The following is a 72,089-nucleotide window of genomic DNA, read 5'->3' as shown; positions in this document are numbered from 1 at the left end:
CTAATGATGTCAGACTATGCCACTACTATAATTGGACATTATACCTACATGTTATACATGCCCCTAATGATGTCAGACTATGCCAATACTATAATTGGACATTATACCTACATGTTATACATGCCCATAATTATGTCAGACTATGCCACTACTCTAATTGGACATTATACCTACATGTTATACATGCCCCTAATGATGTCAGACTATGCCACTACTCTAATTGGACATTATACCTACATGTTATACATGCCCCTAATGATGTCAGATTATGCCACTACTATAATTGGACATTATACCTACATGTTACCCAGACTATGCCACTACTATAATTGGACATGATACCTACATGCTATACATGCCCCTAATGATGTCAGACTATGCCACTACTCTAATTGGACATGATACCTACATGTTACACATGCCCCTAATGATGTCAGACTATGCCACTACTCTAATTGGACATGATACCTACATGTTACACATGCCCCTAATGATGTCAGACTATGCCACTACTCTAATTTGACATAATACCTACATGTTATACTGACAGGCAGTATTGAGGAAGGTGTAGAATAATAGTTGGAATACAATGGCTAGGATAAAGTAAGGTAGAATAGCATTTTATAGATGCTAGAGAAGCATTATAGAAAAGCAGATATATCTGTATGAATGAATCTGTAATCATGTAAATTCTTATATGCTAAGGGTAGCGAGGGCAGTCTCACTTATCTTTGTAAAAATAATAGGTTCTATATTATGCCTGGTAAAGAGATGTGATTTTTCTTTTTTCAATTTTGAATGCATGCAAATGGACGTGCGCATTACAAGGGAAAATGCTAAAGATTTAAGCTATAGGAATGCATCACTCCATAACATGCCCTTTGCCTAGAAACTATAAACTTTATGAACCCTTATGAATTCTAACACTTAAAGAACAAAGAGCAACCTATGATCCCTCCCCTACCCTCTTTGGAATTTTAAGGTCAGTTTAATAAATAAATATAAATTGGTATAATTAGAGATTATTGGGGCTTTTTAATAAAATTTGCAACTTGGATGCTATAGTTTACTGCTCCTCTGCAAACCTCAAGTCTTTTATTACTTATGGGGGTATGTTTTGGAAGGGTAGCTACCTTTAAAGGGGTGGTTCACCTTCACATAAATGAAGCTATTTTAGCAGATTACCGTATATATTCGAGTATAAGCCGAGTTTTTCATCACCAAAAATGTGCTGAAAAACTCCACCTCGACTTATACTCGAGTCAATATATGCTACGCTGTGCTGACAGTCGTCGCGCATCCCCCCCGTGCGTGTCTACGGCCACGTCCGCACATGTGCGCGTGTGTGTGCATGTTTGCTCGCGCGTTCGCATGCAGGTTTAGCAATAATCTGCTTGCTGGCTGCAGATTCAAAGCGCAGTTTCAGCATGTGTGTGATAATTTGTGGCTGGGTTATTACACAAGCATCCTGTATCATTCTATACCTCAACTGCTGCAAAACCACTACTCTCTGCTGGAGAGCTAGGCATGCTGGGGGTTGTAGTTTTGTCCTGTGTGGGTTGAAATGAATTTACCACCATAGAACAAATTAAAATCCTTGTTGGACATCTAATTCCTGATTTTTCTTGACAGCACTGCCTTGGGAATCCTTGAAATGGATCAGGCCACTTACTCACAGCCCAGGCCTCCTGCTAACTCGACCCTTTTCTTACTATATTGTCTGCCACTGAATTGGGGTCTGTGCTGATAGTGTGAGAGGAAGGGTATGGGCTGAGATATGACGCTGTTGCTCTAATCCATCCTATTCTTGCTGGCTGCAGTTTTAAAGTGCAGGGGCTCGGTAAGCACAATAATAACAAACAGTTTGCTCTCTGTTCTGGTTCAAAGCTATGGCTATAACCTATGGTTCTGCAGAGCATGTGGGAAGAAAGGGAATATCAGTTATCAGAGCAAGATAAAGAGAGTAGGGTAAATGGGAGCAGCCATACGTTCTATCATTGCTCAACTGGCTTTTTGCTGAAGTGCTCACACTGACGGTTGAAGGCCTCTTTGGGGTGCTGATATTCGTACTTCAAAACCATTTGAAGGTCCATAGAGAACCCTACTAGCCCCATAAAGTTTGGTTTGTCCCACCCTAGGCTTATACTCGAGTCAATAAGTTTTTCCAGTTTTCTTGGGTAAAATTAGGTATCTCAGCTTATATTCGGATCGGCTTATACTCGAGTATATACGGTAGGTCATTTTAATAAAATATGTACTGTATCTCTTTAAGAAAATGTTTACAGTTTTAGAGAAAATTACCTCTGAATATAGCATTTCTGTATATGAGTCAGTGGAGGCACCAGGGGAGGGGGTCGCCGACCCCTTTCTGCACAAGCCTGTGTCAGTGTGTTGAAGATCTGTGTAACGCTGAGTACTGGCAGTAGGAGCTTCTAAAGCTACTGCACATGTCTGCTTCCTGTCTCTTTCTTCCTGCCTCAGAATATGCGCTCAATACACTTAAACAAGGCTTTGGGTTATATGTAAATATTGTTGTTAGAATAAAAATGAGCAAACATTTTAAAATTGTATTTTGTAATATAATAATACTCTTTAGACAGTTTATTACATAGCAAAATGTAACTGTGCAATATAACTGTTAATTGTGTATTGTAAATTTGTAAGACCTGCTTGAAGGTGGCGTTATTTTAGTTTTCCCACAATAACTGATTTCAGTAATATGTATTATTATATACATCTGGGGCTCTTTTATATTAACCCCTGACTAAATTTGCCCCTGGGCAGTAAATCATGTCAACCAATCAACTTTTTGCTTTCATTTTCAGCCTGCAGCTGTCTGAAAAAGAGCCAATTAGTGACTGGTTGCTATGGATTACTGCCCATATGCCAATCTGCCAGGTGTTTATAAAGTTGCTCCAGTGCACTGCTGCATGCAACTACCCATCAAACTTCTTTCCACTGGATGTTTTCGCAAAACTACTTAAAATCTACTTATGGACCAATGAAGAATTTTTATTCAACAATCTCAAATATTTTCCTCTAATGATTCAATAATGGGTACAATACTTGTTTTGTATGCAATAAAACAGTGTTGTTTCAAAAATATTCATACATACCGGTAAATGACATTATTGGTCCTACCTGCACGTGGCATGTGTGGAAGCCAAAGATAACTGTTAGCTCAGGAGTTTGATATTATTTATTTTAGAAATCACTTTTGATTTTATGGAATATATCCATCACTGTGTAGCCAACTCTTTCTTTGAATTTTTACTGGATTTCTGAACTAAACACATTTCTGAATTGACCATGCTGCATGATTATAAATAGCTGTGGGTTTCTAGGAACCCCAAAATGAAAGCTAAGCAAGCAATTGTTTATCAAGTCCGCAGCAGTGTGAGAGGGACAGTGAATGGAGTCAAACTTTACAATGATTTAATATAGAAATGTTACTAGGTATTGTACAAACCTGATCATAATATGCATATGCCTGTGCAGTTTTTACATCATCAGCAATGTTTCATTTAATACTTAAAAAGAACCTAACATTTGTTAACAGAGCATCTTTTACCATTGGTGCTGGAAAAGCCATTTGCCAAGGTTGAATGGTTTGATTTAATAGAAATGCCTGAGAAATGGGGTGCAGTAAGACGCATGTTGTTCAGCTCCAATTTGCCAAGCAAGAGCATTCTAAAGTTAAGACAAGGATCATTTTTCAAAATATAAAGTGGCTTACCATGCCTGACTTCTTCATTCTTGTGGGTGCTTTATTTTAGGCTTAAGATACCTGGCAGCTTCTAGAGCCAGTGACAGCCTGATTGGGCGGATGCACTTCCTTCACCTAAACAAACCATTTGTTATTGTGTGGTGTTGTATTCCTGATCCAATTTATATTGCTTGTCTCCGGGGTGACCTTACAAGCTTCCCATCACAAGTTGTCATGGGGTTAACACACATAAAAATGACCTCTTTGTTCGTTATAGGAATTAATAGCAGTAAGGCTGTTTTTTACCTTTGTGCAAAAATTTCCCCAAAGACTGCAAATTCTCATCATGGTGTGATTGCCTGTTGTACATTTCACAATTCTGTCATTTTGTTAAATAGAATTTCTATACCAGAAGGTTTTGCCGAACATAAAAAATAAACAAATATAAGAAGAGCCTCTACATGAGTAATATGTTATGACAAGGGCAGCTATATTTCTGTACTGGCCTGAGCAAATTGTCTTAGGCAAAAATACAACTTATAGGGCAACTGAAATAAAGCTGAAAATGTCCCACATGCATCATACAAACGTACACAACAAGGGAACTTAGACGATGTGGAAATTAAAAAAGGAAGAAAAGGGAATTGGGCTAGATATAAAGGAGAAAGTCACCTTTTTGCATCTATTACTCATTCCACACACACACACACACACACACACTTGTATTTAGTTCAGCCTCCTCTCTCTCACACCAACACTGTTAAAGGCTTATTCTTTTTCAATTCGAATAAACTCAAACTTTGACTAAACTCCAATATTGGCTTGTTTATTTAAAAATTTGTATACATATTCTATTCATCATTTTCAATGGGTCTACAATCTTTCAAAAATGTTTTCAAAAATGCATACATTTTGGCTACAACAACTCTCATTTGACTTCTGCAAAAACTGAAACGCTTTTAAATGCCAAAGTGTTACATTTGAGGTTTTGTATAAATATTGGACATTCTACTTTGATGAAACCATAATTTGAACTCATGAAGTTAAGTGCACAAAAATTCAAATTGCACCAAAACTCCAAATTTGAGTGCTGATAAATCACCCATTCCCTTATCTGCAATTAGAAAGCATAATATTTAGTTAAGCCCTTTTTATTACTGCATGATGGTCTGTTATTGGAAAACAATATGCCCAACCCTAACAATATCTTGCATTATTAAAATGGTGAATGTGTACAGTAGGAGCATGGCCACCACATGGTCTTAGATCAGTTACACATGCAGTTGCTCTGACCTTCACATTGAACACTGGCTGGCCTCTATAGAATCTGACTAATCATCCCTTTAAGCTAATGGATGAAACTGCATGGAGGGCCTTCTATAGGCAAATCGAGCCACTATTATTTTAATTGTTGGGCCAGTATTCCAATAGATCAGATCTGATAGGTAGTAAAGAGGAGATACAGCTCCCCTCACTTGCCTGCTAATGTACTTGCCAACACTGTGCAATGGCAAATAACATTTTTTGGCAACCTAGCTGAAATCCAAAAGGTTGCTGAAACTGACCTACAAGGTGATATAAACAGACAGTTATGTGCCCTGAGTCAATACATTATAAGATCTGAGAAACTGAGTTGGCTATACCAGATTTGGTCACGTACTTTGGCGCAATATTCACTGCACTGCCCTATGAAGTCTGGTCATGTTCGGAAAGCTTTATTCCCTCTGGCAAATTTCATAACATAGTGATGGAGGGCTCATATATACAAAACAATAGACATATTTGCAATTAGAAGATAAGGAAACACAAAACATTCAGGACCTCATGACCAAAGATAACTTTATTCAAATGCTTATTAGGAATAACTGGTGAGTCAACTAAATTTTACATTTTTATATTCCTGGTATTACATAAATAATCTGTAATGTGCAAATTCGGAATACATTTACCCAAAACTTTATTAAACAAAAAAATAGTAGAATGTCAGTGGTTAAATAAGACTATTGAGGCCATACTTTAACCCCAGTAGCTTCCAACAGGAAAGTATGTTGCAGTAGACCTATATAAGAAAGTTAGCATTCTATATATTCCTTACATTGAATACAGCATTCCAGACTATCTCAACTTCGATATATTAGTGCTTCTTCTTCAACTCAAGATGCATTTTGAAAATTAGTTAGGTTCTGGGCTCATCTTTGTGCCAATCTATAGATTATACAGTATATGCAACAAATACTTCATTTCTGGGCATGCACCAGCCTAAAAGAAATGTCTGTAATAGAATACAAAGTTTTGCTATAAAAAGGTAATTAATTGGAGCAGGGTGACATTTACTCTGCGAAAGTCTAGATGTTCGGCTCTGGCAAGGGGAAATGACAGAATGCCTTGTTAAATATAGAAATGGTTCGTGTTAAGCAATTATGTTTTTGAAAAGGCTATCTACCAGCTGGTCAATGCCATTGCACTCTGACAAATACAAAATTAATTCTTCATTCTGAATACCTAATCATCCACTAGAACATTCCTTGGCCATTCAGTTTACTGATCCAAGGTAATGGTGAAAAAAATCCCTCAAATTGCTTACATGAATATAAAATGACCTGTGCCAGAATCGTTTTTTCTTATATTTCTTATTAAGCTTAGCATTTTTCTAAGCACTTGTTCCTGTACTAGTGCTTGTGGCTTTTAAATTCTTGGTAAAAACCTGGCATTAGCGAGCCCAAGAATAGGGATGTAGCGAACATCGCCAAAAATCTTCGCGAACCCGTTCGCGGACTTTCGCCAAAACTCGCGAATATTCGCGAACTTTGCGAACCCCATAGACTTCAATGGGAAGGCGAACTTTAAAACCTAGAAAAGCCATTTCTGGCCAGAAAACTGATTTTAAAGTTGTTTAAAGGGTGCCACGACCTGGACAGTGGCATGCAGGAGGGGGATCAAGCAAAAATTTCTCTGAAAAATACTTTGGGAAAAAAAACGCCAAAAATTAACGCAAAAAAAAAACCCGCCAAAAAAACCGCCAAAAAATAACGCCAAAAAAAAAACGCAAGCTATTCCTATGTATATGCATAGGCGATAAAACGCGGTGGAAAAACCAAGGCGAAAAAACGCGGCGCCAAAAAAAACGCGGCAAACCCAAAGTGGCGAACATCGGCAAAAGTCCGCGAATTTGCGCGAACGCGAACACCCGATGTTCGCGCGAATTAGTTCGCCGGCGAACAGTTCGCTACATCTCTACCCAAGAACATACTAAACAAAATAACCATAACCTTCCTCTTGCTAACACACTACTGAGTAGCGACCAAAGCCAGTAGCATCTGAGTGCAGCCTTGGCTGTGTATAAAATAGTTGTTCTTATTCATTTATGTGTACGTACTCATGGGAATGGTGTGCAGACAGAAAATGAACTGCAGCTGATCCAGTCCCCTCTTAAATGGTTTATCCTTTATACACCACTATAATTTGCAAGACAAGCTTGGTAGGCCGAAGGAGCATACAATGCCTACTAGGCACTTGGCTATGCTTGCTGGAAAGATTATAAAAGTTCATCCTTCAGTGATGTAATGTGACATTAGTACTGGCATTTTCAGTACAGGTAAGGGATCTGTTTTCCAGAAATCTATTTTCTAGAAAGTTCCCAATTACAGAAGTGCCATCTCCCATAGATTCTATTAGAAGCAAATAATTCTAATTTTTTAAAATGATTTCCTTTTTCTCTGTAATAATAAATCAGTACCTTGTACTTTATCCTTATTGGAGACAAAACAATCCTATTGGGTTTAACATTTGTTTAGTAGACTTAAGGTATGGAGATAAAAAAATAAATAAAAAGACCCCTTATCCAGAAAAGCCAAAGGCATTCTGGATAACATGTCCCATAACTATACTATTGTTTACACTGTACTGTTGTTTCAAAATTCAGATTTTTTATTTTTGCCCTCCAGTTTTCTGTTCTGCAATCTGCTTATATCTCCCATTCTCTGTAATGTATGTATGTATGTATGTATGTATATCTTTATTTATAAAGCGCTACTTATGTACGCAGCGCTGTACAGTAGAATTCATTAATACAGACAGGGGGTTAAAGATAATGGATAAATACAAAGTACAACAATAAATACAAATAAATACAAGGTACAGTTGCAATAAGAGTCAGAAACACAAGATGAAGGAGGTCCCTGCCCCGTAGAGCTTACAATCTATATGGGAGGGTAACTAACAGACACAAATAGGCAAATATAAGTGCTATAGGTCACAGTGGGTGACATTACAGTATAAGTGCCAGTTTCCAGATCAGGTGCTGGGCGAGTGCTCCATAAGGTAGTCTTTAAGTTTAGTTTTAAAAAGACTGAGGGAGGATTCTCTCCGGAGGACATCAGGGAGGGAATGCTCTTCCCGTCCCATTAGACACTCCAGGCTTTTAAATGGTCTCTTAAAACTCACTTTTTCATTCAAGCCTATAACCTAAACGCCCAGAAATGTGATTGCCCACTGAGCACCCCTAATCTTTTCCTATACACTCACTAACCACTGGTTTTCACCTCTTACTCTGCCCCTACTGTCACTTCATACATCAACACAAACTCTACCACCATGCTAGTCACCCTGACCTTATGTCTCAGCCGCCCTCCCTTTTAGAATGTAAGCTCTTGTGAGCAGGGCCCTCTACCTATTGTCTCCAATCCTTATCCAAATGTAACTGTAAACCAATTTTTGTGAATTGTCTATATGTACATGTTAACGGTTTTGTCTTTTGTACCCCTTTATTCTGTAAAGATCTGCACGAACTGATGGCGCTATCCAAATAATAATAATCTCCCCTTTTGCTATTTTCTTCTCTCTTTCTCGTTCAATACTTCATCTTCTGTCATCTCCTTACCTGCCTATATATCTTTTCAAACATTCTTGACTTTCCTCCACCTGTCACCTTTGTACTACTCTGCCCCTCCCATTTTAGCTCTCCACTTGTTATCTTTATTCTGGCCCCTTTGCTTCCCTTTATATGTTTTCCAGTACTACCTCCAAAATAACTATTTCACAACATACTGCTGCACCCAAGCATTCTTAACTTATGGATCTGAGGAACAGAACAAATAATGAGGCTGCTCTGTCTCCTGTTTTAGCTATGGCTGTCAGAACTGGTGTTCTCTCTTACCTCTTTGCAGTGACAGTGCTTTTTCTGGAATTAGTGAACGTTGGTAAAACATGTGGACAGGAGAACATTATACCCCTGCCAGCCTATTCTACCTTGCTGAATATAGACAGTTAATTCTTACTGTGAAAGGCAGTACAGGTAGGGGACTTGTTATCAGAATGTTTGGGATAAATAAATTCAGAATCAGATTTAAAATAAGTACTATTGGCACTGCTTCCTGCAATATTTTAGATTTTTACAGTGAAACAGGTTTGAGCATAGACAGTATATCTACTCAATCCTATAATACCACAGTTACATATATCAAATGTATTTTTTTATTTCATTTCATTCTTTGATCAATACTGAGGAGAAGTTATCATTTGCGCCGGGAGCAGAACATTCACTTAGATGTGGCTTGAACAAGTGAGTTTATTGGAGAACATTTGTTATATTTCGTAATGGCCTGACAGCTGAATACCACTTTTCACTATAATACAGATCTTTACAAGTTGTCAATATGATTGTTGTTGTTTTTTTTCCACCCGTGTTTCTAGGAGTAATCCTACCTCTATTTTGAATATACACTGCAGGCAGAGTAGCAATGAGCTGTGACCAGGGCTTCAGTAGCTAGAAGAACAAATAATCTGAAATAATTTCTGAATCCCTATACACAATCAAGCTGTAGAAGTAGCTCCTGCTGAACAAACAACTAATGGTCCAGGTCTGGATTTGAACTGCAACTCAGGGCTAAGAGTTTCTTTATTCAAGAAATATGATACAATGTTGTAGAAACATCAGGGGCACTTTATTTCATACATTGCACTTCATAATCTTGTATCCAGACGGATGAAAGCTAAGTCATTAAAGTCTGTTATATGAGAAGAACACTTTTAGTTTCTCTCCTGCCAATTTGTTTAACCACAGGAGTTGCTCAGTGCAATATTCCTGTGAGCAAGCTGCCCATGCAGTCTGTTTTATAAATGCTGAAAAGGCTTCTTTTCATTGATAAGGAGAAAATGCCATTCCTTAGAAAATGAACTGTTGATTCATGTGTATTTCATAATCTCCAAAGGCATAGCAGTGTTAGATTCATAGATTATTGACAGACAAACTGAGGTTTGGGTTGATAAGGTCGTCATGTATGAATTCACCTCATCTTCAGCTTCCACTGGAAGAAAACAGTGCCTATTAATTGCTTTTGCAACCCTTGGTGTTTCACCTTGCACTCAATTACTGGAAACAAGATGGGAATAAGAACAGTCTTGCTTGATTGAGTAGGATGCTGCAAAAAGCACGTGATGGATAAGCAGCGTGAAATGCATTTAACAACCTTGAAAAACAGACACGTAGTTCAAGCTAAACAAATACTGGCATAAATTGTGCAGCCCCATCCTGTTCCCCATTTACACTAGAAACCCTTGAAGAGTTTTGTAAATTATAGGAATTAAGGTGGCTAGACACAGGTCAATTTGGCTGTTATCCGATCAGTTGGTCTGCAAGTCACAGATGGCCAAAAACCATTATCTGTTCCTTCAGCCAAATGCCCAAATAAGCAGATCTGGAGCTGAGACAGAGCAAATCAACGTGCAGAATGAGGATTTTTAGTGTGGGCAGACTTATTATAGTGAAAAATGTTTTCTTACTGCAGGTGCGGAGCTTCCCATGCCAATTCAAAAAGCAGACTTATTATAGTGCCAGGCAGTCTTTGAAAACTGTCCACTGAGACGTTTATACACTGTACATGCACAGAGTGGACTGTATCACCACCCTCATTGTTCATATAGATGAGAATAAAGATAATTCAGACATTCCCAGAATTTAAAAGGGGAAAGCTTCATCTTTTAGCATATTGCATATAGAATATATCTTAGAGACATCTAAGAACTTTGCATCTGTTCTATATCACTGTTCTATACCATATTCTGCATCTATATCACCTAGCACATTTACACTTATTTGCTTGTTATGCCATAGAATGCTTGTTATTATACAACAGCATAGCGCAACTGTGGTTCAGTAAGTAAATGACCCCTAGTATTAAAAAAGTGGTTTCGACTGTAAGCTCTTTTGAGCAGGGTCCTCTTTACCTCTTGGATCGGTTATAGTGTTGCCACCTGCATAGTATTTTACTGGCCTGGCTGAAAATTATGCTTGATGCCAATGTTATTAATAGGGCAAAAATATAGGAAGACCAGTAGTTCTTCCCAGAAAAGGTGGTAACCTTAACTGGTTATGTTTTTTTCTTTTTAACATTAACTGTATATTCATTGTATACACCCATTTATTGTACAGTGCTGCAGAATATGTTGGCACTTTATTCACACATGTTAATAACAGCAATAGATATAATGCACCAACAGGGTATTAATCTAGTTGTTTTGAATATTGTCTACAGCAAACAGGATTCATTGCACAGTTGTATGTCTATGTAATAAACAGGTACAGTATCCACAGTATCCATATATAAGCTGCCCTCCTTGTTTCTGTTTCACATCTGTTATGTTTCCACAAGTGTATTCACTGGTGCCTGGAGCTATAATTTATAAATATAAGTAGAAACACAGGTCCACAGGACTTTATTGTGCTAGAAAGATGTATGAAAAGGTTTCAAAAGCTTGTAAGAACTAAATAGATCATCAGTCGGTTTCTCTATACACAACAGTAGCACAGGAACCAATTGCAACCAATTGCTTTGATTGGCCCTTTGCAATTAGACAACGAAAGTAAATATTTGCTTGGCTGTAACTGTTTGCAGTTTTCTGCTGATGTTAGAAAAGGAGCCTCCATGTCCCTAATAGTGTAATACAGTAAAGTCATCACCATTTTCCTTAGTCTCTAAACCCATAAATACTAATTTGATACTAATCTAATCTTGCATCCATTATCCTTATAGTTCTAGACCTGTGAGAATATTTCATAGACACCACCAAGTTTTGGATCACTGTGTGTTTTATTTAGTAGGAAGGGATTTAGCAGAGAGATTTATCTTTTAATTTCAATAAAAGAAAGTAAGGTTTGAGGCAACTGGAAATAACTCTGTTACCTAGACCCTCTATGCAGTGGAAGCGAGATGTTGGCAGCTGTCCTCAACAATACAGTTAACCCTAAATGACACCTCTTCTCTTCAAAAAAAGCGACATCATTAATTTCCTGAGCTGAAAGCTGCATGACTGCTTGGAACCAGTACCAGAACCAGTACTCATTAATATTTAACCATCCCATATATGGACGTGGAGCTGCACACCTACACCAGTGGAAACCATTGAAAGGCCTTTGTTATTGAAATTAGATTTCCCTGACTTGACACATATACTATTTACCAGTGATAGTTTGGTTAACAGCGGCTCTGTTACCTGCAGCACACTGTATTTAATGATGGGATTAAAGGCTGAACCTGCTATATTGGGAACTGAAGGGGGGGGTTATCAAGCTGTAGAGCAGAGAAATTGAATTAGGGTCTTGTTGCTCTCTAATATAATTGTCAAGTCTGACCCTTACCTATACTAGGGTTTATTACTGAAGTCAATGGATGTGCCCACACTGGGCAAATGGTGCAGGAAAAACTTATAATTAAAAACTGTGCTTTATTGTAGATTGCGGGAACATAGACCCTGTGGTGGTTTTGGGGCTAATAACTATAGGAGAAGCAATCTGTTGATTAGGTTACTAAATAATCTCAAACACTGCTTGATCTTAGCTATTCTATTGAATTCTTTGTTTTTTAAATGGTATTAATTAGTGATGGGCAAAATGTTTTGGCAGGCATGGATTCGTGGAAAAATTCGCCCGCAGCAAAAGTCGTGCGTCAAAAAAGAATAGCCGTGGGTGACAAAAGAATAGCCGTGGGTGACAAAAGAATAGCCGCGGGCGACAAAAGAATAGCCGCGGGCGACAAAAGAATAGCCGCAGACGACAAAAGAATAGCCACACGAAAAAAGAATAGCTGCGGGCGACAAAAGAATAGTCGTGGGCGACAATTTTTTTTGACGCGCGACATTTTTGGAAAGATTCGCAAATTTTTTAGCGAAGCGAAACGGGACAGATTGGGACTCATCACTAGTATTAATAGGTATTTTTGCTTTTAATGAGACATGTTACATTTTATATGAGTGCTCTATATTACAAAGAAAGTTTTTAGAATTTTATTAAGACCTGCAAATATATGAGGTCAAGAGAAACTTAACATTATATTGTACAATAAAGGAAATAGTTATTTTTACATTATATCTACTTTGGTATGTGGTACAGCTCTTCCTAAGTTGGCTCTTTTGTAAATGCAGTTTTGGATATCTGCAGCAGTAAAGTTAACAATATCATCTTGATAATACCCACATAATATACTCACATAATATAAGTATCTGCCATTGTGGTAAAAAGAGTATTTGACCACTTAAAGGGCAACTAAAACAATGATTAAGCATCCAATGCCACATGATTATCTGGTTATCATATGTTGTCCATAAAGATTCTGTGATTAAACTGCTGCATTTCAGCCAGTGGTATAAAAGTCTGTTAGTTTGCTTGTTTTCTATTTCCTAATCGCCAACTGGCACCAGGCCTGGACTGGCAATCTGTGCATTCTGGCAAATGCCAGAGGGGCTGCTGTAAGATGCCATAGACACTCACTATTTATTTGGCTGATGGGGGGGCTATTTGCGCCTCTGTATAGTTGAAATGTCAGGGTCTGTTTTAAATCCCAGTCCAGACCTGATTGGCACTCAACTACAATGTCTTTGTTTGGGCCACAGATTAATTAGCTGCTCTGCTGTCCTTTCTTAACCATGTATTCTAGCATTGACACCACTAAAAATATGATCTTAAGGATCAGATATAAAAAGTATCCTCTACATTTGCAAGAAAACCATGATCGGCTGAAATCTGACATCTGCTGTGCTAGCTAACTTAAATGGAAATATGATTTAGCCTTGCAGAAGAGGTGAGTGGATGACAGAATCTGTAATCGAATCAGTAACCTGCTTAGACAATGAACTTTTCTGTAGATTCTGTAGGTGGAAAGCATAGATCTAATTAATGTGGTGCAACAATATCCCATGTCGTTTACAATAGAAGATGACCAGGAGAAACACTTGTTCATAGTTCATATGATTCATTCATAATTAATTAGGCAGAAGCTGCTTGCCTACCAAAATGTCCAATTAAAACATGGGCATATATTGTTTTTAAATAATTTTATATTTAAAACTCATGAAACTCATGAAATAAAACTTATAAAATCTTATAAACTAAATTGTTTAGTTAAAAGAGCAGTTTTTGCTATAGGATAATGGCTGTACTCAAAAGCTGGCCATGAATTATAATTGAATAATTGAATTATCCTTTGAAATTTTGTATGGTTCTTTACACAGATTACACATGATTCACATTAATAAATATAATATTTCTTTCACTGTTGGCTCATTCTGTGGGAAACATGAGCCTCAAAGTAATGTACAGAACCTTGAGATGGTAATAGCAATACTAACGGTAATGGGCAGCAGAGACATGTCAGACTATGGCGCACATTTAACATTCGCTGTGCATATTTTTTGCGGCTTTTTCATACCTTGCGACAATTTGCACGACAATTTGTGCAACAAAATCGTATTTGTCGCAATGAGTACGAAAGTTTCGGATTCATTCAAGCTCTGTTATCGTGACTTTCCTTGGGCCAGGTTGGAGCTGCAGAGTGCCATTGAGCCCTATGGGAGACTTTCCTTGGGCCAGGTTGGAGCTGCAGAGTGCCATTCAGTCCTATGGGAGACTTTCCTTGGGCCGGATTGGAGCTGCAGAGTGCCATTGAGCCCTATGGGAGACTTTCCTTGGGCCGGGTTGGAGCTGCAGAGTGCCATTGAGCCCTATGGGAGACTTTCCTTGGGCCGGGTTGGAGCTGCAGAGTGCCATTGAGTCCTATGGGAGACTTTCCTTGGGCCAGGTTGGAGCTGCAGAGTGCCATTGAGCCCTATGGGAGACTTTCCTTGGGCCAGGTTGGAGCTGCAGAGTGCCATTGAGCCCTATGGGAGACTTTCCTTGGGCCAGGTTGGAGCTGCAGAGTGCCTTTGAGCCCTATGGGAGGCTTTCCTTGGGCCAGGTTGGAACTGCAGAGTGCCATTGAGTCCTATGGGTGACTTTCCTTGGGCCGGGTTGGAGCTGCAGAGTGCCATTGAGTCCTATGGGAGACTTTCCTTGGGCCAGGTTGGAGCTGCAGAGTGCCATTGAGCCCTATGGGAGGCTTTCAAAATCATGCACAGAAGGATCAAAGTCAGAAAGGTTTTCCCACCATTTACAACCGTTCGGATACGAAAATTTTGTGACTTTCGGATCTCCAATATGATAATATCAGGACTATTACAGTTTTTTCGTAAGCATATTAGTGACATTTCTGATCATCAGAAATTATCGTATCTAATCCGAATTTTACCCATTTCGGGATTCAAACTTGTGCTTTGATGAATCTGCCCCTATTTGTAAGAACTAAAAATCACATCTAGGGAAGAGAAATTCAGAGGAGGAACCAGCTATTAACAAGAGGTATTTATTAGACATTGTCTTGAAAATGTCGCAGTTAGACCTACACAAGCATCAAAAAAACTTAAATTGATTACGTTTTACATTTTAGACAAAGAGATAACATTTTTCACTCAATTGAATCTGGTCCAATATCTCTGGTTCTTTGCAAAGTAGATGTGATTAGTTACCTTGGTACCTTGGCTGTTTCTGTGATTTTTACCAAAGAATGACCAGGAGAATTCAAGAAAACAGTTGGCATTTAAAAGGTTCTGCAGATAGATTGACATTATCCCTTCTAGGAACTTTAAAGCCAAGTGGAAAAGTTCCTTTCTTAATTCCCTTTCATAAATGAGTCTAGAAAATTCCTCCTGATTTCCCAAGATGTTTGCCCCACTCTTTGTCCCCGCCCCCCCCCCGTCTACAAGTCATTTTCAATTCCGGTTCATTTATCAGATATGCTCATACCTATCTGTCCATATACACAAATAAAGCTTTAATGTTAGATGTGATTAGGGTTGCCACTTTTTGTAACCTTGGAATTTCAGACAATGGCATCACAGAATACAGGGCAAATGACACCAGGGGGTGGAGTGGTGATGTTTAGGGGCAGGATGATGGTGTCAGTGAGAGGAATACTGATGAGGTGGGTGGAATTTGGTACAAAGCCAGGACTTTAGTCGCAGTGCTTTGCCTGGGTTCAGGACACTAAACCCCAGACAGACAGTTTTGTAAGGCCAAACCTAATCATGGTGCAATATTTGCCCTAATGATTATAAAGGGGAAAAGATTTATTATGCACCCTTTTAAGAAGCATGTACAAGTACAGTCTACTTTTCTGTTTTGAGCAGCATTTTCCATAGGTTCAAATAACATAAATTTGTATTGTAAATTTAAGCAATCCCAAAAGCTCATCGTTTGAAAGAATTGCTTATTAGCTGTTAAAGGTTGGCCCCCTTTGGTTGCACCTCTTGCCTCCTTCTGTTCCTCGAATATAATGTTTATTGGTTGGGAACTGATTGCCATAAATATTATTATTCATTATTATTAACATTTATTTATAATGCGCCAACATATTCCGCAGCACTGTACAATAAGTGGGTTTCATACATTGGACATACAGAGTAACATATAAAGCAATCAATAACCGATACAAGAGGTGAAGAGGGCCCTGCCCAAAAGAGCTTACAATCTACAGGGAGAAATGACCTAGAAGACCTAGTATGACCTGTAAAGCTGAAATATATATTTCTACAATAGCAGCCCAAAAACCTACGGACCATTAGTATAAGTACTAATATGCCCAGCGCAGAACTTTCTAAATCCTTCCATATAAAACAATAATATTAAATATGAAATATACAGTTCAGTAGGATTCTAATAAAAGCAGCTAGACCTAGGCCTGCTTCTCTTGCATTAACTGAAATAAGTCCTATATGTAAAACAGCATTATCTGACAAGTAACTCCGCTGTTTTATGACATCCCTTTGAAACGTTTTCTGAGAGAGAGAAAATATTCTAATATGCGCCAGAGCATTGCTGTAGTTTTAAGTTTTTTTTTTCCTTTTCAGACATTTCTTATTATTTTTAAAACATTTCATGCAATTACATTTTAATGCAAATTTATCTATCTCATTTTTCAACAGTCAAACCCATATAACCTTTTCTCTAGCAAGAGTGAAAAATAATATTCCTTACATCCTTTGTTATTTTAGGTATTAAATAAAACTTGAATAAAAAAGGGCGACCAAAGGAAAAAACGGAGAATATTTATTTTATTACTTAGTCCATGTCTGCAATAAGTAATCTTTTATAGATAATAGAATTGCAGTATACTAAATCTAAAACTAATGAAATGCCACAGTCTTTAAAACAGAAACCATTTTTGTGAGACGCATACAAAGCTCCGCAGAGCAGGCATTTTAATAAACCAGTAATGTGACTTTACACATGAACATTTTAGGTTTAAAACGGACACAGGCTTGCAAGGGTATTTAGCACCCAGGGGCATAATATCTACCCAGGACAGACTGCAGTGCACAGTACTTTAACATTTACACATAAAGGGTCATTTACATAAGAGTCCTGAGGTGCAGGTACACCCTATAGTCTAGAGCAGTGATCCCCAACCAGTGACTCAGGGGCAACATGTTTCTCACCAACCCCTTGGATGTTGCTCCCAGTGGCCTCAAAGTAGGTGCTTTTCTGGCTTGGAGACAAGTTTTGGATGTATAGAAATCCAGTGTACTGTTAAACTGAGCCTCCTGTAGGCTTCCAGTCCATATAGAGGCTTCCAAATAACCACTGACAGCCCATATTTGGCACCCAGGAACTTTTTTTAATGCTTGTGTTGCTCCCCAACTCTTTTTATACTTCAGTGTTTTTATACTTCATAGGTTAAAAATGTTGGGGGCAGGGGTCATGAAGTCATTTGAATTGGTTCATACCTGTATACCACTTTATTCTTTTACTTGGTATTATAAAGTTGTATTGCTACTCCTCTCTGGTCTCTGCCTTGTTAATTTAGAGGCTCAGATGTACCCTTTGGAGACAAGCAAAGTGGTTTATCAAATTTTTAAAGATCGTTCTACATTTTTTAGCTTTCAAATGTGGCAGTGAAACCAATTATAAGTGACTATGTAAGCTGCATAACCATCTGCATACCACCCATGTCTCCCATAAGGAGAAAAGTATTGAATTGAGCTAAGTGGTAGGACTACAGAGCACTGCACCAGCAGAAGTACCAACAATATGGTAGCAGGTAGCACCAAAAGGTGCCCAGTAATTATCAGCTGCAGAGAAGCAACAAATAATTAAAGGGCAACTTAATGGCCAAGAACCAAAGTGATGAATAGCAAATGTGATTTGCCCATGAGATCCCCAAAATCCACAAAATGAGTTTTGAAATTGTACACTGAAATGCATGTGCTTGCCCACCCACTGTAACTCATACAGTTAATTTACCCATTGTCTCCATTTATGACCATGACACCATATGACAGACACCTGACAATGTCAGACAAGACTCCTGAATTTGCAGTGATATGTGGGTCAATAGGCTTGGCTAGGGAAGAGTGCTATAGTAAAGGATATAGGACCTTTTTTAGGGTGACCTAGATGAAATGAGCTTGGCAGAGAATGTTCCACAAGGATGAAAAGGCTGAAAGAGAACTGACACTTTCTAGATTTTGGCTGGCTAATGTCTGTTGGCAGATCAGTAGCTTAAAGTTGACAGGTTTGGTGCTGGGCACTGCTGGGAGGTAGTAGAGAAGAGCAGAGTAAATTTACGCCGAGATCAAGCTGCCACTAAGTGGGGCATTTGCGCTGCAGAAAAACGTTGCAACTTTTCAGAAATTCATTATGCAACAAAACTGCGACAACTCTGAAAGCGAAAATACTTCATCTAAAACCCGTCGAGATGATGTAGAAGTCAATGGCAGATGTCCCTTGTACAACTGGAGATCTTTCTTTGCTTCGTAGTTGTCAAGGTTTTCAAGTTTTTTTGACACTGGCTTTTGTGCAAAATATGAGTTATCGAAATTCAATATGAGTATTGAAAAAGTTTTTGCCGTTTTTGCGGCTTTTCCGACACTTTCTGCAACTTTTTACGTTCATAATTTTTCAGTTCAGACCTTTTGATAAATGACTGTCATTTGTGGAAATGAGGGTTTTTGTGGTTTTTTAAAAATAAACATTTCTACTTTTACTAAATCTGCCTCATGACATATGGAAATTCATACTGAAAGAAGGTTGGGACAAGTTAATGACATGAGAAATATATATAAAACATGGCTCCGAGATATTCAATAGAAGCCAAAAAATGTCCAATGTGTCACTGGCTGTGTCACAACAAGAGCCATAAAAAATAACTGTTTTCCGCTGGTGGAAAGGCATTTCGGAGTGATTAGTCACCCGCGGTAGCAAAGATCTATCGCTGGCGACCTAATTACTCTGTGGGACATTAGCCTGAAAGTAATTTTATTGTTACTTTTTATCATTTATTTTTCTGTTTAAGCCCCCTTCTATTTATATTCCAGACTCTCATTCAAACCACTGCTTAGTTGCTATGGTAAACAAGCCCTTAGCAACCAGATAGCTGGTTAAACTGCTGAACAAAAAGCTAAATAACTGAAAAACACAAATAATAAAACATGAAGACCAACTGCAATTTTTTTTAGAATTTTCTCATTGTCTACATCATAGTAAAAGTTAATTTAAAGATGAACAATCCCTTTAAGTTCTGGCACATTTAGAAATATGTTTTTCCACAGCCATCCCCATTCTGAATGCCATAAGGCTTTGGTCACAGACAAATCTCTTTAATTACTTTTTCAACACAGTGTAGTTCTCATGATTAACCCCTTCCCCATGTGCCTTTGACTTTACTATGCTGTGTATTGCCAGGTACCACGTGGTGCAGCAAAGGGGCAATCCAGAAATATAAACTCTAAGACACTGGAAAACAAGCCCTTGAATCCAGCAGGCAGACAAGCAGTTAATGTTTTAATATGATTTATTTTAAAAATAAAAATTGTAGGATTTGTTTTTTTCTCAGCTTTTTTCCACTTTCAATCCATCATTTTTTTACTACAGTCACAAAACCCTTGGCATTAATGCAAAATCTGCAGAGAAATAAAATTAGCCATAAATGTGTTTACCTGTCCAAACGAGCTAATCGAGTGGTATACACTGCATGCCAAGGTTTGCATTCACTTTGATAAATGCCACCTGTCTTTTTAACGTTTCAGTTCCACTAGAGGAATGTTTGGGGAGCTGAACGACGCTATTATGGAAAAAATACAGTTACCCATGCTGGGATGATTATTGCATTTTATAAGAGAAACATTAGACCAAACTGTACTTTTGAGTACATTCAAAATTAGTCATTGTTTCATTTGTGAAGCTCATGTTATTCTAGAGAATGAGTATTGCTCCAATTGAAGTAATGAAATACCAACAATTTCATAGCAGTTATAAATGACACATGGCCATTATCCAAACACAAACTATAACATTATGTCGAACAAATGTACATCGCACTAAAAAAAACCTTCTAACGATGCTTTTCTAATTTCCTTAGAGATGCTGGCCAAATGGCTCACTGCCGAAGCACGCCAGCTATTGAAGTCTTCTACAATACAGCAGATAGCTCGTACAAATGTGCACGGCAAATTGTTTCTGACACCGAAGGGAGGTCCTGGCAAAGTAATACTTGAAATTCATGTATTTTGATCTATACAAGTAGTCAATACCAGTTACCAGCCATTATATGAAGGTTGTTTTCACAACCATATTGTTAATTGTATTTGGCAATGCTGAGCTGTGATAAGCAAAACTGCCCTGTTTCACAAAGCCACAATTAAATTTGCAAAATGCATTTAAGTCAATAGACATTTTTTTCACTTTGTTTTTTCTTGCATCAACTGCATTGGAGTCAATGCCCATTTTTTATTGCCACCAAAATGAATTGGAGTCAATGGGCATTTTTGTCACATCAAATATATTGAGGTCAATGGGCACAGTTCATTGTGCCAATGGGCATTTTTTTTCACTTTAAATGCATTGAAGTCCATGGGTGTTTTTTCTCATGTCAAAATGTATTGGAGTCAATGGGCCTTTTTAAATGTTGAAAAAACACAATTTTTCTCAGCGAAACAAAACAATGGTGTAACTCTAGTGCAGATTTGGCAGCTGTTTTGTGTTAGCCAAAAAGATGTGCTCAACCCTAATGCTGAGCAATTCCTGTCTGTTTACACAGGTAAAACTCTCAGTAAAACTATCTGTATCCAAAATCAATATGTAGCGTTCTCAAGACTTACATTTGAGGTCAGGGGGCCCCAGGCATTGCAGAAAAGCTAGGGCCGCAATTTAAGGGTAAAATAATCTGTAAATCAAAGATGCCCAATCTGTTACTTATTTTAAGGTTTTATAGAGAGACACACAGGAAGAAGTGGCACAGTGCACAAAGTCAATTATTCCATGGCCACTTTTCATAACTTTTTATAGATGGTGTAAGGTTTTACCTCATTGTCATTGAAATGTCCTGGAATGCAACAGCCCACTTATCAGCCTTCTTATTGCTGACTGCAGTAATAGAAGAAGATGAACTGAGACAATTAAATAAACTAGACCCAATGTCTACAGCAAACATGGTGTTCTGAGAATTACTACAGAGTGATTAATGAACATCTTCTGCGGTGAATTCAACTTGGGAGAAATGTACAGGTGGAGAGAGTACTAAAGTGCATTGTATGTGGCACACATATCACACAGTTATGTTATTTAGGAAGATATTGTAACAGGCTAGCTTGGATAATTTAGTAAAGCCTTCACGATGCACTAGTCAGGCATCCACATGGGCCTTACAATGGGGGATGCCCTCATAGCTTGAGAAAGTGTTATAGAGAGACCAGTTGTACAGTAGGTTTATTATGCTCCATGCTGTATGTGTGCCAGGAAAGGGCATGGCAAGGCTTTCAATACATGTAATTTGCAACATAAGGATCATCTTTATCTATGAATACTATTTTATACATAGATGCAATGATACAATGCTCTCATAAATCAACAAATTCCATTTATAGGAGCTAGGGAGGCTTTTAAACGAGTAATATGCAGTAAATGGCAATGTGAAATGAGGAGGTGAGCTAAGGACAGATGGAATATGCACACGAGGAGAGCCATGGAGCAGCAGAGATGCACCACAAGGCTCCCTTTGGGATCTTACTTACAGGCTTCACAGTGTTTTTACCTTTTAATAATGCAGCTAAATATAAGTTTTGCTTTCGCACAGTGTGCACAAAAGAATATATATCCTTTAGATGTAAAAGATAAAGGTAATGTGACATGTGCAATTTGTAAAATGTTTAGGCTTTAATGGTGTACCAACACAACCGGTGCACACAGTTCTGTGATCATTCCAACAGGGATTTGGGAAGGTATGTGTGCCAGGTGAATCAGACAATAATACCTCTTTCCTTCCTGCCCAACTCACCAGATTTGCTTAGCATTAGCCTCATCTGTCCCACACTGCCCCTTCCACGTCATCTGCAGCCTTGCCCCCTTTTGTATCACAATACTTCCCATTTTTCATCATAACCCGCCCCCCTCCTCTATTCCCTGGCTGGTATAATTTAGTAAGACAAGTGGCAGCCCTATAACACACAGAGCCATATAAATGGATACTGAGCAAACTGAAGCTAGAGTATTTGTGTAAGGGTAATTTGAGGCCAAGCAAAGAACACACAGTAAGTAATACATCCAGTACAACAATCCTGTGACAATACGCACTGGTGACAATTCCAATATTTTGTGTAGTAGCTGAGGCAGTAGCAAAAGTCAAAAGTCCAAAACAAAACCGAGGAAAATATATCTGGAGTGACTATGCCCCTAGGCAGGAGTGTATGTGAGGCTGCCCAACACTATTTTGAAGATTTAGGAAAGAATATTCATTTAAAAAGCAAAAAAGCCTAATGGCTAGTGATGAGCGAATCTGTCCTGTTTGGCTTCGCAAGAAAATTTTGCGAAACAGCGAAAAATTCGTGAAATGCATTTGTTGCGCTATTTTTTTTGTCGCCCCTGTCTATTTTTGTTGCCCGCATCTATTTTTTTTTTTGCCAATGCTTTTTTGACGCAACCGCGCCCTTTTTGGACTCAAACGCACCCGATTTCGGACGCGACCACGGCCAATTGATGCGTGGCAAAAAAAAATTCCTCATGATGAACTTTTCTGCAGCGAATTTTCACGGCAGTTTCGCACAACAATTCAACAATGGTGAAATGCGGAAATTCGCTGCAAATCCATGCCTGGCAAAAAAATTCACTCATCACTACTAATGGCTAAAAGGTATAATATAGATTAAAAAACACATCTTTATACTCCTGTATGTTTGGTTTTTTCCTTGATACATATTGCCCTTTAAAATATATTTACTAAAGGACAATTTTTTGGGTTGGGATTTTTGTCACAGAAATAAAACACAAATTTTATAGCGTTTAAAGTCACAGAAAAAGGTCAAGACTTTTCAACAGCTAAAAATCCAAATCCGACAATTCGCCAGCTAAAACTTGTTGAGATTATGTCAATGGCAGATGTCCCTTCCCTGGAGGATCCTTCTTTCCTTCGAAACTTGAAAGACAATTTGAAAAAGCCACAGTTTTGAAACTTTTTCCGTATTTATTTTTTCAATTTAGACTTTTTAGTAAATGTCAGACATTCCTGGAAATAGTTACATAGTTACATAGTTACATAGGGTTGAAAAAAGACCAGTGTCCATCAAGTTCAACCCATCCAAGTAAACCCAGCACACCTAACCCACACCTACCAATCTATACACTCACATACATAAACTATAAATACAACCACTAGTACTAACTGTAGATATTAGTATCACAATAGCCTTGGATATTCTGATTGATCAAGAACTCATCCAGGCCCCTCTTAAAGGCATTAACAGAATCTGCCATTACCACATCACTAGGAAGGGCATTCCCCAACCTCACTGCCCTCACCGTGAAAAACCCCCTACGCTGCTTCAAATGGAAGCTCCTTTCCTCTAATCTAAAGGGGTGACCTCTGGTGCGTTGATTGTTTTTATGGGAAAAAAGAACATCCCCCAACTGCCTATAATCCCCTCTAATGTACTTGTACAGAGTAATCATGTTCCCTCACAAGCGCCTCTTTTCCAGAGAAAACAACCCCAACCTCGACAGTCTCACCTCATAGTTTAAATCTTCCATCCCCTTTACCAGTTTAGTCGCACGTCTCTGCACTCTCTCCAGCTCATTAATATCCCTCTTAAGGACTGGAGCCCAAAACTGCACTGCATACTCAAGGTGAGGCCTTACCAGGGACCTATAAAGGGGCAAAATGAGTTTATTAAGTTTTTTGTTTTTTTTTTAAATGAGAAATGCTAGAGTTTTAGTAAATCTGCCCCCTAGCGTATAAACTGCCACACATTCTGGGGCTTATTTGCATACTGAATAAGCTCAGGACACCCAGGTACTATGATTAGACATATGTTTGACTGACATTATAGTATTAAAATAAATCTGTTATTAATGAATGTATGAAGCTTATGCAGTCACAAATCGGCACAGTACTCAACCTATTAAACAGCTCTATCAATTATCATAAATGTCTGACACTTTAGGGAAGTGGCAAAGTTAATTGAATTTCAAGATCTGCAAAAGGAAATCGTTGATTAATTCTAAATATAGGCACTTTTACAGTTGCAGTCAGCCCGTCGTTAGTTGCCAAGTGGCCCTTGTTTCAGTGAGTCCTTTTTATTTAATATAATATGTCTCTGCCGGTGAGCGAATCACGAAAAAGATTAGCGAAACGTGAAAAATTTGTGGTCAAAAAAGAATTGTTGCAACTTTTTTTTGACACATCATTTTTTTTATGTGGGCGTCAATTTTTTTTAAATCTGCCAATGGCGAAACGTGAAAAATTGCTGCGAATCCATTCCTGCCAAATTATTTCGCCCATCACTATTTGTAACCATGTGAAAAAAGTTGTACAGACTGACCACAAACAGGAGCTGTTGCACTGTAATGTTCTTTCCTATTGCCATGCTTTACATAGGTAACATGGGAAACTATTTCTTACAGATGCAATAAGAAGCAAGTAAGCAAAATATTTTTTTTGTGAAGTTAAAATAATAGTCTGTGCCTCATGACAGCAGGTTTCGCTGGTTGACAGCAGGTTAGCACAACTGTATATGAATTTTTCAGACAGATTTGCACTAGAAAGAGCCGCCAGTTGCTATGCTGTTGTACCCAAAAGAATAGCAAGGTTAAGCTTTATTTGTAGTTCAACAATTCTTTTTCCATCAGCACATGCCAAGGTCTATGGTATATTCTAGCTCATGGTGCCAGCACACATGGGGGTTACTATAGCAATTAAATTGATTTCAAGCTGGCTCTAGTACGCTATAGCAGTGAAGTGTTTTTCATTAATCAACATAGAACACCAGGACTTCATATGCATGATAAAGCTGATATTCCGATTAAAATATAAGAGAAAAGCAATTTTCAAAAACATATACCAATAAACAATGCTATTTCAAAAACAATTTTTCTAAAGTTCAAAGGAAAAACGTATTTTACCTTTATTATGTCAGTCCCTCTCAATTTTAAAAGCCTACGTGTGGGAGAAAACCAGGGTTCCCGGAGGAAACTCACACAAGCACAGAGAAAACATAAAGATTCTGGGGCACATTCATGAAAGTACGAGTTTGAATCCGGAAAAAAACAGATTCGATACGATAATTTCTGATGATCACTAAATTTTCGTATTGAACGATCGTAAACGGCGGGAAAACCTTTCCGATTTTGATCCTTCTGTGCATGATTTTGGAAGCCTCCCATAGGAATCAATGGCAGGTACAAAAAAGTCGCACAAAGTACGAAAAAGTCGCGCAAGGATACGAAAATGTTGCAGAAAATACACACAGTATGACCAAATACAATTTTTTTGAATTTCGTATCTGTCGTACTTTAATAAATGTGCCCCTCTGAGTAGATTTTACCCTGGCTGGAGTCGAACTTCAGTCTGCAAAGCCGCAATGCTATGCACTACAACATTGCTTACAAGCACTTGCCAGCAGAAGGCATTTTAGAATAATTTTTTGGAAATGTGATCTGAGATGTATAAATTGATCTTAATTCTTCATTATAAAGCAGGGCTGAATATGGTTCCATAGCAGCATCAATACCCACCAAAAAAACTGACTGAAGGAATAAAAACTCCCACCAGCAGGAGAGGGTGCAGAGACTGCAACTAAACTGGTTAAGGGGATGGAAGAGTTAAACTATGAGGTTAGACTGTCGAGGTTGAGGTTGTTTTCTCTGGAAAAGAGGCGCTTGCGAGGGGACATGATTACTCTGTACAAGTACATTAGAGGGGATTATAGGCAGTTGGGGGATGTTCTTTTTTCCCATAAAAACGATCAACGCACCAGAGGTCACCCCTTTAGATTAGAGGAACGGAGCTTCCATTTGAAGCAGCGTAGGTGGTTTTTCACAGTGAGGGCAGTGAGGTTGGGGAATGCCCTTCCTAGTGATGTGGTAATGGCAGATTCTGTTAATGCCTTTAAGAGGGGCCTAGATGAGTTCTTGTACAATCAGAATATCCAAGGCTATTGTGATACTAATATCTACAGTTAGTACTAGTGGTTGTATATATAGTTTATGTATGTGAGTGTATAGATTGGTAGGTGTGGGTTAGGTGTGCTGGGTTTACTTGGATGGGTTGAACTTGATGGACACTGGTCTTTTTTCAACCCTATGTAACTATGTAACCAGAACAATACCGTTTTTTCAATTTTAGTTTCTGAAGAAATATTACTATGAATCTTTGTTTAGTTCTACAAAGGGATTGCTGTTCAGAATACTTGAGCAATGTTAAGGAGCTAAGAATAACCTGATTGTCTACCTGGAATAGGTTTCATGCTTCAGTGCTCGCCACTGGTTATCTTGGCATGTCTTTATAAATAAACCTCCTCAGTTATGTACAAAAGACCTACAGAAGCCAATTAGAAATTCATTGAAGGTGCTCAGACAGGCTACAAATAATAGCCTTCTTGTCTCCACTCACCTCTTTCTGATCCCTGGTTACTCATCCTTGCCAAATCCATGTTAGCTTAGAATTAGCAACTTAGTATTCAGCTAAAGGCAGCATTGAAGTATATCAAATATTTAAAGCTATTTGTAACATTACATCCTAATGCCCATGTTCCAACCTTGATTCTACGGAATTTTCATGAAATTATTATACAACTAAAACCATATTTAAACCGATTTACTATTGTTGAAAGCCATCATTGTGCTTTACATGTTTTCTTTTCCGCAGTGGTTCTATTGTGGGGGTCTGTTGTCTAGAAATTTCCCAGGTATGAGTTTTTTTTTATAATTTTTTTCATAGATTTGTGCTGGTACCATCTCATTATTAAAGAGAAAAAGCAAATCCATAAAAAATGAAAATTAAATAGGATTCTAATGGGGTTATATAATAAAATGCACTAAGTTTGCCCAGGAGCAGTAACCCCTAGCAACCAATCAGCAGAAAGCATTTACTGCTCACCTGTGTAAAAGCAAACATCTTATTGCTTTTGGCTACTGCTCCTGGGCAAACTCAATGGAAACACAAAAGAAAAAATTTTAAATGGAAAAGGTGCATTCACAACTGTGCTAACGGATAAAACATTTATTAGGATGCAAAAGAATTCAGTGTAACAATTAGAGATGAGCAATTTTTTTTTCACCTGGTATAATTCACGGCCTAATTGCATTTTTTTGTGTGAAATTCAGCCCTAGAATATCACCATGGGTTTTGTTTCTCCAGGAAAAAAATCATGTTTTATTGCACAGAAAAAAATGCCCATTGACTATAACTTGACTTGACTTCAATGTATTTGGAGTAAGAAACTCTTCAAGAAAAAACACCCTTTGACTTCAATCCATTTAAAGTCAGAAAAAGCTTGAGAAAAAAATGCCCATTGGCTTTAATGTATTTGGTGTGAGAAAAAAAATTAAAAAAAAACATCCACTGACGAAAGGAAAATTCCAATAGACATTTGGTGAAATTCCCTGCTTGAAGCACAGCAAGGAGAGAGTAGCCGAAGAGCCACAAGTGAGCAAACAGGAGTTGAGCAGGGTTGGTGTAAGGCTGAGCGTGTTCCTTTAAGGGCAGAGTATGGAAGTTAACCTGGGGGCATGCTGCGTCATGGTGCAGTGTGGCATGACAGCCGTGATGCAATGATGCGCTTCCAACCCCACTTAGCACCCTGCGTCAACTTCCACATCTGCACAGGTTCCTTATTGGGGCAGCTTCGCTCATCACTACTAACGATGTTTCTTGGTACAGTATGGTAATGCATTCTAACGAACTTGGGGGTGTATTTTGTTACACAGCTTTTTACTCCGTTTTTTGGGCAAATTAGTTTTACACAGCATAATAATGCTGTGTAAAACTAATTTGCCGAAAAAACGGAGTAAAAAGCTGTGTAAAAAAAATGGAAAAGATTGCCGTCTGAACGCCATTATTTCCCATAAGTTCTGGTGGAAGAAAATATTCTTTACGCCGTTTTTACACGGCAAAGCCTGCCGATGTGTGGTGAATTTTCTCGCCGTTTTTTACACAGAATAATAATTATGCCCCTTGGTGTTTATTACGACCAAATTGAGCTGTTTTGGTCACTGTTTTGGAACTGTAAATCTAAGAACATGTTTTCTGTATACTTACTGTATTTCTCTGTGTGCTTTGCTGTTAAGAGTAGTTTTACACAAACCATTTATTCTTCCCATCTAATTTTCTGGGACGCCATTTAAAAGGGCAATTTTAGAAGAATTGTTGTTGTAAAGTTTATAAATAAAACATCTCAACCAACTGGAACTGACTAATTGTTTTTCCAGATTGGATAGAACTGATGGAAAGCTACAAAATGTCAGATGTAGCGACGAGCGAATCTGTCCCGTTTTGTTTTGCCATAAAATCTGCGTCTTTTTTTTGTCACTGTGTTTTTTGATGCGACCACGCCCAATTTGACATGCGACAAAAAAAATTTCACAAGGAGAATTTTTCCGCTGCAAATTTTCAAGGAAGTTTCATAAATGGCAAAATGCAGAAATTCGCTGCGAATCCATGCCTGGCGAAAAAATTTACTCATCACCAATCACTGAGAAATATAAATGTGCAGCTCTGCATCTCCTTTTCAGCAGATTCTGTTGACATTTCCTTTTTTCTTTGTAATAATAATAAAACAGTACCTTGTACCTGATCCCTACTAAGATATACTTAATCCTTATTGGAGGCAAAACAATTCTATTGGGTTTAATTTATGTTTAAATACATTTTCATTGACTTAAGATATGGAGATCCAAATTACGGAAGGACCACTTACCTGGAAAACCCCAGGTCCCGAGCATTCTGTATAACAGGTCCTATACCTATATCCACAAAGCTTCTAAATACTGGAATGCCATTTCCCCATGGTGTCTTATTTAAATTATCAGGCCTTCAAATTGACTGATTTTCCCTGTAATAAAAGTAATATGGCCTTTTGATCTTTAGTTTATCTCTCTAACATATATTCCACACTGTACATGGAAACTATACTTTTACAATGGCATTTACTCCAATGTTGAGTTTTACAATTACCTATGTATAAATTGCCTCTAATACGTTCCACTAGTTAGTCTAGAGTCTAATCTTTCACTGTTGGGGCCTCCATGAATATTATAATCTTTTCGTCAAGTGATTTTATGATCACCAATTACTGAATTGGTGGTGACGATCTCGGAGCTGACCAATAGGTAATATATTTTAAGATGTCCCTGTTAAGAGTAGCTACTGGTTTCTGAGAGACCTTGACAGATAAACACACTTTATAATTATATCTTTTGTTAAAAACAAAAAGGAAATCAAGTAAAGGCTTGGGCTGGTGAATAACTGGACAGTTGAAATCCTGTACTGATGGTGTAAGATCTAGGCACTTTGGTCTGTTGATGCAAAGAGTTGCATATTATTTAGGCATATAAGGGAGAATTCAGTATATTGCTACATATTGCAGGAAGAGCAATGCAGTGATTAATGTATGAGGCAACAGTAAAAGGGGTAGAGCATAGAAAGATTTCCCTATGGATTGTTACTAACATACATTCATTTGCTGTAAAGTGGAGCTTGTATTCTTTCACTGTTGGGGGGCCTTTCACTATGGCTTTTTTGCTATAACAAATGAACAAAGACAGCCTTACAGTTGAATTTGAAAAATATTAATTTTCATTACAAATATCTAACTTGTATTTGTCATTGGGGACAATTTTACGCACTGAGCCTCTCTGAGACGGTTCCTGCAATACCTCCCCCTCTTCCCCAGCACTTACCTTTCCTGTATCCAGGGAGGCTGAATTGCTAGTGCATTATTACAACCGGCAGGAGTTTTTGAGAGAAAGATGTTGCCACTGACATTAACCTGCTTTTTGTTAAAAAACAGAGTGGAAGAATATAGGGAGTTTCGTCACACTGGATGGTTCTGCTGGGCTATATTACCATATACATTATTATCATTAGGTTTATCTAGGTTTATATAATTTGCAGACATTACAAACAAAATTGTATAGTGCATTAGAGACAAAGCAAGAGCATTCATTGGATTTGGGCAAATTGAGGGGTTGAGGGTTTTCTTTTAAAATAAGGTTATAATTCTGTCCTTGAAGTACAGGTATGGGATCCCTTATTCAGAAACCCATTATCCAGAAAGTTCAGAATTACGGAAAGACCATCTCCCATAGACTCCATTATAAGCAAATAATTCTAATTTTTAAAAATGATTTCCTATTTCTCTCTAATAATAAAACAGAACCTTGTACTTGATCCCAACTAAGATATAATTAATCCTTATTGGGGGCAGAACAATCCTATTGGGTTTATTCAATATTTAAATGATATTTAGCAGACTTATGGTATGGAGATCCAAATTACGGAAAGATCCCTTATCCAGAAAACCCCAGGTCCCGAGCATTCTGGATAACAGGTCCCATACTACACAGAAAAAGACAATGAAATTAGTAAGTGTAACTGTAAATTTGTTAAAAAGGTTTAATGGTTTTTATAAGATGTGTTTGACGAGAGATGTATCTATTTCGGGTAAAATAGAAACTATTTTAAATGAATAACAAGTGTTACAACTCATGGACACTGACCACCTTGAAAGGTTACATACACCATTAATCTATCCACCAATGGTCACCCACCTTAGGGGATAACCCCCCACACTTGACATCCTCTCACATATCCCAACGGCAGCTGTGACAAGTACCAGAGCTAAGTTTGCTCCAGAAAATTTGACTGGCAATCCCCCAATACCAAACTATAAATAGTGTAAATCCACCCCAGTCCCTAGGGTAAGCTAGGCTAGGAAGGGGGGATGGAGACCATACTTTTTGCTTCCTGCCAGAAAATGGTTGAAGTGCCTGATCCTTCTTACCAACTACTAATCCACTCCTCCCTCCATTTCACTATAACCTTACCCCATCCAACTTAACTGGTGTATCCCTTTACAATATCCCAATAACCAAACATATCCCAAATTCTGAGTATATTTATGAAAAATCTTTGGATAGTCACAATCATATTTCCACACCCACAAATCACAGGAAAAGATACAAATTCTACTTTCCCATTCATTTTCAAACATGTTTCTATATTTGCTTGTGGCAAAAATGCAACCGTGATTATTAATAATTCTCTTCCTAAGATTTCTGCATTGAGTAGCAGCTTCCCACTTTCCATTGTAAAGTTTTAGCTCTGACTTATATGGAACTTAAATCACATCTTAAATGAGAATTAAAGGCAATTTAAATAAATTCTCCCCATGAATACAACCTAGCATCCCCTTATGGTGACAATGGCCTATGTTGGCTAAAAAACTCAGCATTTGTCTCCAGCTGATTTGCAGTTCTACCCTAAAGTAAAAAAGCCAGAGGTGACAGACCCTTTAATCTAAAAGGATTCTGAGAAAAAAATATATTTTATTAAAAGCTGATATTTCCCTTTTAAATCCATACATTTCCTAATTAAAGTTAAGCCCACAGCCCCTTGCATTTTCGGCAGGTAATTTTATTTTGCAGAGTTCCTACATTTAGAATACTTTTCTTAAAGCAAGCATTTTACTAGAGCTTAATGACAATGCCTCAGGCAAATGAGCCCTGCTTTGCTTTTCGTGGCATTTAACACCTGTACGTTACAGCTGCCAGGGTTTGATATGATTATTCTATTCGTGTATGACGAAAAGTAGGCAGTCACCAGTTGATTTTGATGAATGAGCTGGATATCACGCTGTCTTACAATCCTCCATTTATTTTAGGAATTCATTACATGCTCAGTTGGTCTCCTAAGTCAGGAAAGAAGACGATTAATAGAAATTACGAATTTAGATGGCCATTTAGGATAAAAAGAGGCAATCATTAAAATGCATTTTTTCAAGCTGAATCACACACTGAGTTCTATGGTCATGCTAGATTAAGTATGCTAAGGGTACGGATACTGTTCCAAAAGAACTCTCAATAATTTGGCAGTGCCAGTTACTCATAACGTCCTTATTGATAAAGAACCAGCATTTTCCAACACTGGGTAGCACTGCCATTGTACACATAGAGCTAACCTGGGACCTTTGGTAATTGGGGAAACCTGTATTGTACTTCAGCACACACATACATTTTTAGCCGTCAGCCAGGACCCATACGATTCTCATAACAGGTATAAGCATCTTCTTTTCCCTCTCTGTCAGCAGCATCCATCACAGCATTGCCAGTGCCGAAATCAGAAGGGTGTGTGAAGCATTTATAATGCCTAGCAACTGTAATCCATTTTAAAGGTTACATTAATGCATATTATAATTCAAAATTGACACTAATATATGTATAATACAATTACTAAGAAGTGGAGCTGCGGCGTGTTGGCATTCCATTCAAACAGACCCCACAGTCTTGTAGAAGAATGAAGGAGGTGGGGAATTCTGATTATATGGTAGAAGTTCCAGGATAAACTTGTGCAGACAGTTATTGTGCAAAGTGCCTGGTATTTTATGACGATGATGATTATGATTGCTATTATCTGCAAACAATATAGTTATATATCTAATGTGGGCTGAAAAAGGCATGTCGATCAAGTTCAACACTGAAATCCATACATCATCCATATATGAATTTATGGTAGGGGGGGCAAAAATATTATATATATGTATATATAGACAACAACACATTATCAATATATATAGGACATTTAAACATTCTGTGCATTAAGCTACAAAGATATGCCCTTCCCTTTAAGCAAAACAGGGATTGTTTGTCCATATATTGCAAAATACTTCAAGCCAGCCAGTTAAAGTATGTCAAAGCCATCCCCTCTGCCCATAATTACACTCAGTTTTTTCTGATTCATTAAGAATTCTGCTGCTTCATTATACATTTAACAAAGGGACTGAGTTTTACCTGCAACTTACTTGCTTTCAAGGTCAAAACCCACAAATGGTTGCCCTTCTTATTGGCTCCACTGGGATCACCTGACTGTAGCTGGAAAGGACAGGAGCTACAACATGGAGCTGGCCATTGCTTCTGTATAAACTATGGCAAAAAATTAAAAGTTGTGCTCAACCACTAAATTTTAAACCATTATGTGGGGGTGCAATGTGGTTGTGACTACAAAATACATATAGACAATAACAAGAGATCTTCTGCCCTCACCCATTATCAATATATATAGGACATTCTGTGCATTAAGTGACCAAGGGTGGCACAAATTAAGGGTGGCATGCTGCCCAATCCGCACCCTAAGCAGGTATAATTAGGTGTTAAATGTATCTGAATGTGCCAGTTCCACTTTATGCCACCCTATGTGTGTTAAACCCAACATGAAAGGCACCTACCCTCCACTGTTCACCAATAACAGATTTCAACCAGATGATAATATCGCTCATGTCAGTTACTACGCGCTCAGGCCAAACAAGCAGATCAAACTGACAGGATAAAGGTCTTGATATGTATGATATACCTTTATGCTTTTATAGTAAAAACAAATAGTACCCTACAGGGTTTAGAAGGAAACAAATCATATTTATAACACACTAAGATGTTCAAGAACACGTTCTATGAACAGTTATATGAACAGGATTATGTTATAAATTAGTTTACATGCAGTTAAATAAAATGAAACAACTGTATGATTTGCTACAATTTGTAGTGTTACTACCAAAGGACAAACTGGCAATTACTTGGGGAACCCAACCTGTTACCTTTTTAAGTGGGGGGGATGGGGGTGCATAAAATCACTCCAACCAAACATTCATATACAGCAGGGGGCTCAAACTCAATTTACCTGGGGGCCGCAGGAGGCAAAGTCAGGATGAGGCTGGGCCGCATAAGGGATTTCACAAAAAATTGGCTTTCAAGGGATAATGCAAGGCACGGCGGGCGGGAGCTGCTGATTGCGGAAATGACGTTATGCCATCATAACAGTTATTATGGGAAGACGTTCTGTGTGCCCAATTAGCTCCTTAGCAGCTAATTGTGCACACAGAACGTCTTCCTATAATAACTGTTATGATGGCATAACGTAATTTCCGCAATCAGCAGCTCCCGCCCGCCGTGCCTTGCATTATCCCCTGAATCGCAATAAAAATCGCAATCCATTCATTGCTTTTGAGAAGGCGTTGGTGCGGGCCACAAAATATTGTACCGAGGGCTGCAAATGGCCCGCGGGCCGCGAGTTTGAGACCCCTGATATACAGGATAAAAGGAAAGGACCTCAGAAATCAGTTACACTTGATACCTAAAGGCAATTTGGCAGAGGAAAAGTAAGAGGTTGTTGCAATGACACGCAATGTGCCCACACAGTTCATTTTGGAGAATTCTCTGGTACGGAATTATCATTTATTCCCTAGTGCAAAAAAGAACAAAGAATAGAAAAGTGACTAAGCAGCAGTCATTTCCTCCCACTGGCAAGTAAAGATTGCTATATGTTTTGTTTTTCATGCCGGATAAACATTCCCTGCTGTAAATATTCAGAATCGGTCCTAATCAAAATGTAGCATTTTCTGGCTCAAAGTAAAACAAACTCTGTTTATCACCAGATTAATGAAAGCAATCGATAAATAATTACCTGCCTCCAATAGAGAAGGCACATTGTTTTGAAAATTGCTGCTGTTTAGCCTCACTGTATAATACACATCTGATTAAATGAATATATATTATAGCGGTAGTTTTTTTTTTTTTTAAATTCTGCTTCTTGTTTTTGTTTCTGCACAAAACCAGAAATATATGAAACCCTTCAACAATGTGACATGCATTCCTTCTGTACATCCTAGGAGAAGAGCTATACTGATTATGGGTGAGTGCAGAGGATCTCTTTTGTCTCCATTTGAATACAGGACATGGTCCCTGCATTATATTGTATTAGTGGGTTAAAAATACTTTCCTGTGAGGTCAGATAAAAGACAGAAGGAAATATTAAATACTGGGGATGCACAGAATCCAGGATTTGGTTTGGGATTTAGCCACGGTTTGGCCTTTTTCAGCAGAATTCGGATTCAGCTGAATCCATGATCCTGGCTGAACCGAATCCAAATCCTTAAAATCATGTGACTTTTTGTCACATAAAAGCGGAAGTTGAAATTTTTTTTACTGAGGGTCAGGTGTATTCATTGGTCATTCCATAACATTCTCTAGAATATATTTAAACAAGGATTGGTTCATATTGAATTTATCAGACTGTAGTGATACACCAACTTGATGCTTCCTGAAAAGTGAAGTCAATCAGAATGTTAAGTCGCAGTCGTTGCGTGATGCAGAGACTGCAAATTATATATCTTACTTTGCTAAGTCCCTGGGTGCTCTATTTTACTCTTTGCTGTCTAAAATTCTGAATGAATCCTGAATGCTTGGGAATAATAATTATCAGTTTTAGTTGATCATTATGAAATCGTTTGTACTGGCCTATCAAAGCAGGGCCGGACTGGTGGGTGAAAGGCCCACCAAGGGCTCCCGCTCCGGGGGCCCTGCAGGTGCCCCCGCCGGCCGCGTCCCCTAAATTTCTCCCCCCACCGCAGGGGCCCCCCGGGGCCCACTTTTCCTGGTGTCCCAGCGGCTCAGTCCGACCCTGTATCAAAGTGAACAGTCAGTTGTACTAGTTTCTTTAAAGTTTAAATCCTTCAGCATTGGTGATAAAAACATCCTTTTCAAAACACAAAAATCACCTGAAAAGCACTGGCATCGACCACAGTTGCTTAAAACAGACACTTTTATCAGAGATCTAGATAACATAATGAGAAAGTTAGAAATTCATGGTTTTTAAAGAATGTTCACATTAATAATAAGTTAGGTATTCGCATAGCGTGAAAAAAGTCAAAAAGATCATAAGTAAATATGTGTAAAATCCCCAGCAGATTCATGTGCCTAATAAATGAAAAACAAGAAAAGACTAAAGTTCTTGCAGGTGTAATTCTTCTGTGTCGTAGGTGGAGTTCCAGTCACACCACATACAGCTTTCTTATAGGTTGATCCAATCCAAGTCAAGTAAATATAAATAAAACAGCAAAATATTATAATATTTAATATTTATTTATAGATAAACTGCAAATAAAACATTTCTTGGCATTAACTATGTTACATAGGTATAGAGAATATAGAGAAGCAAAAATAGTATATCAGTAATTAAATGCTAAAGATGATGTCTTCTAAATAGCTTTTATGTTCCCTGCTGTGGGTCCATGGGACCATGCTACCAAAAAGCTTTATATATTATTGCTATAAATATTTCTGAAATTGCACATATAGTGGTTTTGGAGGCTTTTTCGAATGTGTTTTTTCCACCCTTAAAATGTGATATCATAATGACTGATGGCAGGGTGATGGCAAGTAGAGTGAGTGCTGTCGGTGGGAGGGAAGGAGGGGAAGAAAGTGTGTTCACTGGGGTGAGTGCAGTCACAGCAGTAGCAGCAGTTTCAAAAAGTTTCACAATCTGGACCTGACCACAGGCCCTTTTCCACCTATTTCAAAAACAGTTTAAATACAACCAGAAGAACATATACCTCTAAACTCTATTCAACAAAATGGGGTGATGCCACACATTAGAGTGATACAAATAACATTTTGCACAGACAATTTGTCAGGACTAACACATCTGCATAGTATAACATCTAACCCATTTGGTCATTTCATTAATTAACAATGAAATGGGGGCTGTATTGCATGCTCAAGGACTTGAGACATAATCAGCTAAGGATTACTGGTAATAAAGGTGTACACTCTTTTACAGACAGGGTTATGCCATTTATAACAGAATTCACTAGGTAGAGCATATAGTCATGTGGTGATGTGACTTATGAGTTATCTGGTTTTAATTTTACAAGAATTTTACTTAGATTGTAAGCTCTACGGGGCAGGGACCTACTTCCTACTGTGTCTCATACCACATGGCACTTATATATATATATATATATATCAAGCAAAAGATACCGCACTCACAGGTCTTATTTAAGAGAAAAAAGGTGATTTATTTTTTACAGCATAGCACTGACGTTTCGGCTGTCTCCACAGCCTTTTTCAAAGTGAACAAAGGCTGTGGAGACAGCCGAAACGTCAGTGCTATGCTGTAAAAAATAAATCACCTTTTTTCTCTTAAATAAGACCTGTGAGTGCGGTATCTTTTGCTTGATACACATCTGGATTTGTTTAATACTGCACCCGGGCATCCAGTGATTCCTAAACGTGAGTGCCGGCTCCCAAAAAGACTATATATATATATACATATATGTATTTATTGTATTTATTTATTATATCACTTGTCCTCCCTGTGTGTAATTTTGTATTCTGTAAGACTGTACAGCGCTGCGTACCCTTGTGGCGCTTTATAAATTAAGTTATACATACATACATACAAGCAGAGTAATACATGTGTGGTGTTTACCAAAAAAAAGCAATGCAGGTGCAAGTGCTGGTTAACCATAAAAAAGGCAGCTAAATGATGATGATATGGGTTAGGAATTTATGGCTAAAGTAATTGCCCATTAATACAAAGCTATACTAAATTATTACCGTCTTCCTGTAGTGAAGCATTTCTCTCCTGATAGGAACGGAATGAGGCAAAGTAAAAACCATTATAACCCATTTAACTAGATTGCTTATCACAAATAAGATATTGTTACAAGATTCTGTTCTTTTAATACTCCATGCCCTTTATGTCTTTTTTTTCCAGCTATAAAGTTACAAATACTGCACTTCCATATTCTTTAAGATTCACTGGGTTTAAGAAATGTCTTATAGATTTGTTGCAGTCTTTTAATGGATCAACAAGAGATTTATTTACAGACGAAATTGTAGTGTACGGAGGTTTCCAATCTTTGCAGGTTTGTTCTTGAATTGACACTGTTTATTAAAGAAGATACCTTTGAGATTAGGAACACTGTAACCCATGTCTTCCATAAAAAATATTTTTGCCCATCCATTAAAAAACACAGCAATCTTTAATAACAAACAAAGAAAGAAACAAGCAATAAGATCTCAATTATTGGTCAGTTAGTTTTATAGAAACAACTGAAACTGCAATTCCAGTCAGAAAATTATCTTCTGAAACAGTATTTTTATATAGTGTTCTAAATAAATTAAACAACATAAACAGATCAGAGACTGAAGACTAATAATGTAATCAATTTATCATGTTTGTGTTCAATGAAAACTATACGAACTGTATATTGTATACAGTAATTGTCTGTTGTATTAGATTTGTATCCTTAAAAGCATTCTGTCATGGGAATATATGTTGTTTTTTTTTTAAATGTATCAGTTATTAGAGCTGCTCCAGCAGAATTCTGCATTGAATTCTGTTTTTTTAAAAGAGCAAATGTTTTTTTCTAATATTTAATTTTAAAATCTAAAGAGGAACTTGACATATTCTTAGTTTCCCAGGTAGCTTTAGTCATGTGACTTGTGCTCTGAAACTTCAGTGGTTCTTTAGTGCTGCACTGCAAGCTGGAGTGATATCACCCCTGTCCCTTCACCCCCAGCAGACAATCAGCAGAACAATAGGAAGGCAGCAAGATAGCAGCTGCCTGACACCTGCACTGCTAAAAATTATTCCATATCCCACCTAATGGTAGATATGAGAAAAACACTCAATACTAAAAATGCAAGTTTGGCTCAGCTAAGTCACAACTTCTCCAGTTAGGTTTTCTGAAATCAGTTCTATTGTGCAGTGCTGGCTTCTTCTAAAAGCCCAGAATCAGGCAAAATGCACTGACTACACACCAGTATTACAGCTAAAAAAATACATTTGTTGGTTCAAGAATAAAATTTTAAATTTTTTGCAATGTAAATAGTGTAATTTATCAATAAAAACTATGACAAAATCCCTTTAATGGGTAAAGTGCATTTGATCAGTCTTTCTGAAATGGTAAAATGCTGTTTTCTGTCCAGCTCCTTTCCCATAAACATGATGCTGATAAAATCATAAAATAATCTCTTGGCCAAGGTGAGATAAGTATACCAAGAGATTCTATTAGGCTTTTTCTTTAGTGGGCCTTGTACATTGTACGTTAAAAAAACATGGTGATTGTGTTCAAAATTGCACTTTGCGCACTGAATCTGCAGGGGTATGCAAGGTGCCCTTTACACACTTCCTTTACACTAATATACAAGTATGGGATCTATTACACTTATAAGATACTTAGATATTTAACAGAATACTTGTGGCCTAGGTTTTTTTCCCAGAGGGGTTTTGGATCCCCATGTCCCCATAATAGGGTGTTTGGATCCCCATACCTTAAGGCAGTGATTCCCAACCAGTGGGTCATGAGCAACTTGTTGCTCCCCAACCCCTTGGATGTTGCTCCCAGTGCCCCCAAAACAGGTAGTTATTTTTAACTTGGTTGCAAGATTTGGTTGAATAAAAACAAGATTTATTACCAAACAAAGCCTCCTATAAGCTGATAGGTGTGCATAGAGGCTGCCTAATAGCCAATCTTAGCCCTTATTTGGCACCTCCATCATTTTTATGATGTTTGTGTTGCTCCCCAAGTCTTTTTACATATGACTGTGGCTCATGAGTAAGAAAGGTTGGGGGACCCCTGCTTTAAGGTTACTAAAAACATTATAAACATTATAGAAACCTGTTGGTTTTTCCACCAATATGGATTAATGTAGTTTTGTTACCATTGTGCCAATTGCAAGTTACTGTTTTAATATTTAGGATTATTTGTTTTCTGGATACCAGGTTATATATATATATATATATATATAAAAATCCAAAGATATAAGGTGCACACCAGGATCTTTTGAGGATAAAACGTTACTTTTATTGTATCATAGTATTAAAACAGGCCAACGTTTCGGTCTGACCGAAATGTTGGCCTGTTTTAATACTATGATACAATAAAAGTAACGTTTTATCCACAAAAGATCCTGGTGTGGACCTTATATCTTTGGATTTTTGGATAGTTTGATACATGGAAGTAGCACCCAGGTAATTTGTATTGCAGGTTTGGTGTGCTGAAAGTGTTTTGGACTGTATATATACAGGTATGGGATCCCTTATCCGGAAACCCGTTATCCAGAAAGCTCCGAATTACAGAAAGCCCGTCTCCCATAGACTCCATTTTAATCAAATAATTCAGAATTTTAAAACTGATTTCCTTTTTCTCTGTAATAATAAAACAGTACCTTGTACTTGATCCCAACTAAGATATACTTAATCCTTATTGGATGCAAAACAATCCTATTGGGTTTAATTAATGTTTTATTGATTTTTTAGCAGACTTAAGGTATGGAGATCCAAATTACAGAAAAACCCCTTATCCGGAATACCCTTGGTCCCGAGCATTCTGGATAACGGGTCCTATACCTGTATATATATATATACAGTATATATATCCAAGAAATCTGTGGCACTCTGCTAATATTTACTAAATAAAGTAGTTTGAGTTGAAAAGCCCCTGGAGTGCCACAGATTTTTTAGATAATGTTATCTGATTATATGAATTTGGTACACTGTATTTGGGCACTGATATATTTTTTTCTAATATTTTTTAAGGGTTGAGTGTGCTAAGAAGTATCCATAGATATCAAGTGCTTTGCAGTTTAACAATGTAATTAATTGCAGGACTGATATTTTGCACATTTCTTCATTAAAAAACAAAAGAGGTTGTTTTCCATTTGGAGCCCAATGCAGTGTGATTTTGAATTACAGTGCGCATCTTACACAATATATAGGAATGATCTGTTGTTTGAATCCAAGCTGTATACATTTTGGTATGAAATAATGGGCTAGGTTAAATTCAGTGAGAAAACGGTTTATCATATAAACTCATGGATGAGATTCAACTTGAGATGCAATTCAATTCAGAAAAACTTCTCACTGTTTATTATGTGAAATGTATGAGAAAAAAAACGAATTCAGAGAAACAATTTTTTCTCCTGGAATTGAATCTCATCCATGAGTTTTCACTTGATAAACCATGAGATCTCTTTTTTTCACTGAAATGAATTTGACCCAAAATTTGTTAAAATTTATCCATGTTCATATCTTCATTTTATACATAGTGATTATGATTAATAATACTAAAAGCAAATAAAAAGGCCCACTTTCCTTTTTCTGAAAACCATTTAGTGTATCTGTGGGCTAAAGAAGTAGTTATGTGTTTGGGAGGATTACTGCTGCTGATCCCTGAGCTGCGGATCTTCGTTAATGGTTACGAAACACCTGCGCCAGCTTAAGTTTGTGCTTTTGTAGTATGTGCTGCCCTGATGAGGGGGTTATTTATCAAAGATCTCTGGAAAGACAGGTTCCAAAAACAAAATAAATTGCTATTATTACAAAATTGATGGCATTACTGGGAGCAATGTGCTATACGACTGAATGGCATTGCAATAATAGCAATCATTCTCTTATATAATTTTAGAGTTTCAAAATGACGCTCAGAGTGAACAAAATTATTATTACTCTGTCAGAACTGGCACTCCCAGATTCCCTGGGCAGCAACACATCATTTTGGGCCTTACAGTGTTTGACAATATACTCTTTGGAAAGGTTTGTGAATTGCTTTTTCGTATATTGCAATTTTAACTAAAATAATAAAAGTTATTTTCTAGTTTGCCAAAATTGACTGCTTGACTACTTATAGGGAGTGGGCAAGGTGATATTTTTCTAATAAATGTAATTTATTCTCCTTTATAAAGATTTCAAACACTGCATACTAACTGACGGGAGATGAATACAAAGAAATGTAACATTTTAAACATATGGCAAGGTAATGCCTAAATACCAAAGGTATTACAATGTCCATGTGTTAGAGGGCACATTGTCTGTGCTGTAGGTTAGTAATTTACAGTTCGGTGTGATAGAAATCCCTTAGTACCAGTATTAAAACCCATCCAAAATATCACTCATCTCCTTGATTTTACCCTTAAAATATTTGCTATAAAGGGTTTGCAATCTCTACTTCTAACTTTGCTTATTTAAGCATGCTTACTGTGCTTCCAAAATTCACAATAATCGACAAACTGACACATGCCTTCTGCTTACTGAAAACCACTTCTTGCTATAGCCCTTATGGCAGGGGGCTTGGAGCAGCAGGGCTCATCCTGAAGGGCAGTTTGGGTGAAACCAGGAAAGAATGTACACTTGCTATTCTAGATACACCTGGAAGCCAAGCTAGAACTTCAATGGCAAACAATTATTTGCCGTCATACATATTGTTGGAACTATTCCTATATCTGCAACCTTGTTTTAAGCCAAGGGGGAAGAATGACCAAAGACTGCACCTTCAAGAGGGGCTTTAACTGAAGTTGTCATTGACAAAAAATGGTGCAAAGTGCAAAAAAAAGCTGCAATTTGCAGTGTTTTTTTTTACCTTATAGTTTGTCTCACTAAAATTTGCTGGTTAAAGGAGAAGGAAAGGCTAAGTCACTTGGGGGAGCCAAAATGTTAGGCACCCCCAAGTGACTTTAATCGCTTACCTTTTACCCTGGTGCCCCTGTTAGGAGAAAACTGCACCAGCCCGGGGTACCTGTAGCGAGCGCTTCCTTCTTCCGTGTTTTTTCTGCCAGCAAAATCCCTGGGCCGGCACATGCACAGTAGAGTGGAAAGCTGACTTATTTGTAAAAGTTCTGTTTTTCACTCTATTGCGCATGCACAAGCGCGAAGCAGGAAGAGGAAGTGCTTGCTGCAGGTACCCCAGGCTGGTGCAGTTTTCTCCAAACAGGGGCACCAGCCCGAGGTCAGCGGCGGATTTCTAATGGAGGCACCCCCGAGGCAGTTCCACATTCTTCGCCCTCCTAAAAGTTCTGTTTTTCACTCTATTGCGCATGCGCAATCGCGAAGCAGGAAGAGGAAGTGCTTGCTGCAGCATACCAGGCTGGTGCAGTTTTCTCCAAACAGGGACACCAGCCCGAGGTCAGCGCCGGATTTCTAATGGGGGCGCCCCCGAGGCAGTCCAACATTCTTCGCTCTCCTACCCCTCTCTCCCGCCCATGCGCAAACGCCCGCCCGCCGAGCGTGCATGCCCGAACAGTATGAAAGTCCCATATGGAGCAGTGGGGAGAGGTCCGCAGCAAAATTTTTAATTTGTGCTGCTGAGGGGCGGTATGCCGCCCTTAAGTTTGCGCCACCCTAGGCCTTGCCACAAATCCAGGCCTACCCGGGGTAAAAGGTAAGTGACTTAGCCTTTCCTTCTCCTTTAAACACTGAGATTGAGATCTTTGGCAGCACAGCATAAAGAAGGAAAGGAAAGTTGACATACATTGACAACTGTGTATCAGATATTTTCTCAGGTTTCTTATTTTTTTTTCTCCTCTTTCATAACTTTCCCTGCTAAAAGTCCTGGTCTGAAGTTTGGGATATTTTTGAAGGAGTATAGAAGTGAGCCCACCTTGGTAAATAAGCAGCACTTACCAATAGAGCATGCAAATGGGGGAGCTGGAAAGCATCCAAACAGCTGTATCTGCAGATAATACATGCTATAGTATTTGCTGCTTATCTTGTCTAAACTCCTCTTAACAAATGTTTTTCTGTAACAGAGCAAAAAGGTTAATCTTCCCATAACAAAAAGGAAAATTAAAAAAAAAACTTTTTAAATCTCATCTGTGTGGTTAAAGTATAGAGCTGTGCTGGTATTATATTAACATAACTTGACAACAAGCAGGCAGATAAATCATGTAATCATTGCACAGTGCCACAGACTTTGTAAATGATCCTGAGGTGAACTAGAAAAGATATTATTATTATTATTTGCTATTGTGTCTTTGTGTTCATACCTGAATGTTACTGTATTAGTCTTCCTTGTTTATGACTTTAAGGGCATAAACAAGTAAAGGTTTATTTTAAAAAAAAGGAATTATTACAAAAGATGTTATTTTATTTATCCTTAAGGGTTATAGCATACAGGACATTTTATTGCCACTAAATGATGATGGATAAACCTCAGTGCTTTTTGGTGTGGAATTCCTCCAGTCACTGCTTCGTGTTCGTCAAATGGGGAGCTTTGCATTTAGTAGCATTAAATGAGAATGCAAGTCAAAATGTACAAAGCATACTGCCCAACAGTCCTCCTATTGTTTAGTAAAAACGCCACACTTTTGGCTCAACTAATCAAATATTTACTCAGTCACACTTACTTCACATTTTCTAGAACAGGCAGCCATCTCTAAAAAGGTATTCTCCCTTCCTTTCCCTCCTTGCTTCATACTGCACATGTGTTTCATTCCCTCCCCTCTGCCAGATCCGCTTCTGATTGGCTGGTGGGCATGTGTAGCTCAGAACAGGAGACAGGATCAAGTTACACACATGCTCAGAGAATAGGAAGGCTGCCGCTGGCACCTATAGGAAGGGAAGAGAGATTTCAGTGATGTCACTGTAGTCTTCACACTGCTGTAGCCTGCCAGCACCATATCTCAGAGAAGCAAGCAGGGATCTGGGAATTTAGATATGCAGTAAGTACTTAAAAAGAATGCCTTTAGACTTACTTTTAATTTATATTAGTGCTTGTCACCACTCTTAAAGGACAATGAAAGATTGAGAGTCATTGTGACCTCCACTGTCGTCAAGTGTAGGGAAGCAGTCCTTCAGACCAATTTAGCAGCTTATCTGCCCATGTATGGGGACTCCCAATGGGCATATTTGGATGAAAATCAGCCTTATGTTGATCAGGGAGGTCTGATTTTCCCAGGGCCGGATTTCAGTTGGCGGCGCCCCGAGGCCGCCCCCGCGAGTGCGCATGCGCAATCGCGTGGCGCCCTCTCCCCCTGAGTGCGCATGCGCATTAACGCATTTAAACTCCCATACAAAGCAGTGGGGAGAGGTCTTGACTGCTCCGTATGGGAGACAAATTTAAAAATTCTTTTGCGGCGGGGCGGCATGCTGCCCCTAAACTTGTGCCGCCCTAGGCCCGGGACTTTGTGGCCTTTCCACAAATCCGGGCCTGGATTTTCCTGTTGGATCAGGGACCGCATCAGCTTACTAATGCAGTCCTTACTCCTATTCCTGTTGTTGTAATCCAGTCCTTTGACCCGAGGGCAAAACAATCAGGTCACTCTGATAACACTCACCCTAGGTGGGCATACTGGGGAACGATACGCTTGTTTGGTGACCTCACCAAACCAGCAGCTTTTATAGTGTATGGCCACCTGAACACCAGTGAATTTTCTTACAACAAACATGATGGAGATATTATACAAGAAGGTGTCTGCCTACACCAGCCACCTTCTTCCTCCGCATGAGGTAGGCAGATAAAGGCAGGCAACTGAATAGAACATCTGGGACCCTGTGCCTGAGGAGACCACTAACCAGCACCCTTGAGCTACAGTATTTTTTACTGTATTTTTTACTGTATTCCTGACAACTGTTGCTAGTGTAACAATTAGTGATGCTCAGGTTCAGGCCCACTCAGTGCCAGGTCTAGCCAGGCGGGTGCTCTAGCCCGCCACACTGCCCCTCTCCCGTCGTGGTTCCCTCCCCCACTGTAAGTACACATTAATTCCTATGTCACAGCTAGAGGCGGGGGAGCACAATGCACTAGTGTGCCACCTGGTGTGGGTATATAAATCTTATCAGTGGCCAGTTAGGTAGGGTTAGGGTTGGTGCAAGTCAAAGAACTCAGTGGTGACAATAACACTGAGGAACTTTCTGGTTTATAAGACAGTTAAAGCTCCCTCAACCCATGCTCTGCTGCAGGTCAGAGCTTCTTTCCAGCGAAGGTAAGAAAAAAAAATGACACTGTGTTATGGTTCTGCGGGTTAGAAAGAAGCATTCTCAGTAACTTTAAATTAGGAAAACAGCTGAGCCTCTGAGATTAAAACTTTCAGTAGGGCACTTGTAGTTTGTATTTTGTGCCTTGGAGTGTCTGTAAGAGCACATACTGTAAAAACACACAATCAATACCTTTCCTTTCAAGAGGGAATTATATGGTCACCTTCCACTATGACAAATGTGGATGAATGTTTTCATTGGGAGAAAAAAATATTGCACAGAGAGATACTGAGCACAAAGGCACAGCAATTTCATAAGTGCCCCCCTCCCCAAGAGCATTACATTCTGGAAAGCAACGCTACAAGCATGTGGGATACTGCCAGCAAGTGTGAACTCTTATTAAACTGTGACTAAAGAGCTGCAATTCCTATTGACCATTTCAAAAGCACAGCTTGTGCTCATAAGAGATGTACTTATTACAGTTCCTGTAGCACAAGCATTACATGAAGTGTTTCCTTTATGGCAAATGAGATAACAGAGACAAAAAAAATCTTGTTAAAAGTTTAACTTGTTAACCTTCACAAACTCAAGAATCAATTTTAAAGGTGACCCATGAATTTAAGGTTTTTCTGAGAATTAGACAAATTATATTTTCTTGCTCTTAGACTATTGAGCATTTATAAGGATCTCTTAAACAAAGTAAAAGCCCCCTGGTAGAACAAAAAATGTTGGCCCAGTTATATTCTGTTATATTACGTTTATCATTATTTTCTGTTCCATTGTACAAGTATGTCAAATATTAAATAGCATGTTATGCCATGCTAACATGTAAGGTATGGGTAGACTGTTCCACTAATTATAACATACAGCCTACATGAAGGTAATTGGTCTATGAGGTAATGAACAGTGTTGTAAAATCAAACATAGTACAGGTATAGAACCCATTATCCTGAATGCTTGGGACCAAGGGTATTCTGGATAAGGGTTCTTTGGACCTTCATACCTTAAGCCTACTAAAAAATCAATGAAACATTAATTAAACCCAACAGGATTGTTTTGCAATACCAAATTTGTACATAAGCTGACTACTACTCTTAGCAGCAAGTTTCTGGTCCTAGATAAAATACCTGTCTACTGAACAGCAGAGGTCTCTAGCCAGATATAAAACTATGTGTAATAACACAAAGAGCTGATTTGAGACAAAATCTGTCATACAGGTCACAAACTGTGCAAAAGGCTACTGGCCAGCTGTTAGGAAATTTCTTTACAACTGGACATTCTCAGGTCATGTCCTGCATATGCACTTCCTTAAGAGCCAGCTGTACAATATGACCTATATTATGGGAGTGGTTGTACCAGGTATGGGATTCATTATCTGAAAACCCATTATCCAGAAAGCCATCTCCCACAGACTCCATTTTAATAAAATAATTCAAGGTTTTAAAAATCATTTCCTTTTTCTCTGTAATATAAAAACAGTACCTTGTACTTGATCCAAACTAATTTATAGTTAATCCTTTTTGGAAACCAAACAATCCTGTTGGGTTTATTTAATTTTTAGCAGGTTTAAAGTATGGAGATTCAAATTAGGAAAATATTCCTTATGCAGAAACCCCCAGGTCCCGAGCATTCTGGATAACAAGTCCCATCCCTGTATTCCTGTTACGGCTTGGGCAACTCTACTGATTGGTCCATAAATAGAACTGCCCTTTTTCTTCTAAAGAGCTTGTTACCCACAATGCCTCCTCCTCTCTAGTGTTTTCGGACATGTGAATATTGATCCCCTGCTTCCATCTTACTCAGTCTTCTAGAGATTTACCAGGACTTTTTGGACTAAAGGGTTTTCTTACCTGCTTCTCTAAACTTAGGACTTCCCCAGGCAAAGCTAAACCTCTCTTCTTATCTTCTTCATCTGTTTTCAAACATATAGATAGTTTATCCTTTGAACTATGCACCTAATAATACCACAAAAAGTAGATACAGTATTTTGGGAAGAGTGCTAAATATTACTACATCCTGCAATGCTAATTGTTTACTAACAAAATGCTCCCCTCAGAATCGCATGGAAACGAATTTTGGAATGAAAGGTTATCTTGTCCACCATCAGATTTTCAGTGAATGGGAATGGCGAGAACATTTGATTTTGGCAGAAAAACCTTGTTTGCAGACATTTCACAGCTGTGTCTGGCAAAACTGATAAGCTGCCTAAGATGACAATCTCACCTCAGCACTACATAATAACATTACAGTCAATACAGCCATCAATTTTAATGGTATCTGTAAGATATATTTGTGTAAATGTTTATATGCAAAAAATGAAAGGTATGTGCTATTTAACAGAGAATAAATCATTTTAAGGCATTTTCTGCACTGATGACCTATCTGCAATATGGTACATTAACTCATTGGCATGGGACCTGTTATCCAGAATGCCCGGGACCTGGGTTTTTTTGGATAAGTGGTCTTTACGTAATTTGGATCTCCATACCTTAGGACTACTAAAAAAAATCATTCAAACATTAATAAAACCCAATAGATTTTTAGCAAACTAGTTCCGAGACATAGAAACATAAGCATAGGAACATAAACAAAACCTACTCTAGACTGTACAAAAGTTCTGCTAGAATTTAACAAGACATTGTTCTGCAGTGCATTAAAGGAACAGTAACACCAAAAAATTAAAGCGCTTTAAAGTAATAAAAATATAATGCACTGTTGCCCTGCACTGGTAAAACTGGTGTGTTTGCTACAGTAACACTACTATAATTTATATAATAAGATGATGTGTAGCCATGGGGGCAGCCATTCAAGCTGGAAAAAAAGGAGAAAAGGCACAGGTTACATTGCAGATAACAGATAAGTTCTGTAGAATACAATAGTGTTTTATCTGTTATCTGCTATGTGCCTGTGCCTTTTCTCCTTTGAATGGCTGCCTCCATGGCTACATAGCAGCTTATTTATATAAATTATAGTAGACTTTCTGAAGTAAACACACAACTTTTACCAGTGCAGGGCAGCAGCACATTATATTTTAGTTACTTTTATACACTCATTTTTTGGTGTTACTGTTCCTTTAAGGAAGTAGCAATTTAAGCCTTCCAGCGTGTCAGTCTTGTTGCCCATAACCCCTCTATTGAGGCCCTGGTGCCAAGATAAACCATTGGGTTGCAAAAGCATAACAATAAGTCAGACTCCACCTGCGGCTAGAAAAATGTTATGAGTGCCAAATGTTTATGACTTTTGACTACTTAATTTGTGGTCAGCATATGAAAACATGAAGCAGTTGCAATGACATATATCTTACAGTCCTCGTCATGCAGCAAGAATCAGGTGTCTTACTTTGACCAATAGCCACACATATCATAGGTACAGTACAAGTACTGATGTTTTATTCTGTGGCTGTGTATCAAAACATTAAGGAACTCCTCCCAAATGCAGTATTTGTATAACAAACAAACAAAAGTTTGCCTTTAACCATAATATTCTGACTGCAGTTGAATAATATTGTCTGTTCTGCCCCTGAAACCTCTCTGCCTGGCCTGAACAGAACTGGGCTTGACACAACCACTGCTTGTCAACTGCTCTTTATTTTGTTCAGAAGAACAAATATTGGTGGTTAAATGGAATGTTTCCAAACCTCTGCTGCAAGTCCTTAGGCATGGTGGACAGAAACAGGAAAAGGAGGATAGTAGGAACTTACATCACATCATCAAGGAGGGAAAAATAAATTTTATTAAGTTCACATATATGACTCTGCGTAAGTTTTGGGCGCACCTGTGCAGTGACATCATCTTAAACAATTGTGCACGCAGTTTTTACCTTCAGTGGTGCATTTGCGTCACTGTATCTATAAAAGACTACTCACTCCTATTTTCCAGGAGCCACTTGGTCATCAGTAGTAACAGGCCTTCACTAGTTGTCAATAATTTGCACCCAGATCCTAACTCACCTGCTCCATTGCATAATGTTGTCACATGAAATCCTCAGACATAGTGGAGCAGGGGAATTATATGGGTTGGAGCAAAACAGGGGTGTTGCTTGGCTGAAAGGGGACCAGATCATTTCAGATCAGGGTTGGCATCTTTGCAGTTCCTTATGTGGTTTGCAGGTCACAGAAATTTGTCATGCAAAATTGCATACATACTGGTTTTTAAAGCACCTGGCAAAATGTGGCTCTTGGGGCTTAGCATCCATGGGGCCTTATGCTTAAAGTTATAGAGTGCCACAGGAAACAGAAAGAGCCATGTAATTACCAGATGTTAAAATGTTACCAAACTCTACCTTCTTTTTGTATAATTAACTCTTATAGTTTTAAGGAGGAGAAGCTACACACAGACATTTCATTCTTCATTTCCTGTGGGAAAGCATCATTCATATTTGTCAAACCTGGTAACGGGATCAGTAATCCACAAATGAAAGAAATAAAAACACAATTTTTCTTACTATATATGAGTTCTGGTCCAGGGAGCAAGAATTTCATGATCAACATATTATGCAATGCAGATGCATTTCTAAATTATTAATGATGGGTAGCAATTTTCTAACTGGATGCACAACAATAAAACAATCCTCTCCCCCTATAGCTAGCTATTAGGCCTACACTGTACTGTCTGCATCTGCCAAATGAGCTCATTTACAAAAACAATATGCTGTTTTTCACTGGCAAAACTCATGTTCCATTACAGTTGTCATTGTGATCATTAACCCCATTCCCTGTTACAACTGCCACAGTTCTCAGAGCAAAGAGAGAACACTACTGTGTAAAATATTAAACAGCTTAGAAATATAAAGTGAAAAAAAGAAGAAAAAGTCCCTTTGGTACAGTGTACTCCTGTCTGGCAGCGGTTCTCCCTGACAAAGTACAGCTTTGCTTTTCTGTTCCTGAAATGTTACTTTGGTTGAGCTGGTGTCTAGTACATCCAGTAAATGGCAGGAGATTTATTATGACAATATATATGAAAGAATAGACCTTACTATCAATTGCAGATTAGGGTATAGACGTCCTACAGAATACAATCCCAAGCCAAAGGTAGTTCTGCTGCCTGGACATGGTCATGACCCATTCATAGTTAAGAATGGCCTCGCCCCCACTAATTATTACCTTCACATGTTCAAGAAAGTTAGTTCCTAAAAGTATAGGGATGGATAAAAAGAAGTATCAGCTGCATAAACTGCACATAATGAAACAGTCTCTGTCTCTATATCATAACACATTAAAGGAAAGGGGAGGATTTAATGTTCTGGAAGGTCCCCACCCCATCTACAATTTTGGTAAACCCAGAAATAAGTATCTTCCATTCAGTAACCTATTTGTAGACTTGAGTTAAGTAGAGGGCTGTAAACATTTGTGTTTAGCGAACTGTGCTGCATTGGACACTCGTAGTTATATGCCTGTTTATTGCAGGCCCAGTTCTTGGAAGTTATCATAAATCATAATGTTCCACTATTGATGGACAGACTTATGCAAACCTCAGTGGAGCGATGATTCTGCTACAGAAGTGACTGACTACTGCACTAATTACTGCTCTTTAAAATAACCTTGTAGGAAGGGAGACTTCAATCTGACCGTATAGTCCTGACTCTTTAGTACCTTGTGGGAGAATAGGAATAGTTCATTGTGTTAGAAACTTGTTTTTATGGATAAATTGCATTCCAGACGACTTTAGCAGCACAGCAAGAGACAGAAAATAAAATACATATTGTTCAAACAAAAGGATATTTCACTTAAATTAAATTTGTGTATGATGCAGACAGCTGTATTCTATGACCATTACCAAAAGGTCTTCATTTTATATTTGTTTGAAGGGTTTTTCATTTTGTATTTACATTTTGTTCTGCAGTTCTCTGGCTTGAAATTCTCACTAGTTACCATTGCAACTACGCATCAGTTGGACATCAGAATGGAAGATGGATAGCTGGGAGACTGACTAGAAAGTACTGTTTTTGGTGGTACTCTGGCTTCAGAACTGAAATTTGCTAAAGAGCCTCACACAACACAGAAACCTCTAATATACCTTTCACTATAATCTGTACCTTTATAGTGAAGTATAAAGTACAACGTAAATAAATGAAATTTTTAAATGCTAAAATCCAGCCACAAAACAGTTCTTGTCTTTCTGCATCATTTGAGATCCTGGCAGGAGAGGAGGGACTAAAATATTGATCTTACTAATTATAACAACTTCTCCACAGCTTACAGAGAGCATCTAGGAACTACCTAACCCACAATGCATTGCTCTGTGATGTTCTTTTCCTTATCAACATCACATGTGCAAGATATTGTGGGATTTGGTAGATGCAGGCTGAAGGCAGGGTGAGGACAATCAAATTCTGTTGTATTTCATTTGAAACTCAAATTAGTCCGCCAGATCAGCAGGAGAAGAAGGGGCCAGGCTTAGGTAACTGTTCCAAACCATATTATGACATTAAAAATCATCAAAAGGCTGAATATTTTTTTAAATAATGCGTATTGAAAAGTTGCCTGATATTAAGTTCATTTTTCAAAAAGCTTAAGTTTGGGTGGAGTTTCCCTTTAAAAACATCATAAATACTAAAACATGCTAATTATTTATTTTAAGGTTAATTTCCCTTTTCTCTTAAAAATATGCATGAAATGACTGTTCCTTAGGACTGACTCTTTGGTAGAGCCAGCCAGTTGCTTGCCAGGCACACTCTGTACTATGAGATTTTGTGGCTTTAGTTCTTCTGCAATTTATTTCCATATCAAGTAAATATAGCACCATACTCATTCACATATTCTAACATCACTGGCATCACACACTCTATCCACTTGATCTGTAGTTTAGAACTTGACATAGATGATTTCCCACCTTCATTTTCTCCAGCCTTGAACGAGACCACTCAAATGTAACAATTCAGAAAGAAACCCTGATAACAATCCAGCGATACAGGTCATGGAAATTCAACCAAAATAGAAAACCATAAAAAACATACAGGGAACAGCTGATATCCTACCTAAAAGGCTTAAAACAAGCATGAAACTGTGAACACAGGAAAAACGAGTACAGTACCTGAAAAAATTGAACCCTTATCAGACCCTAACCCATTATTGGCCAACTCTACGTGTGCACTCTCATGACCCAGTCCTACCAGTGATGGCACAGAAAAAGGTGTAAAGCTTATACATTCGTCTGTCTGTTTAATGGTGTTCCAACCATGAGCTATCTCAGTCAACTATCCACCCTAACCTGCAGAGGTAAACTTTTTTCTAAGTGTAAACCAACCTACTCTGGCAACACTAAACACAGAAATATAATGAAGGCAGGAACCTGGGGTTTAACCCAATAAAACTGTTTTGACTGTTTAGACTCTATGGGGACAGTTTTCCTGTTATTCTGAGCTTTCTGAATAACATGTTTCTGGACAAGAAAATAGTTTAAGACATGCATAAACGCATGTACATGAATAACACTATACATTTTTGTCTTTTATTTAAAAACTTTTTGTTTTGATGGTGAAAATAATTGCTTATGTGTAGTACATAAGCAATGGCAGCAAAGGAAAGTAATGGCTATTTCATTTGCCTAGTTATCAGTAATACTGTTGTACAGTATATGCAATCAAACACTTATAGAATATGATAGTATAATAAACTTCAAAAAGATACTATCTTCTATCTACCATAACATTGTCTTTGCATTAGCTTTCTCCATAAAGTTATTTGCCAGATGCTATGTTACCTATCAGATCCCCCATGTTCCTCTATGAGGGGGCGGCCATATTTGTGCAGCAGGAGGCCGTCACCATTAGAAGCTATAACTGACAGGCTGAGAAGGGACAGTCAGGATGACAAAAGAATTAGGTTTACGTAACAACTTACAAATGTTGTTCCAAACAGACAGATATTCTGTAAAGGATGAAAACTTGGTTTTCTGATGTCTCCTATGTAAAACGCCAGGATATGACAAGGACTATGTCCTCCAACCTCCAGTCATATTAGAAGTAATTTACTATGTGCAAGGCACAGGGCCACCATCAAGAAATACAGGACCCTAAATACTACTAGTTTTAAGTAGTATTTAGGATCCTGTAATTCCTTATTTATTAGTAGTATTTATGGGCCACAGGCAGCCCAGCTCATTGACCCACTGGTTACCTAGGCCTATGGGCAGAAGTACCTGCCAACTTGTAGAATACCCACAGATGCATGAGGATATCCCTGTTCCACCCCAGCCACAATTCAACCAGACACTGCCCTCTCTTTAACAATCCACACCCGCTTTGTGACCCACAAATTGTAATTTGCATCTCTTGGGGCTACCTCCCCATGTGGCAGCTCACTTCAGTGCCCCCATGATGGCAGCCACTCAGTGTCAGAACACAGAGACCTGTGTGTGCCCCATGAATACAGAGATGTGTGCTTTTGGCAGTACTGTATTTATGTGGGGTGGGAGGGGGAGGCACACAGCCATCCTTTCATATGCCCCCTGCTCATCCATAACTTGAACATCATTCAGACTTGCAAGCTAGGGAGCACCAGCAGATGCAGGCCACAAAGGACCTTGTAACCATACTATAACGTGTGGTACAGTATGCAGCTAGACCCTGAACTGAAGTGTTCTCTGCATAAGCCTTTAGGAACATGCTTTTACAGCAATTAGTGCTCCTACACTTCTGCACAAAGTCTTCAAAACCCCAATAGGCTCACTCAAGCAATTTGCAATAATGCTAATCATTAATTTAAGGTGGATTCCCTTAGCTTAGTCTTAAATGTACTGTGCTTTAGGTACAGACTGACCAATGACTCAATTCATATATATATTTCAAAAGGTGATAGAATTCTCCAGTGTTTGGAAAAGTTTGCAGGTCTCTGTTCATTTGTATAGTATTTTAGTCATATTTATGAATGGTTGAAAGTAAGAGTTCACCCTTTGAAAAATATGCTCCTAAAAATCCTATACACATGAATAGAGAGCTAGGAAATTTCCTTCTGGCAAAAGCTCTGTTTTACACTTTGATAAATATGCCCCAGAGTCTACTGACAAGAAAGAAATCTGTTTTTCTGCTCATTTGACCTAGCACATACAAGAATTCTCATAACACTAATGAGCCAAGAAGAAGTGGCTTATAACTGTTATGAAACCAAATTATCATCAATAATATTAATATTATTATACAAAGGCTTATTGGCATTTCATTTACAGACGAGCTTGCCAAAAAGGAGTAATTAAAGTCACATGCCAAACAATTTATTTAGCCATTTTAAAGATGTTACAATACACATTAATGTACTATATAGTTGTTGCTTCCTTTAATGCTGTAGGGACATTTTATTGATCAAGTAAGTGCTGCGGCAAAATGTATTGTAGCCTCATTTTTATGAGCAGTAAATGCAGGAATAATAAAGGTAGCTTATAGTTGTGTGGTTTAACACGTCCATGCTGTAGTTCTACGTAACTCTGAAGCCATGGCTTTATACAGTGTACCCCAAAAGGGCATGGGAGCTGGGAAATCATTAGAAACCATTGCATACTTCTGAGAATTGCCAGAATTTGAATTTTTAAATTAATTCGACCATACCTGGACCCAATACCCCACCCCCAGCTCCCTGGTTGCTCTCAGGTAGGAGAGCAGCTGGGGAGAGGTTATTTCTATATTTATAGAGCAGGGATCCCCAATCAGTGGCTCAGGAGCTGAACCCACTGGATGTTGCTCCCAGGTAGTTATTTTTGAATTCCTGGCTTGTAGACAAAATTTGGTTGCATAAAAACCAGGCGCACTGCCAAACAGAGCCTCTTGTAGGCTGCCAGTCCACATAGGGACTACCCAATTCCCAATAATAGTTCTTATTTGGCCCCCCAGGACTTTTTTATGCTTGTGTTGTTCCCCAACACTTTTTTAGTTCAAATATGCTATAGAGGTTAGTATAGAGGAAGCAGACCCTGTGGTTCTGGCCCCTCAGCAATTGCTGGTTTTGCTTTCTCTATAGTTACCACTGCCACTGGTTGCATACCACTGCATTTGGTAAGGCGGGAAGAGAAATAAAGGACATGGGGACTGTAGGAGGACTGCACCCAGGGCCTAGGAACTAAGGTGGCTCCATGGACAGTGATAAGCAAATCTGTACTGTTTGCCAAAAATTTGCAAACTGCTGAAAAATTTATGAAATGGCGAAAAATGTGCTACATTTTTTATGCGCTACTTTTTGTTTTATGCACACAACTTTTTTTTTTTTAACGCATGCCACTTTATTTTACATACACAACTTTTTTCTCACTTCATTATAGTCAATGGCTGTTTGTTTTTTTAATTTTGTTGTGAATCCATGCCTGGCGAAAAAATTCACTTATCACTAGTCATAGGTGACTACACTTACTTCAAGCATTATAAATAAAGTATGTTAAAGTAATTGTCACTATGGGATGTACTAATTGTTTTATTAGTTTCTGTGCTGTAGGATGTGTGTTGTTTCTATACATATTGGAGGTGTGCCTGAGGCTGCTTAAATCCTCCTAGCGCTCGCACAGAAATTATTAATGAATTTCTTGTACATAGTAAGCAATCTATCTGTACTTGCTGATGACTCAAATCTATGTAGGCAGTGGTGTAACTATAGAGGAAGCAGACCTCATGGCCATGGGAAGGATGGGGGGGCGTAGGGGGGTGCTTGGTTTGCTTCCTCTTTGTAGGGGGCCCATGGGTGACCTGCAAAGCAGCTAAAATCATGGGTCACACACAATTTTTTGCAGGCCACTGAAGACCCACAATTTTTTGCATGCAGCAGACATCCAGCACAGGGGGAAATTGGCCCTAGAATATTCTTTTTGTGGGGGGCCTAGGGCCTCAATGTTACTCCAATAAAGGGGTTGTTCACCTTTAAAGGAGAAGGAAAAGTAAAAATTAAGTAAGCTTTATCAGAAAGGACATAACTACAGCCATAAGCACTCACAGAAATGATCAAAAGAAACACCAGATTTCTTTTCTTCTTTTGTGTACATGTGGTCTTCTGTATCAGACTTCAGAATCTCCTCAGTTTGTTCCTCTCTCTCTCCCTCCCTCCCTCCCTTCTCCTCCTCCCCCTCCCATAAGAATTCACTCCCCCTCCCATTAGAATTGAGACTGAAATATAATTAATAAAAGTAGCAATAACAATAAAAAATTAGCCTCACAGAGCAATAGTTCTTTAGCTGCCGGGGTCAGTGACCCCATTCAAAAGCTGGAAAGATGTAGAAGAGGAAGACAAATAATTAAAAAACTATCAAAAATAAATAACAAAAGCCAATTGCAAAGTTGCTAGGAATTGTGCATTTTGTAACATATTAAAAATTAACTTAAAGGTGAACCACCCCTTTAAGTTCTAGCCTTAGTTAGTAATACCAGCAGTAGGCAGGCAAATGATGTCTGTTTATTCAATAAACCTTTGAGGTCAGTTTTAAAGAGAAGTATTCAATAGCTATAGTCCTGTAATAATAGGCAATGTTGTTCCCAGAGCAAATGCATGCATTGTTGTCTTGCAGAATTTGGGAAGTGGCATATAGAGCTTTAAAATGGTGGCTGCAATTGTGTCTCTGAGAGAAGAGAAATGGGGAAGAAACAGAAGAGAAGAGAGGGAAAATCCAACTTTCATATTGGTGGTTCAGGAGATTATAAACTATGCAAGGTACTTTATAACCCCAATAGGACTGCACATTTTTGATGGAAAAGGGCCTGGGGTACTGTGGGTAATAAACATAACCACAGAAAACAATGCCAGTCAGCAGCAGGTATTGTCCTGTATTTAAAGGGGTCATGCTCCCCCTTTACAAAACATTAGTAAGACCCCATGTAGACTATGTCCTGCAGTGATCTCCAAACCTTTAAAAGGATATTAAAAGGCCCCTATCACAAATTTTTTCCCCACTGGAGATGTGGGCTAATAGAGCAAATGCATGTGCATAATAAAAGAGTATCTGGTTTAGTTGGCAGTTAGGTTGGTATCACTATGACAAAGAAATTGAACTCAATAGTGTGTCTTCTTTTTAACCTCAGTTTAGCGACAAAAAGGTTTATCGTGAATCTGGAGGAAATTCAATTGAAGATGCAATTCAGTTCAGAAAAACTTATAGGGTTTGGTTATAGTTGCCTTGGTTTTTCATGAAGGACCACCTGCCACCAAATTCGCCAACCCAAGTGTAAGGAATTAGGGAGGCTAAGGGAGGCTTCTTTATAATAAGAAGGGTTAGAAAAGTGAATGATGGTCAATGATGGGACTAGTATAACATGTTACAAAAGGAACCCTTCTGCTGACTTACTTGTCAAAGGGCATGCACAGGGTCCCTCTTCATTCTGAGCTGTTCCAAGGACTCCAGGAGTCTTGCAGCTCTTATGGTCTTGGCATCATGCCAGGCATTTCTGCTGGCTGACCTTTGGGACCACTTAACAATTTGGAGGACCACGGCATTGTGCCAGGGCTGATTGATAATAATAATTGTTTGGGATCACTTGCTGTCTTGCAGCTGGAATTGGGCTCAGGGCCTTGTGCTCCAGAGTTGGTTGCCTTAACCATTGCCCCATTTGAGAGCCCCTCTTCATTCTGAGCTATTCCAAAGTATGGTGCCCTTTCCACCTAATTTGCGACTCTGCACAGCGCCTTCAGTGGAGTAGTGGAAAGAGTAGCCTGCATTATCAGAAGGTTACAAGTTCAAGTCCAGCTTCATCTCCATTTTTGGGATGCTTTTGTTAGAGTGACTTTGCTTTATCATGAAGTACCCCCTGCCAATAAGTTCCCCCAAGCCTGTGTGTTATCTTCCATGGCCTAGGGGTTAGGGCTGCTACCTTGCAATGCAAGGTTGTGAGTTTGAATCCTGCCAGTGCAGTGACTTTGCTTCAACACAAAGGGCCACCTAGCAGACCAAGCATCGGTCTTCAGGGATTTAGGAGGCTGCTTAGCAAAGCAAATTCTGCACGTTCTATTCCTGCTTCTTTCCACCTTGGCCATTTTCAGGTGCTTTGACTGATAATTTGGAGGGCCATCTGCCACCTAATTTGCAGAGCCAACCGTACGGCTCCATCGTCCATAAAAAAACCTGCCCTGCGGCTTCAGCGGTGTAGTGGAAAGAGTAGCTGTCCTTTCCTCCACTTTTTGGATATAAAGTGAGACAAATCAATAACCTCGTGATCTGGGATGGTTCACCTCTTCCGGCCCAGGGAGACTTTACTCTACAGCAGTGCTGTCCAACTTCTGTGGCACCGAGGGCTGGAATTTTTCCAGCCTCCGTGGTGGAGGGCCGATAATGGAAGCTCGTTTTGACCACTCCCCCTTTTTAAACCACACCCACTTGAAACCACACCCATGTTATCGCATGACCATAGCCATATTAATGGTGGTAGTACAGCAAAAACCAGCCATAATCTGCCTTCCCTACCTTGCCTGTGTTTGCCAAACTCTGCCTTCCCTACCCTGCCGGTGTGTGCCATACTCTGCCTTCCCTATGCTGTCTGTGTGTGCCATACTCTGCCTTCCCTATGCTGCCTGTGTGTGCCATACTCTGCCTTCCCTACCCTGCCTGTGTGCGCCACACTCTGCCTGCCCCACCCTGCCTGTGTGTGCCATACTCTGCCTTCCCTACCCTGCCTTTGTGTGCCATACTCTGCCTTCCCTACCCTGCCTGTGTGTGCAATACTCTGCCTTCCCTACCCTGCCTGTGTGTATGACACAATGCTGCCACTGCTCCTTCAGTCTGTACAATAACTATATATTAAAAAACTTTTTAATTGCAGTACCACCTCAGTATATGTTTATTTTTGGGTTTCTACTGCTCCTACAGTCTGTCTGAGGTGTGAACAGGTGAACAAAGTGGGTGATTACAGCCTGAGCCTGAGGGGTGAACAATGCAGGGAATGAACAATGTAGGGATTAAAAGGTGTGAACAACACAGGGGATTACATTTTTAAACAATACAGGGGGTTTACAGCCTGAATCTGAGGTGTTAACCATGCAGGGGACCAGTACTGATACCATTTAAATCTTACACAAAGGTAAATTATCAAAGCAGCCAGACAGGTGTCCAGTTGGACAGCACTGCTCTACAGCACTGTGCCATCATATTTAATACATATACCAAGTATCTGCTGGGAAGGAGTGTACAGTGTAGCACAGCATAGTACTTTTTGTGACTATACTGCAAATGAAGGTTGCAGAAACGTTCATGCCCACACCCAATAAAAATGTTGTGTTGCAGTTACATGAGTGACCCAACTCCTACAATACCCAAAGTACCTAAAATGTATTTTTCACTGCTCTGCAGGGACAGGTGGTGGGAAAATTTTAAACTGTAAACTGGATTTCTTCTAAATTATGAAAAAACCCCATGCAATTCCAGCTGACACATACTGTTTGCGAATTAAACATTCTTTTCCATGTGTTGGTCTAAAGATAAAGAACGTACCACAAGGTGGCATCATTGCTGTGCTGCAGCCCTGCTCTTTCTTCAGTCATGTTTGGTTCTTGGATCAGAATCTGATTTATGCTAAATGTTAGTCAAACTTCAGATACAGATCCATATAAATTATTATGGAAACAAATTAAAACATTGCAGAGGTTTGTTCAGTGTGAGGGAAGAGCGTTTGCTTTTTTTGCATATAGTAGAATAATACAACTGACAGCTAGATACACTAATTAAAATTGACATCCTGGCACTCATTTGTCACAGCAGGAGGGATATCTTGCAAGTGGGCATAAGACACGTACCATATAGTGACAATACGAGGTAAAGGGAAAGATGAAAACTTAAATAAAATACAGAGATGAGAAATGCTGCAGTGGGCGTCCAATTTAAATAAAATTATTGATAAATGTAAGCTCTACGGGGCAGGGACCTCCATCCTCTTGTGTCTTTGGTTCTTAACTTATTGCAACTGTATCTTGTATTTATTTATATTTATTGTTATGCTTTGTACTTATCTATTTTTATCTTATTAACCCCCTGTTTGTATTAATGTATTCTACTGTACAGCGCTGCGTACATAAGTAGCGCTTTATAAATAAAGATATACATATATATATAAATGTTTAATCTTCTGTAGAAATAAAAAAATGAATACAGATTCAATTTAGTGAGCAAAATGTATCTCATGGTTTATAACGTAAAAACTCATGGACAAGATTCATTTTCAGGAGAAAATTTTTTTTTTTCCTAAATCAGTTCCATTTTTCACATGATAAACTGTCAGATAAGTCTAAGAAAAAATATATGCAGAGAAACCAGCCCACTTCGTGTGAGATGGGCTAAGTAAATGGCAGTAAATGGCTTCTTAAAACAGAAACTATTTACATACCTCAGGCTACACACATAGCACTGCCTTAAATCCAAAAAAACAAAGACTTTAAAGGAAATCTATACCCCTAAATAATGCAGGTCGCATAAAACAACTCATGTAAAACTTCGTCTAAATTAACAATTTTAATAAAGATATAGTTTTAGCAGTATGTGCCATTTGCTAATTCTAAATAGAAAATTGTCATTAAGTACTAAGGGCTGCCCCCTGGGATAAAATAAATTACGGTGCACACCAGGGCCAGAACTAGGGGTAGGCAGAATAGGCACCTGCCTAGGGCACAACTTTGGATGGGTGCCAGGCAGGTACCTCTTCTGTCACTTACCCCTATTTTTGTGCCCTTTACCCCCCTCCAGTGGCCTCCACAGCCCCCCCCCCCCCCGCCACTCCACAAATTGCATCTATAACATGTACTGTGTATACTCGAGAGTAAACTCATTTTACCCAAGAAAACTGGAAAAATGTATTGACTCGAGTATAAGCCTAGGGTGGGAAATGCAGCAGCTACTGTTATGTTTCAATAATCAAAATAAATACCAATAAAATTACATTAATTGAGGCATCAGTGGGGTATATGTTTTACAATATTTATTTCAAATAAAAACAGTAAGCTAGCTCTGTAAGTGGAGAAGAGGGTCAACAAAAACAATATGGTATCAACAATGATACCTTAAGTGTACAACCCCCTGAGGACACTTAAGGGGAAATAAGTATTGTGACTGGTAGAGGGCCAGGGCACTGGAGGGTCTGGTTGCAGGTGGCCTAATTGGCACACAAAGGACAGAGGGTGCTAGTTTGAAGGGACCCATGGCCCTCGACTCGGGTATAAGCCGAGGGTGACTTTTTCAGCATATTTTGGGTGCTTATGCTCAAGTATTTTAAAGTATTTTAACTTTTTAAATGCAAGTAATCATAACTAGGATTAAAATTCAAAGTGCATTGTAGTAACACCACTGGACTGCATTACCCGACTGATGCAGTTCTTTTTCAACGGATCTACATTGGCCCCTAATATGATTCAATTATCACTTGGGTGGCTAAATTAAGCAAAGTTCTGCTTGTTTGTCAACCTCACCAAAAGAGGGGATCTTTTCATGTGTATACCCTTAAAGGAATACTGTCATGAGAAAACATGTTATTTTACAAAAAGTATCAGTAAATAGCACCCCTCCAAGGGGTTAGACATACTCTTAGTTTCCCAGGTGCCCACAGCCATGTGACCTGTGCTCTGATAAATTTTGGTCTTTTTTTACTGCTGTGCAGCCTATCAGTAGAACAATGGGAAGGCAGCAAGATAACAGCTCACTGACACCTGCATTTCTAAAAAATGCTCCCATGCCCAACCTAGTGGTAAATATGAGAATAGCACTCAATAGTAAAAATCATCTGAAAGTACAGGTATAGGACCCCTTATTCAGAATAAAATTCAATAAAACATTAATTAAACCCAATAGGATTGTTTTGCATCCAATAAGGATTATTTATATCTTAGTTGGGATCCATTACAAGGTACTGTTTTATTATTACAGAGAAAAAGGAAATCAGTTTTAAAATTCTGAATTATTTGATTAAAGGAACAGTAACACCAAAAAATGAAAGTGTTTAAAGTAATTTAAATATAACTTACTGTTGCCCTGCAATGGTAAAACTGGGGTGTTTGCTTCAGGAACACTACTATAGTTTATATAAATACGCTGCTGTGTAGCCATGGGGGCAGCCATTCAAGCTGGAAAAAATGAGAAAAGGCACAGGTTACATAGCAGATAACAGATAAGACACCATTGTATTCTACAGGGTTTATCTGTTAGCTGCTATATAACCTGTGCCTTTTCTTCTTTTGAATGGCTGCCCCCATGGCTACACACCAGGGTTTAATTAAACTCTAGTAATGTTTCTGAAGCAAACACACAACTTTTACCAGTGCAGGGCAGCAGTACATTATATTTTAATTTCTTTAAAATATATACATTTTTTGGTGTTACTGTTACCTTTAAAATGGAGTCTATGGGAGATGGGCTTTCTGAAATTCAGATCTTTCTGGATAACAGGTTTCTGGATTAGGGATCCCATACCTGTAGTTCCATTGTGCTGGCTCCTTCTGAAAGCTCAGACTCAGGCACAATGCACTGAGATTGCTGCCTACTCGCCAATAGTACAACTTAAGAAAATATATAATATTTAACCAAAAACAAACAAAAAAAAAAATATATATATATATATTTATAAAATATATTGGCTCTAAAATAAAATATTAAATGGTAGGATTAATTATTTGCAATGTACACACTGTCATTTAGTAATGCAAACTACACCATAAAAATCATGACAGGATTCCTTTAAAGGAGAGAGAAAGGTCAGAAAGGTCTATGTAAATAGAGCCATAAGCACTCACAGAAACACTGCACTGAGTTCTCTGTCAAAAGATTTGTTGTGTCTGTAATATGTTGTGTCATGTGCCATGAGACATGCAGCTCTCTCCCCTCTCCTGCTCCCCCCTCCCTCAAGAATGCTAAGGACTCACTCCCCGCCTTAGGAATGTGGATCTGAGCCAATCAGTAGGAATCTGACTCATAGTCTTACTGACTGAGCATGTACACTCGGTCTGGGTCTTGGTGCAGGAGTGAGGCATTATGGGAATTTTCTTTACACAGCTCAGTGTTTTTTTCTTCCTGTTTGTCTCTGATCATCTGAACAGGTGAAATATGGGGAGACTTAAGGGCACTATTGAGAGAACTGAAGGTATGCCTGCAGCTTGAGATTAACTCTTTATTAGCCTTTCCTTCCCCTTTAAGAATGAAAGTGACAGGCTACAGTGATACATTTGCCGGTGACCTCATTTCTGATAAACATCCGTATTGTGAAGCAAAACAGAAGCTGGCACTAATTCTCTAAATATTGCTTTGCCATGTTAAATTAGTTGTTACCAACCAAAACAAATCTATACCATCATTAGCAATGGCTCTTTATTGCAAAAACAGAAATGAAATTACGTAAAATTAAATTTTTAATAAATAGAAGTATAACGATTGATGCAATGTAGAGTAATGAGATCCATGTAAACCTTTCTTGAATATCGTTGTTAACCTCAGTGATGATGTACGCATTAGGTAATGTTATGAATGATGTCACTGTTAATTCCTTGGTTATGGGAAAAGTAAGATTGCACGTAGTCTGAAAAAACATACTGCATTCAGTCTTAGCTTGTTTTTCCAATGAGATTTTGTTTCCTAAAGACAGAATTATTACTGCTACCTTGTAAATCAAATTTCAATTAAAAAATTGCTCATGCCTGATCAAACTTTTTTTGTAAGCATCCTAATTCATGAATTGGGTTTAAGTTTGAAAACCTGCTTGTTTGTAGTCGATATATAGGCTAATTTAGAGCCAGCGTAATTGTGGCCATGCCCTGATTGCTGCAATTGTCTAACTAATTGGACACAATCCTTCACTGATTGATGCAGTATATAGTCACTGCATCAGTAGGTGTGCTACTGGCAAACTGGTGAGTAGTCATGAGCGAATCTGTCCCATTTCACTTCGCCTAAAAATTTGTGAAACGACAACAAAATTTGTGAATTAGTGAAAAATTTGCGAAATGTGTTTGTTGCACGATTTTTTTGTCGCCCGTGCCCATTTTCGCCCGACCACGCCCTTTTTCGACGTGACCTTGACTATTTTGATGTGACCACGGTTTTTTTGACGCACCAAAGTTTTCGGTGGCAAATTTTCTTGGAAGTTTCGTGAAACAATTCACCAAAGCAGAAATGCGGAAAATCACTGTGAATCTATGCCTGGTGAAAAAATTTGCTCATTACTACTGGCGAGTACAAATACATGCAAGTAAATGGAGTGTGTTTAGGCACAATACTGAAGTAATCAATGGTGTCAATATGTCCAATGGTTTTTTTCCATTTTTGCACAACTACAATTGCAGCTGCAGTCTTAAATTAGCTCTATTACTCATAGTATTTACTCACCACATGGTAGTGATCCATTAATACAAATGCAGCAAATGTGTCTGTAGATATTCTTTCTGCCTTCAGCAATTGCATATGGATTGCAAAGGTGCTGTTATTCAATTCTGATTTGATTTTTTTGTTTGCTACAGTTGCTTTGCTTCTTAGTAATATAAATTAGAATGTATTTCAATAGCTATAAGAACTTCTATAAACAGTGTGTCCATTTGCTCTTTACTCTAGAGCAGTGCTGTTAAACTGGTGGGCCTCTGTGTGGCCCCCCACCTGTCTGTCTGCTGCAACTGCTTACCTGTGTAAGATTTAAATAGTATCAGTACTGAGATTAACTGCATTGTTCACACCTCAGGCTCAGACTGTAAGCCCACACATTGTTCACACCTCAGAAAGACCATAGGAGCAGTGCCAGCATTGTGTCACTGTATGTACTGCCTGCCCTGTGCTGCCTGTGTGTGCCATACTCTGCCTGCCTTATGCTGATATGATCCAAAACTATTTTATACAGTGAGAACAATGGGATAGCCTTTTGCTAGTGTATTTTAAAGTTGCCCCCTCTGCCCCCTCCCCCACACACTGCATTAAACTGCCCAGGCTTCAGCTCTATGTAATCTTTTAGAAATTCCACCACACTGCTGTAAAGCTGTGCTGAACCAGGACACATGGAAACAAGCTGCGAGTTAAAAATTCTGGTGCGTGTGTGTTACTGCTATGATTTATTTGACTTGTGAAGCACCCTGCTTGATCCCAACAGCGCATATCAGAGAAATCTCAACTCACTCGCAGCTTGACAGTTGCTTCCATGTGTTTCGGATCTACTAAATGGCTTTATAGCAGTATTATGACGCAGGGCAGGAGGCAAACAGGAACGCAACAGGATTAGAGGGGCATTGTCTACGCACCTCTTCTCTACCTCAGTTTCAAGATGCGCACTTCAATTTACAAGACTGAGCAGAGCGCTGGGATTGGTGAGTCTGCACAGGGTGCAAAGTTCACTCTCTTGCAGACCCTTCAATCCCATCGCTCTACCATTGAGAGGTGCACGCTTACACAAAGTGGCTTTAGCTCACAGACCACCAGTGTTGGGGCAGGCAAATTTAAAGAGTGGGGAAATTACATGTTAAATTTAGTGGGAACATTTCAATGGGCAGTTTTCAACGGGAGCCAAGCTTCTTAAACCCGGGCTGATCCCTGTGAAACAGGGACGAATGGTAACCTTAATATATATATATATACTTTGGAAGCTTGCCCAGTAGACCCATTACTTCATAGCCAAACCTATTTGCCTATTTGTAAGCCATACAATTCTTTATTCCTAAACCTCATTTGCTTTTTTTTAATCTAATTTTCAGCATCTTAATCATTTTCAGGCTAAGCTCCACAGATGAAAGTAGCAGCTGCTCTGCAGTTCATACAACCATTTTCTGTCAGAGCACTTTGAAGGATTAGTCAAGCTTAATTCTAACTAATAGGTAACAGTGTGGCAATTACTACTATAGAACATGCAAAGAATGAAATTATTTAGGACAATGCACTACAATGCAAATTAATTCTGAATATATTGCTTACATAACATGATGTAGATGTAAACCCTTTATCAAGTGTTCCTATAAATCTTTCTAAACCAAATATTCATAGAGTAAGCTTTAAAGGGACACTATCACTTTCTTCTTTGAGTAGTTTTCTTTCTTACTTTATTCATTTGTATAGTTTACACCAACCTATAAATTTGTCATGTATTCTGCCACTAGGCAGAGCATGCAGAGGATACAAAGGTGAAATCCTTAAATGTTGCAAAGGCTCCAGCCTTTATTGAAACCAAACCTTTCAGTATGAGCGAGTTGTCTCTGTAGATTTCTTAAGGTCAGAATTAGACCTGAAGGAGTATATGGTAGGAGAATGTAGAAAAGTGAAAAAATCATCCTTTAGTTTGTAATAAGGGTATATTTGTTTATATTTTTGTTTATGTTAAAGAATAATACCCACAGCACCAACATAAAATGAAAGGCGGAGAAAAGCCTGTGACAGGTACAGTGTCATAATGTGGAGACAATACAGTCAAAGCCAACGTACAGACCCCTGAGCCATTAGCCTAAGACCTCTCCATACGATAAAGGTTCCCCTGGTAAATTTAAGAGACAAAATGTAATTTTTAAATGGAAATAAGTCCAGTGTAATTGGGCTCTCTGTACTAGCAATGAGACCTCCCTTTCCCTTTTCAGTTGTGGAAAAAGTAAGTGCTGGAGATGTAGGTGGGATCAGTTGGCTACCTTTGGCTGCTAGAGACTTAGAAACACCCCTTGTCCTCTTAATATTAAAGGGGTGGTTCACCTTGACATTAACTTTTATTGAATGTCCAATTCCTAGAAACTTTTCACTTGGTCTTCATTATTTATTGGAATATAGACCAAATGATTTGCCTTCCTATTTTGCCTCTTTCTAGCTTTCAAATTGGGGTCACTGCCTCCAGCAGCCAAAAACTATTGCTCTATGAGGCTGCAATTTTATTGTAACTTTTTATTACTTATATATATATTGTATATAAGACCCTAGCAACCTACTAAACTGGAGAGCTGCTGAACAAAAAGCTAAATAACTAAGAAACCACAAAAAATAAAATGACGAAGACCATTTGCAAACCATCTCAGAATACCAGTCTACGTCACACTAAAAGTTAAAGGTGATCCACCCTTTAAGATGTTTTTTTTTTCTGAACTGCAGACCTCCAGTCTTTTACAGAGCGCTTGTCCCTATATCTGTTTTTTTTCCAATTTTACTGCATCTTCACTTCATATTCATTGCCTTTACGACTAAATTAAAATAAAGTGGATGCATTACAATGAAAACTTGCATTTTGCTCATAGTCCTCAACAGACAGTTGTTGCATTGCCCATTATTACTGCACATACCTGTACCAGATTGTAAGACCTGCATGGAGGCGGTGTAATATTTTGGTACAAATATAATGACTCTCTCAGTAAAAATGTTTATTACATATACTGCATACACATTGGCATAAATACATACTTTTGTGGGTTAGCAAAACGTAAGAAAAACTTTTTGCAATGAGCATATTTTTGAATGACTTATTTATTACATTTCCCTATAAGGCTTTGTATAAAGATGTTACACTAATTCAACAGCATTCCCCATAATCTGCATTCTCCCTTGTCTAAATGGATTTGCTGTATAAATAAACCAAGAATCGTACCACCTACTGTAAATGGATATGGGGAAAATATTTAAGGGAGAGATGTGGAAATGTAAAAGTACACAGGCCTGGAAGACATAGCCTAGTGCTCTTAATGAAAGCATATAGCAAAGGACTTACTGAGATGCCTCCTCTTCTGATATCATTCTTACAAGTGGTGACAGCAGGAGCCTGGAGCATGATGAGAGACTGTGTGCTCTAGAAGCCTCACGCAAGTAAAGGGAAAAAGCAGTTCTGTGGGGGAGACCAAAACAAAACAGCCCAGAAATCAAGCAGAGGTACAGCAAGAGATGAAATCAAATATTAAGTAGTTTCTCTACAAGTACTGTAGAGAAACTATTCTGGATGAAGCCATCTTGTCTCGACATAAACAGCACAGACTAAGGGGCTGATTTACTAATCCACGAACGGTCCGAAGGCGTCCGAATGCGTTTTTTTCGTAATGATCGGTATTTTGCGATTTTTTCGGAAATGGTCGCGACTTTTTCGTAGCCATTACGAATGTTTCGCAAAATGTTCCGACTTTTTTGTAGCGCTGCGACTTTTTCGCAGCTTTCGCGCCGAGTATGGAAGTTTCGGATTCATTCAAGCTTCAGTATAGTGACTTTTCTTGGGCCAGGTTGGAGCTGCAGAGTGCCATTGAGTCCTATGGGAGGCTTCCAAAATCATGCTAAGTGTTAAAGTTTCGCCCGCCGCTTACGAGCGATCAATACGAAAAAGTCGCGACAAGATACGAGCAAATCGTAACGGCTACGAAAAAGTCGCAAAAAATATGAAAAAGTCTCAAAATGTTCGTTTTCCAATCGGAATTTTTCCAATTCGGATTCGGATTTGTGGGTTAGTGCCCCTAAGTATTACACATTATTTATGTATATATTATCCTGGCTGCAACTTACCCTAATGAAAGAACGGCATTTCCATTATTAGTGCTGACTGATGGTTACTAATTTGTGCAATAGGATAAAACATGGATATTGGTACTGGCCAGCCCTACACGGAAGAAAATAGAATGCAGTCATTATACATTTTAATTCAAGATTATTAAACATTTTGAAAGGCCGGTAATCTAGAATGGTGTATGGCATTTCATTTTATAGCGCAGCAGTCTTGCCATGATTTGGCTGTAGGTTCACTAAAGCAACATTTTTGCAGCCATACCTTGTGATGTGACATTACCCCAGTGCTGGCAGCAGACTTTGAGTTAGATTTATAAATGAACCTGGCAGCAGCCCCGGATTTCTTCTGGGGGCGCCTCGAGGCCAGTTCCATTTGGCGCCCCCTTATGCAACCCCCCCTCCGCCGTGCGAACTTCCCCCCCCCTCACCGAACATGCTCCAAAGTTAAAACTCCCATACGGAGCAGTGGGGAGAGGTCCCCGTTGCTCCGCAAGGGAGCATTCCGCCCCTATGTTTGTGACGCCCCAGGCCTGGGCCTGCCTGGCAGCATTTTGTCCTAACTGACAAGATTTAGAAGTTCCAGCTCTTGACCATATCATCTGTACCATAAATAATAACAGAATATCCACTGTCTGGTGATCAGATGGAGCACTGACCAATAACCGCAATTTAGCCACTGGTGTAGAGATGTAAAAGCTTAGTATTTTAATTGGTTTGTGGTCCATATTTAGAGATGGGCAAAATAATTCAACAAGTTTAGCAAAACTTTTAACAAATGTGTCAGACTTGATATAGGGCTCATTTTCCGGGGAGTGGGGCAAGGTACAACATGCACAAAACAGGCAGAAAAAGCTTTTTGTGTCCACAGTGCACTGTGAGATATGAAACTTTGCGCACTGATTTATAGATTTGCACCAGACAGTGAATGGCACCCAAGTGGACACAACCCACCATGTCAAGGACAGTTTGTAGGTGTCCATTTGCAAGTCCCTTACAATCTCTCCAATGTGCAGGCAAATACAGGTGAGACTGTGTTTGAAGGTGCTTTGTATTTAATGCTTCTCTAAGGCAAGTGTTACATACAGGGTACCCTAGTGGTACAGAGGGTTGTACTCTGTGCTTTGCTCATTACATTATGAGAAGCTTTTGCTAAAACAGGCGTATACTATCAAAGGCAGTGTCAGACTGGGGTGTCTGGGGCACACCGGAGCGGCCACCTCAGGGGCCACCTTCCCAGAAGCAAAATCCTCCACCCCCCACCCCCTCTCCATGCACATAGCATTGTTTGTAGCATCACATTCTTTTAATTGCATCCAGGTGTCATGCAAGCCCAGTCAACCCTGATCACAGGACGTTAGTTTGTACCACTAATTCTCTAAGGAATGGTTTTCTTAAATACTGAGGCCTACTTCTATCTACCTCAGGCCTACTGGCAGATTCACCTACTGCTATGGTTGAATCCAGAAAGAGACACTGTGCACATTTTCCCTCTAGTGATGACTGGCTTAGATATTTTTCAACCTGAACCTAATGCTAATTTGCTGAAACCTGCTGCAGGAGCACCCTGGGGTAGATTGCCCGCTAGGGTACCCCAGCAGCCCAGTCCGACGCTGGGAACAGGAACTGGTAAACTACCCTGGTCCAATAACGGGGGAGTTCCTGAGTAGTTGGAGAAAGTTAACCCTCTGGATCCCCTACAAGTATTTTCATAACAATGTAAATGATTATTTTGTCAAATCAATTTGCCACTGAAAATGTATGAAAGCAACATTTACCATAAACAACACTGGTTCAAATCTAGCATGTTTTTTTCCCCACAATGCATCATGCTTCCTTAAAACTTCTCACCACAAATTTATGAGCCTGCTAAAAGAAGCCCAAAGAAATACATTGGGTAGTTCTATACGCAAATTTGGGAGCAAGTTGGGCCTGCAATATAAGTTGCAGCAGTAGACCTTCCACTGGAGGCCCCTAAACCAGAAGAGACAATAGTAATAGGTGTTTTTGTTTATGCTATATGTCTCCTTTAATTCTTGCTTGAACAAGTGTTATGTACAGTGCATTGTGCATTGCACCAGATTTAGTGTAAATATTGTGTACGATGTTCCTATATCAGACAGCAAGTCAATGCAACTGCTTTCTGCACCACATTTCTATGGACATTATCCTGTAACAATAACTGTGCCTAGCACTGGGCCAATGAATTATATATGAGCCCTAATATGTTCAATGGATGTATATCACGTGATATAGCTGAAACAAAAGACGCATCTAGATTTTAGAAGACATATCACTTTATATTATTGTCGCTGAATCTCATACATAAGTTTATTATTATTGATTTATGAGCCACAATGCCTATTTATTTTAATGCTGTGCTGTCAACTGTTAATAAAACATTAGACTGATGATAAATGTTTTGTCAATTTAATTTATTCTAAGCTTTTATAGACACAATAAGAAAGGCTGGGATTATCTTTCTGCAGTATGAACATTTGGATTTACTCATTAATCTCTTATGCCTTTCCTTGTTGAGAAATACATTTAATTTAAAGAGAAAAAATCATAAGGCAAGTGTCAAAACAATATGTTTCAGCCACAGACTGTGGATTAGGAAGATGATACTTCCATCTCCTTTTCCCATTTTTCTATACT

Source organism: Xenopus tropicalis, chromosome 1 (assembly GCF_000004195.4).
Source record: "Xenopus tropicalis strain Nigerian chromosome 1, UCB_Xtro_10.0, whole genome shotgun sequence".
Classification (NCBI taxonomy): domain Eukaryota; kingdom Metazoa; phylum Chordata; class Amphibia; order Anura; family Pipidae; genus Xenopus; species Xenopus tropicalis.
This window is presented reverse-complemented; position numbering follows the sequence as displayed.